This window comes from Marmota flaviventris, chromosome 12 (assembly GCF_047511675.1).
Source record: "Marmota flaviventris isolate mMarFla1 chromosome 12, mMarFla1.hap1, whole genome shotgun sequence".
Lineage (NCBI taxonomy): Eukaryota > Metazoa > Chordata > Mammalia > Rodentia > Sciuridae > Marmota > Marmota flaviventris.
The window spans coordinates 835,988-908,076 of NC_092509.1; the positions used below are offsets into that span (position 1 = coordinate 835,988).

At 36.5% G+C, this 72,089-nt stretch overlaps 1 protein-coding gene across 1 annotated transcript; it reads right to left on the minus strand.

Moving 5' to 3' along the window:
* Positions 1–15,239: 15,239 nt before the first annotated feature.
* LOC139707866 (zinc finger protein 420-like) lies at positions 15,240–50,962 on the minus strand (the record flags this gene model as incomplete). The annotated part of the gene is given in 4 exon segments (XM_071619777.1): positions 15,240–15,634; positions 25,002–25,240; positions 49,282–49,336; positions 49,339–50,962. Coding segments are annotated over 4 exon segments (2,313 nt in total), but the record flags the coding sequence as incomplete, so codon positions are not given.
* Positions 50,963–72,089: the final 21,127 nt, after the last annotated feature.

Here is a 72,089-nt window from a genome sequence, read left to right on the forward strand (position 1 = left end):
AGAGTGGAGGGAGCTTGTCTCTGCTCCTTAGAGTCTGAGGTCTCAGTAGGAAAACTAGAGACTGGAGCAACTTAAAAACTGGAGGCTGAAATTATCTGATATCTCCTGTGTCTGGCCAGGGTGACCCAGAGACTGGGACTGCCAGCCCCTCTCCCACAGGTGTGGTATGGGCTCTTTCCCATCAGGGTGCCTAGGAGAGGAAGTATTGCACTGGAGAAGAGGCTCTGCACTGCGTTGTGTTGTGTGACAGCCTTGGAAGTCACAGGCAGGACTCCCCCTGCATTTTATTGGCTGAAGCATCCTAAGCCCACCCAGATTCCAGGGGCTCTGATTGGGGAACTGCTCCACTGTGTTCAGGGAGTGTTGCTGATGATGAAAACATCTGATGTATCCATGGAGCACTTACATACACATGCCAACACCATTCTGAGCGCTCTTTATGCAGGAACTCATGGAGTCCCCCCATCATCCTGAGGCATGGGGAACTTCTACAAAGTCAGAAAGTGGGCAAGCAGGAAAGCTGAGATTTGTACCCAGGCAGCTGGCTCCAATGTCCAGGCACCAGCCATTATACCACATTGCCTCCTATCAGCAGAGACCAGCATGGCTGGACCATGTGGCTCCAGTGGGAGGGCTGGAGCTGCATCTGTAGGGGGGGCAGGGGTCCAGGGCCTGAAGACCCCTGTCAGACACATGGAAGAGCCTGGACTTCAGGCCAAGAACAGTAGGGAGCCCTGGAGCGGACTTCTACAGGAAAACAGTGTGACCAGATCTGTGTCTCAGGATGAGCCCTGCAGGGATGGGCAGAGCAGGAACTCAAGGAGCCAGAGCCAGAGATGGCGGGCAAATTAGCAGTTATTGCAAGGGCTCAGGGAAGACCTTGATGTGGGGAAGACAGGACGGGCTCGATGAGGAGGTCAGTAAGCGCTGTCCTTTGAACGGTCTGGAGTAGTTAAATATCTTGCGTTTGAATGACATTCTTTCTTTTGATGCTGGAGATTGAACTCAAGGGTGCTCGACCACTGAGCCACATCCCCAGCAACCCCCTAAAATAAGACGTTTCTTATTTTAAGACAGGCTGTCTCTAAGTTGCTGAGGATCTCACCAAGATGCCGACGCCCGCCTTGAACTTGTGATCCTCTTGCTCCAAACTCCTGAGTTGCTGGGATTATAGGCATGTGCCACTATGCCTGGCTGGAAAAACATTCTTTATATATATATATTTAAAAAATTCTAAATAGTACAATACATTTACCATTTTAAAACATATGTGAAGTATAATAAATAAAATGTTTATATATTATGTAACAATACATAAATACGTAATGTAAATATATAAATAACATAAATATAGAACATAATATCAATGCATAAATAATGTATAAATACATAATATAAATAATATATATGTATTTATGTATTTGTGTGTATTTGTATTATAAAAGTTACATATATATATATATATATATATATATATATATATATATATATATATATTTTTGGTGATGGAATGGAACCCAGGGCCTTGCTCATGCTAAATGTGTGCTCCTCCACTGAGCCACACCCTCAGCCCCTAATTTATATTAATTATAAATTATAACAAGTTAAATTATAATTTATATTATTATGCTTTTATAATAACATGTATTATAATATATAAAATATGGGATATAAAAATTCTTACAACGTATTTTAAGCCCAGCTTAAAATAGAAAGCTCAAACTGTACTCCAATTTATTTCCTTATTATCTATTTCTTTACTTTGGTGGTCTCAGGAAGAGCCTTATGTGTGCTGAGTGAGTGCTCTACCACTCACTGATCGACATCCCTCTTCTAATCTCAATTTATTTTATTTTATTTATTTATTTTGGTCCTGGGAATTGAACCCAGGGGTGCTTTACCAACAAGCTACACTCCCAGCCCTTTTCATTTTTTAAATTTTGAGAAAGGTTCAAACTAAGTTTCTGAGGCTGGCCTTGAACTTGCTGTTATTTGGTGCTTGTTGGGATTACAGGTTTGCAACACCACGTCCAGCACCTTGATCTTTATTTATTTATTTTTTATTTTTGTTTTTGTGGTGCTGGGGATTGAACCCAGGGCCTACTGCACTGAGATACATCCACAGTCTTTGGTTTGTTTAAAATGTACTTACCTCCTGTGCAGTTTACTCTCCTCCGGCCTCTACCTATTCTCTTCGCCTCTCTGTCCTCTGGCATTCCTAATACTGAAGATCCCCTCAACCGGGCTCCTCTCTCTTGGGTGTTCTGAGTCCCTCTAGGTAAGGCCACAACTCCTGGTGACCCTTCTGCCACAGCTCCAGCACTCACTGCATTCTGGAAACACCCCTCCTCACCCCCCAAATGATACAACTACACACACACACATACACATGCACACACACACACAGGTCTAGATGGAAACACTTCAAATTGTAAATAGCAGTTATTTATTTATTTTTAGTTGGACCCAATACCTTTATTTTATTTATTTATTTTATGTGGTGCTGAGGATAGAACTCAGGACCTCACACTTGCTAGGTCAGTGCTCTTCGCTGAGCCACAACGGCAGCCCGGTATTTTGCATTTATTCTGGTGGTAGGATTAGAGGAATTTTTCTGTAAATTCAACTTTTCTAAATTTTTTGCAATGAACTTGTATAACTTTCATAACTTAACAAAATAGCATTCTGGGGCTGGGAGTGTGGCTCAGTGGTAGTGTTTGCCTAGCATGTGCAAGGCCCTGGGTTCCATCCTCAGCACCACCCAAAACAAATAACTACAAAAAGTCGTCATGCCTCTTTCTCCCACTCCCCTCTCTCTTGGATAACTGGCTCTGGAGGAAGCCAGAGGCCCTGTCATGATGACACTCAAGCAGCCCCATTGAGAAGTCAGCATAATGAGGAACTGAGGCCTCCTGCCCACAGCCCAGAGAGCGAGCCATGTCGCAGCAAATCCTCCAGCCCCAGTCCAACACTCAGACAAACGCAGTCCTGCAGCCTCATGAGAGACTGATCTAGAAGCACCCAGCTGAGCCACTCTGATTTCTGACCCACAGCCTATGTGGAAGAGGATTCAATGTATTGTTTTAATGCCACTTTTAAGTTCTAGGGTCATTTGTAACAGAGAAACGTCACTAATAGAGCATTAGAAATGGATCCCCAAATTCCAGTTTGAATGTTAGGTTAGATGAGATTCAAGACGGGGAACTGTCATGGGGAAGAGGGTAGTCTCCGTTTGGGGGACGTTGAGCTTGGGGGTCTTGGGTGAAGGTGGCCCATGGACAATGGGTATAAAAGTTTGAAGGTTAAAAGAGAAAGATCAGGAGAGGGAGAGGTGGGAAAAGAAACTTAGGGAAGAGTTCATGGAGCAGAGAGAGTACAGGGCTGAGGAAGGGCCCCAGAGAAGACCACAGTGGAGGGGGCAAGGAGAAGCCATCAGAGAGGCAGAAAGAGACTAGGGAGCAGAGTAGTGTTTGAGAGAGGGAGAGCTTTGGAAAGCCATGGACTGAGAGGGGACTGTGAAGTCCCCAGGGGCACCATGATGGCCTTGCTGAGAGAGTAGCTCCAAGTTTTCTGTCTTCTAAGTTCTTCTAGTTGAGGGCTTTCCTCAGTGAAGTCACTCCTCAGTATCCTGGATACCCTCCCTGTCCCCACACAGATACCAAAATCCCTGGGTGCTCAAGTCCCTTAAACAAAATGACACAGTATTTGTGTGTCACCTGTGCCTACTTCCTGTGTACTTTCAACCACCTCTAGAGGACTTACAGTGCTATTTCAATAAACATGCTATGGAAATCATTGTTATACTGCAATTTTATTTAAATCATGTTTTATTGTTGCATTTCTATTTTAAAAAAATCTTTTCTTTCCATGGTCCAATTGGTGGATAAGGAACCTGAAGGTGGGGCTGACTGTCCGTCCTCCCACAGATCAAATGACAACCCACCCTCACCCTGGACCAAGAATGTTCAGGCAAATTCTCCAACCCTGGGAAACGGATCACCTAGAGCTTCTGGGGAGAGGGGTTCCTCACATATGTGGCCCCTGTTCCTTGTGCTTACTCTGTTTGGAGTGGGTTTGTTTGATTTTTTTTCATTTTTTTTCCTTGTACCTTTCAAGAGCTTTCTTAATTTCCTCTTCCTCTTTCCATGCTCCTGTCTGGGGAATGAAGTTTAGAGAAACCCACCTCTAAACATACACTCCACAGAAAAGCACTTACGGATCCAAGTTGGAGGCGGGGGTTCCTCTTAAGATCTGGCCTCTTCTTGAGTAATTTCAGTGGTGGCAACTTCAAGGGGAGGGCAGGCTCCTTCAAAACTCCACGCAGCATCCACGTGGGACCAACTTGCCTTTCCTGGGTTCCCAAGCCCAATTTAATCCAAGCTTATTAACACATAACATTTTAATTTGCCTTTTCAATACATTCTGCACTCTATAAGCATAACAAATTTAATAATATCAGAAGTAAGGATTTCATATGTTAATTACAATGCTCCATCAAGTTGGGGGTAACCACTGTGGAAAAGAGATTGCTGTAAAGAGAGACAGTTTCTGGTCTTTCCTCCTCCTACCCCAAATCGCTGTATTGAAAGAAATCCAAAAGGAAAAAATATTAAATTTCTTAGGTACAAAAAATGAGCTGAAATCTCATGTTCTCCAGTGTCTTCGTGTGGCTTGCTCCAGAAGAAGAGAATGAGCTAAGGGTCCCAGTGTATGTTGTTTACTTGGAGCCAGGATATCCCCAAGGGGAGAGGGAAATTAAGGGGAAGAGGAGCCATCAGTAAAAGATGTATTATGGATCCTACTGCCCATCCTGCTGGGAACTCTGGGACCCAGTACAGGACATGTCCCACTTCAAAATTATCACCAGAGAGGGGAGGATCTGTCAATCATTGGTTAAGAGCTATTTCCAGGGGCCATTAATTCCTGGCAGTCCACTGCATGGTGGCAACATTGGCCCCAGTTCCCAGATAAAGCCACAGACAAAGGCAGGCAGGAGCGGGCAGGAGAAGTTGGGCTGGTGCATGCTGAAGGGGTCAGAGTGGGGGAAAGGGGGTGGGCACAGACATCACCAGGATGATACAGCACACATCCAAGTGCCCCTCACACAACTTCCAGCCCCAGCATAAGCTTGTTAGTTCCTGGATTGTGCCAATGTTCAATGCAGCTCTGAATTTTCCTGGGCCAGGAGAGATTCTGAATCTTCAGAGCTAAACCATCCAGCAAATAATTTTGAGCATTTATAAGGCACTAGGTAGATACTAGTTAGGTCTGGAGACTCAGTTATGAGTCTTTATTTTTGTCCTGTACATGCATACAGTGTGCAGACTGTCGCCTAGAGGTGGCATGTGAACCTCTAGTGGCAGACAGGGTTACTCTAGGGGGTTGCAAGAACACTTTTAATTTTTACTTTGTTAGTTATATATTTATTTTAATGAGTATCCAAAACATATTTTACCATTTAACTCTAGTTTGGTTTTCCTTTTCTGCAGCACTAAAGATCAAACCCAGAGCTGGGCATGGTGGCCCACGCTTATAATCCAAGTGACTCAGGAGGTTGAGGCAAGAAGATTGCAAGTTAAGTTTAGCCTCAGCAACTTAGTGAGACCCCATATCAAGATAAAATATTTAAAAGGCTGGAGATAAAATTAAGTGGTAAAGCACTCTTAGGCTCAATTGCCAGTACAAAAAAAAAAAAAAAAAAGTTCCTACCCAGGGCCTCAAACCTGCTAGGTAAGTAATCTGCCACTGTGCTACATCCCCAGTCCTTGGTTTTCATGGATATTATTGCTTAGGATCTGACTGAGTTTAGAAGGTGAGCCAATCCAAAAGGTTACTCATGGGTGAATGGATAAAAAAAAAATGTGGTTAACACCAAACCCGGGTAATTATTAGCCATAAAAAAATAAAATTCTGACACATGCTCTAACGTAGATTCACCTTGAAAATGTTATGCTAGGTGAAATAAGCCAGGCTCAGAAAACAAAATCATGGTAATATTCCACTTGCCTTAGGTATCTCAAGTGGGAATATTCATGCAGATGAAGTAGAATAGATATTACTGGAGGCTGTGGGGAGAAGGGAATGGAGTTATTATTTAATGAGGAAAGAGCTTCTGTTTGGGATGATGGAAAGTTCTGGAGATGTGTAGAGGGATGGTTGTGTAACATTGCCACCAGAACCCAGAGTGAATGATGGTTAGGGGCTGAGGAGGCTGCTCAGTGGTAGAATGCTTGTCCAGCCTGCATGAGGCCCTGCGTTCAATCCCTAGAAATACACACACACACACACACACACATGCACAAACATACACATGCACACATAGAGGCACGTGCACACACACGCACTCATATGCACACACGCATGCTTAATGTGGTAAACTTTATGTCATGTCTTTCTTACTACAGTATAAAAAAAAGTGTGAGCAAATGAAAACATTGATCTAAATAAAAATACCAAGTAATGTACACCTGGCAGTGCCCTGTAACCAAGGATGTTTGAGGAACTGGCAGAAGAACTTAGAGAAAGGACAGGTAGATGGCTGGACGAAGGGTCAGGCAGACTCAGGAAGCAGATCCAAGAATTTGCCAAGGTGAAGAGGGAGGAAAGACACGGCAGGGGACATGCTCTCCTGCCCTGGGGACAGTGGTGCTCTGCTCTGCTGGGGTGGATGGGGCAGAGCAGGTGCTGGTCATCCCACTGGAGGGGTAATGCGGCTGGTTGAAGGCTGCTCAGGAAGCACAGCTCATCCCCACTTCTGGACCAACTCGTGAACAACATCAAGGGGCCAGAGAAAACCCCTCAGAAGTCAAGGGTTGGCAGCCTGAGGCCACAAGATGGGCACGCCAACCATGGTGAGTGTGGGGCCTATGACAGGTGCAGACTGTGTCCGTGACAATAATGCAGCTCCAGGCCAGGTGTACACTTGAAACCCAGAAGCGCAGGAGGCTGGGGCAGGAGGATGGTGAGTTCAAAGCCAGCCTCAGCAACTTAATGAGACCCTGTCTCAAAATGAAAATCTGAAAAGGGTTGAGGATGTGGCTCCATGGTTAAGCCCCCCTGGGCTGAAACCCAGGTACAAAAAATAAAAATAAAAAAGTAGGGTTCCATCCTGGTAATGTTTTATATTGCAACAAGTTCTTCCTGATGTATGGTGGGGGGAGAGAGGAAAATATCATTCCAACACAGGCTGCTCTGCCCACCATGCTCTCCAGGAGTAAGCCCTGCCCCTCCTACCTTCTTTGGCCATGGGCCACCTGAGACTGCGTCCTGGCATTGAGGACACTGGTAGAGTTTCAAGATGTATATTCTTCCTTCACTTGATCCCTCAATGCAAAATATAAACATCACCCAGTCCTAATTTAAAGACACTGGCCATGTTGGTTTGTTGGGAGAGACCCAGGGCAGGTAGGGAAGGGGTCTCCAACATAGCACCTACCTGAGACATAACAGATGCCTCCTTCGGGGTGTCCATGCCCCCATACTCTCTCTTGCTCTTCGGTGACCCTGTCTCATTTGTCATCACTGACCAGATGGATGGTCCCCCATGAGTCTCAGCTCCATAGTGACAAGGCCAAGGCCAAGTCAGTCACAATCACTGCTGTGTCACCACCACTAACCTGGGGCCTGAGGCCATGAGGCACTCAGTAACTACCCATCAAATAAACTCACAGCACATGCTGTTGCCTGACCCCGAGCCACAGGCTTGAGGACCGTTCTCTTAACAAATTACAATCACCCTATGACATAGAGCTTCTGAATAATTTTTTTAATTTTATATTGTTTGGGGGGCTACCACGGATTGAACTCAGGGCCACTTGACCACTGAGCCATATCTGCAGCCCTATTTTGTATTTTATTTAAAGACAAGGTCTCACCGAGTTGCTTAGCACCTTGTTTTTTTTTTTTTTTTTTTTTTTTTTTTTTATCCTTTAGTTTTAGGTGGACATAATATCTTTATTTTTTTATGGTGATGAGGATGGAACCCTGTTCCTCACACGTGCTAGGTGAGTGCTCTGTCACTTGAGGCACAACCCTAACCCTTAGAGCCTCACTTTTGCAGAAGCCAGTTTTGAACTCACAATCTTCCTGCCTCAGCCTCCCGAGCCGCTGGGATTTCAGGTGGGCATCACCGTGCCTGGCTTTATCTTATGTTTGAGGCGAGGTCTTGCTTATGTTTACCAGGTTGGCTTCCAACTCCTGGGATCCAGTGATTCTTGTTGTCTCAGCCTCCTGTAGAGCTGGGACAGCGGGGACTACAAGGTCATGCCACCATGACTGGCTTCTTATTTTTTAAACCAGGCTGTTCCAGAGCTGGGGCTGGGGCTCTGTGGTAGAGCTGCTTGCCTAGCTTGTGTGAGGCACTGGGCTTGATCCTCAGCACCACATAAAAATGAATAAAATAAAGGTTAAAAAATACAACAACATGATTTAAAAAACAGACAAACAAGCAAGATTGTTCTGATGTCCCAATTTTACAGATGAAGCCATGGAGGCTGGGGCTGGGTAACTTGCTGTAGCAGATGCTGTGAGTGCTCCACCCACAACCCCCTCCCATTCCACTCAAGGCCCTGACTGTGCGAGGGGACAGAGAGCCAAGCCATGTTATTGGTAGAGGCTTGGACACATACGCTTGCAGAGGCTCAGCCACTTTCCTCAGTTTCCCCACTTGTCCTGGGGAGTCTGTGTCTTACAGCATGACAGATGAGCCATGTCTTGCAGGCATGGTGGACTGTGTGTGGACAGTCAAGGGGGTGGGACTAGAATGAGGGTGAGCAGGAGGAAATAAGGTCCCTGTGGCCCCCAGAGGGAACCTCAGTTTTCCCACTGTCATTACTGGGTTTGGGCAGCCTAAGCCATCCTGTGTCACAGAATCAGAGCCCCAGGCCCAGCACCACACTTGCCATCCCAAGCAATCCTCCCTGGGAAATCTCCAGTGGAGTGTGCTGGCTGGGTTTTTTGTTATTTTGGTTTGGGTTTTGGTTTGGTTTGGTTTTTCAAACACAAAGCAACTAAAACAAACACATAGCAATTAAAACCTCCAGGTGAGGGCAGCCACTGTCTTCAGGCAGAGGGTGGAGCAGAGTCAGCCCCTGGGAAGCTTGACCTGTTGTTCCTCATTGGAACACACTGGTGGCCAGTGGACTTGTCTGTGTGTCACGTGTCAACAAAAACAAGTTGACTTACAAAGTACTAAAGTCCCAGATGCGGTGTCGCACGCCCGCAATCCCAGTGACTTGGAAGGCTGAAACTGGGGGATTGCAAGTTCCACGCTGGCCTGGACAACTCAGTGAGGCCCTGTCTCAAAAACAGAAGTAGCCACACACATGTGGGAGGCTGAGATGGGAGGATTGCAAGTTCAAAACCAGCCTCAGCCTCGGGGAGGTCCTAAGCAAGTCAGTGAGTCCCTGTCTCTAAATAAAATACAAAATAGGGCTGGGGAGGTGGCTCAGTGGTGTAGTGCCCCTGAGTTCAATCCTCTCCCAATAAAACAGAATGGGCTGAGGGTGTGGCTATGTGGTCCAGTGCTTTTCTAGCAGGTGTGGCCCTGGCTCCACATCCAGTACCAAAAAAGAAAGAGGGAAGAGAGAGGAAGGAAGGAAGGAGGCAGAGAGGAAAGGAGGGAAAGAGAAAGTCCTGAAGTGGTGCTGAATGAACGGGTTTGGAATCGTTTCCAACACAGACTGCGGCAGGGTGTGGTGACAGGAGGAAGATGTCTGCGTCTGTCATGCGTGTGGGCGAACACACAATTGCCTAGAACCAGGCAGCAGAAATTAGAATGACGGTGGCCTCTGGGAAAGGAAGGTGGGTGGCTGAGGGCTGTTTTTAATTTTATCCCGTATGCATTCATGAGCAGCCAGTGTTTTTTAAAAGTGTGTGTGTGTGTCCTCCTTACAACCCTCTGCCCCAACCCCAGGGTGCCCATGTTCCCTTGGGGACAGGGTATTGTGGTGCTCCATCTCGACCTCCTCACTCCAACCTGTCCCTGCTGGGTGGTAGGGCCCTGGAGACATTCTTGGCCTCTCTGGACTCCCATTTTCCTGTGGTACAAGATGAGACTGGACCAGGTTTCCCCCAAGACCCCTCCCATCCCAATGTCCCATGTGCTGTGACTTGGTAAACCCAATCCAGGGCCCAAAGCTGTCCTGATGGGTGACAAACCTCTCCACCCAGCCCACCCTACAACCTTGACCTGGGCTGCTGAAGCCTCCCAAGATGGCGGGACTACACACCCAAACAGCAGCAGTGCTTGGGCAGGTGTCCCTGCCACCAGGCAGCCTCTGCCCCGCCTCTGCTACCGGCACCCTGACTGTGCCCTAAGATCCCCCTCACCCTGTGCGGACCTTGAGGGAATCTCCCTGCTAACCCAGGACAGTGCATATGCTTCCCCAGGCCCTGGTTCCGCAGCCCAGGGATGCAGCGACACCAGGATGAGGGGCTCTCCCCATGGTGGGGTTCCCTGGAGGGTGGTCCATTCCTTGGACCCCTAGGGTCTGGAGCCACCAAAGCCCTAGTCCTCCTCCCATCCATCCCAGCAGCTCTCCCCTGACCAGGAAATCCCTCTTGGGCCTAAGTTGTCACCTCTGTCATGTGCGAACCCTGAACCCTGATGGACAGGAGAGCAGCCCTGTTGCTAGGACAGCAGCTGAGACCAAGCATGTCTCCACCCTCATCCCACCCAGGAGCCACCTGGGAAGGGTGATCTCAGCAGGCCTGAGAGCCCACAGCCCTCCACTCCGCCCTGGAGAGTCAGGCCCAGGCCCCACCTGGAGGAAGAAAGCAAGATCTTCCTTCCTGGAGGGGGGCGGGCTCACTGAGCTCCCACTTCCTTCCCTGGGGCCCAGAGCGCTCAGGAAGCAGCCAGCGCAGGAAGGGCAGCCTGTGCCCAGGGACTGGATAGAGGCTGCCAGGAGTCCCCAGCTGGGTCCAGGCTCCCCCAGCCGTTGGGAACCCAGGCCTGGGATGGACAAGGCCTTGGAAACAGTCACAAGCCCAGCCCTCAGCAGCTGAGGACATCGGCCAGAGCCTATAACATTAACCTTTTCAGATGTCACCTATAAATGGGGGGATTCAGCCCCTTTCCCAAGAGGAGCTGCAGAGAGGGTGAGCTGCAGGGGGAGCCTGGCAGGGGTTGTTACCCTTGCACTTTCCATCAAAGGGACACAGGATGGGAGTGGGCACGGACAGGGGTTTTCCTTTCTCAGATGGGAGAACCAAGGCTCAGACAGGACACACTGGGTCCTGAGAACTACGAGACACCCTCATTCTCCAGGTTCCTCCTAAACAACCACAGCAGCTGTCCGGGCTACACAATGTGGCCTATGGACCTCGGTGAGCAATGATTACACCTTCAAAGAATCACAAGTGTCTTTTGGCTCGATGGGCCTCGCGTGCATCTCCCTATCCCATCAGAGGACAGCGCACAGCACCACTGACACTTGCTGTGCAAGAACTCATTCCAGGGATGCCAGATCTCCTGATCACCTGGAGCCCAGGAGTGCAGCCCGGGTCAGCCCTGGTGGAGGGAAGCCTGGTCTTGAGCACAAAGCCAGAGGGGGACTTCCCTGTGTGTGCCGATGTCCTTCGAGGAGAGCTAGCACAAGAGATGGCAGGGTCTCCCCAGGGCACTGGCCTCCCCTTTGCCAAAGGGCACCGCTGTACACCCACCTCCTCCCAAGCCACCTAAGGGACAGAAACAGTAGTTAGGGCCTCACTGTCTACAATGACAGAAACCCAGGCTCTTGGCCACTCATAGCTGTGTGACCTCTAGCAAGTTACTCAACCTCTCAAAACTTCAGTTTCTTCTTCTGAAAAACAGGGGAGAAGAGCGTCTCTTTGTAGGAGAATAATGTGGCTCAGCAAATCCCATCATTCTTATCAATAAACACATTATGGTTCCAGAAGCCTTGGCGCACGCCTTTAATCCCAGCATCTCAGGAGGCTGAGGCAACAAGATCACCAGTTCAAGGCCAGCCTCAGCAACTTAGAAGACCTTGTCTCAAAAATAAAGGAGGTGGAGGCTGGGGATAGAATTCAGCAATAAAGCACCCTGGGTTCAATTGCCACCACCACAAAAGAAATACAAATAAAAAGGTCTTGTCCCTTTCCTGTTCTAATACATCGCATGCCCCTAGCTATGGGGTTAACACAAGTAGTTACCCGGGAGTTTTCCAACCCTGGAAAAGCAGGGAGTTACCTAAGCAAAATCTGATGGCCAGGCCTAATTCAAAAAGGAGAGAAGAGATACAAGGCAGCCCACCTCTCAGCCTTGCCCTGGCTTAAAGTGGGAAACCACTGATCTAGTCTACTGGTCTCCAGACAGATAGGGAAACTGAAGCACAGAGAGGTGGCATGACTGGAGCAAAGTCACACAGCAAGCAGGAAGCAGGGCTGGACCAGAAGTTCCATGCTGACTCCTGCATGCTGCCCCAGCTCATCTAACCCTTAGTGTGTTAGCAACACTCAAGGCTTCCAGGGCCAGACACAAAAGGGGCAAAGAGGGCTCAGCTGCACTCGGGAGTTGTGGAAACTGGCAGGACAGCGCCAGCGATCCTTGCTGTGTGAGAACTCAATCTGGGGCTGCCAGATCTCCTGGTGACTTTGAAGGACAGTTAGAAACCTGATTTTTGTGCAAACTTCCCTGAATCTTAAGAATTATGTTCTAGGGCTGGGGTTGTGGCTGAGTGGTAGAGGGCTCACCTAGTATATGTGAGGCACTGGGTTCGATCCTCAGCACCACATAAATATAAAATAAAGATATTGTGTCCACCAAAAACTAAAAAAATAAATATAAAAAAGAATTATGTTCTAATTCCAAGCAAATTTTTAAAATATTATTTTTTAGTGGTAGTTGGACACAATACCTTTATTTTATTTATTTATTTGTTTGTTTATTTATTTTGATGTGGTGCTGAGGATTCTTCCCAGGGCCTCGCACATGCTAGGCAAGCGCTCTTCCGCAGAGCCACAGCCCAAGACCCCAAGAAAATTGTAAACCTGAGCAACCAACCAACAAAAACCTGGAGCCAGGTGCACTCCTCGGGTTCAGGATTTCAGGGTAGGACCTGGGAATAATTTTTTGGCACTGAGGATGACATAAGAGGTTCATGGAAAGTATCTTTCTCTATAAATCAGTGTCTGGTCCTGGTGGCTCAAATTCTGCCATTAGCTATTTGTTCCTGTGAACCAAACAGTGCTCTCCCAGGATATTCTTGCCAAAAAATTTTGAAGAGTTTATTACAAATATATTTGTCTAGTGGACAGATCTAGGTAGTGTCCTGGACCTGGAAGAACAGAAAAAAGTAATATTGACAAGAGCAATTGGATGACACAGAGCAGTTCCAATGCCCCAGGTGCCACCCCAAGACCTAGGGACACAGAGTGCTGCCAAAGCTTCTGAGAGGGTGAAGCAAGGCACAAATCTATTTTAGATAAGAAGCTGCCAATATCCCCCCAAAATACCGCCCCTGAGGCTGAGATCAGACAGCTGGTGTCTTGCCAGCCGGGAAGCATCTGCCACATTTGCCATCTCAAAATAAGTCTGGGGTCTTCCAGGGACAAAACTTTTAGCTGCCAAATGAATCGCTGGGGCTCAGCAGAGGCTCTGGCCACCTGCTGTTCTGCCCAGAGTCCTTGCAGTGCCGAGGGGAGGACAGAGGGAGGCGGCAGGCAGGGGAAGCTGTGCCTCAACACTTTTTCCTAAAATGCTGATCTTAGGTCTAGACAACAGAAAAGATGCCACTAAAATTACTAGGAAGCCTTTCCCCAAAAGGCATCCAGTTACCTCAGATTTAAAACTGCGCTGGTGGAAGCCTCTCCTCTTGGCCTGTCCTGGGTTTCCACATGAGGGCTCTGGAAGAGGACTCCAAGATTAGGGACGCAATGAAGGAGAGGCAGAGGCCTGGAGAGGATTTCCCAGGAAACAAATGGAGGCGGGGGGGGGGGACCAGATTCTTCACAAACTCCCTTCTCTCTACTCGAATACGATGAGTTCATTAAGTGTGCAAAGCCCGTCCCACCAGGGGGCCTGGGGAGCTGTGGACCATCACCACCAATGCCCCAGCCCCCAAGCCCATCCACATCACCTCTTTATTTCTTAGACCCAGTTCTACCATCCCTTCTTCTCGGGAGCGGTCTCTATGTCTGGAATTCAGTTCTCCTGCTCCTAGCAGCACCCAGCCCAACCGAATCGCACTGTAGCATCACAACCACTGCCAAGCTTGCTTGAGCAAAGCTGCATAAAAATCACCTGGAGAGACTGTGCAATCTCAGATTCCCGGGCTCCACCCACAGAGATTCTGGCTCAGCAAGATCCAGGGGCCTGGGTTCCCAGGTGAGGGTGATATTGGGCCTATGCTATCCATGACAGTAGCCATTAGACTCCTGTGGCTACTTAAGTGAAAATCAAAGTTAAATCAAATTAAAAATAGTAAGCCAGGTGAGGCAGAGCCTATGCCTATAGTCCCAGCTACTTGGGAGGTGGAGAATGGCTGGATTTCAGGAGTTCAAGGCCAGCCTGGGTAGCACAGCAAGAGCTCATCTCTAACAAAAGTAGTCACACTAGTCACATTTCAAATGCTCAACAGCCACATAGGGCAGGTGGCAGCCATGTGAGGCGGTCCAAATGGAGAAAATTCCCCTGTCTGCAAAGGTTCTCGGGCAGCACTGGTCTAGACTCTGGAGCACACGTCATGTTGGAAATCGTGGGCTTCCCTGTGAGTTTCTCAGGGCTGTTGTCTCAAGCAATCAGAAGGCAGGATTCCTGAGGACAGGGACTAATGCTGTGTTCAGCTCATAGGAAGAAATGTTTGTTGAAAAAAAGGATGGCTAAACAAGATGGAGGGAGAGACTGATGGTCAGCTGGACAGAACTCCAGAAGGGTTAGAGAAACATGGTGCCTGAATCCTCTTTGGGATCGGATCCACACCTCCTTTACTGACCGGGCACGCTCCCTCCATTCAATACCAGAACCCTGCCCCCAGACTCGAGCAGCCGAGGACTGTCCCCCAGGTCCTGGATGGCCATGCCCTGCTTCAAACTGAGAGGAAGCCATTGATGGAAAAGAAGGTCGATTCTAAAATGCCTTTACTATTTTGAGTTCCTGGCTACCTAGCAAACAGGGGCTGACAATCTGACTTTAATAGCTCCAGCTCTGAGTGTCTTAAAGACATTTCTTTCCGACTAAGTAACCCAAATAACTTTAGCGACTTTTTAAAAATAAGAATTAATGATGCTAGAGGACCTCAGTTCTCACCCACAATGTGGGGCTCCACCCTCTGGGCCAGCTGAGGGCCCTGCAGTGGGATGTGCATCTGTAGGAGAAAGGATGAAGGAACAGCGTCCTCTTCGCCCCACAGACTTGTCTTTAAACACTCCTGTGATTGGCTGGAGAGGTGGCTTAGCAGCGGAGCATTCGCCCAGCTTCGCGCACACAGAGTCCTGCGGGGGTGACTGAGGCAGATGAGCTGACCTTTCAGCCCCAACACCAGGGAGGCTACTGTACCCAGACCCCCGTCCCCACAGGGTCCGCCCATGCTCTTGCTGGAACTGTCATTGAGCCAGCCACGGTTGCTGGAGCGCTCCTCCTGCGTGTCTTCCCCGCAGTGGGAGAGGAGGTGCGGAGATAAATGAACATTCTCTGGGGGAGGCCGAAAAGCCCAACTGGGGGCCTCATATGCATCCACCAGAGGCCCTTCCGTGGGAGTGTGCAACAGACCTCATGCCCTTGGAGCTGCAGCCCTGGAGGCTGCAGAAGGACTGGGGCTGGGGAGGGTGTAATAAATACCCTGAGGCTGGTGGAGCCCTGAATGGCCTCCTTCCCTGGGCCTGAGTCACAGCCAGCCTAGGTCTTCTCACTCCTAGGAGCCAGAAGGAGGGAAAGAGAGACAGCTTCAGGGCCAGAGGAGGGGGTGCCAGCCAGGGACAAAGACAGAGACAGGAGAAACAAAGGAAGAAAAATCCCCTCTTGTTATAACCTGTGGTTTAAAGAGAAATGTGGCTTGCTCCCCCAGGAGGCCTCGAGTTCAACCCTGAGTCCACCTGATGCAAGGCCAGGCCCTTCTCCTTTGCACACTAAACCTCAAGCCCAGGTGTGACACGGTGTCCTGGGCATTCTCCTAGGCCAGAAGCTCCCCAGGCCCATGTGCAGAATCAGTTGGAGTCAGAGGCAATCATCTCCCACTGGACTTGAGAGCATTTTTTTTTCAGGACTTAAATAATTGCATTGCATCCTCAGTTCTGGTTCTCTTCTAAAGCCAGCCCCAAATAACGTTTGGCAGGCTAACGGTGGTCTGGCTTTCCCCACCCCCTCTGCCCTGTGGGGTTTTCTCAGAATATTTTCCTCAATGTCTGGGTAGCTGGCTTTTAAACAAGTTTATTTTTTTTAGCTCAGGTCTCAAATTTTATTAAATTTAAATTTTATTCCATTTCAGGCTATAAAATCTCCAAAAGTGGCTTTGAAAGTGAATAGGTTTTGGCATGCTGGAAATAGGTTACCTCCAATGCAAATAAATGAGTCTAGCTTCCGAGGAGAACAAGGCTCTAAGGGTTGGGAAAATGCGTGGAGTGGTTAGAGACCAATTTAAAAGTACATATATTTTAAATGAAACATTCTGTGGACATATGGAACCAATAGTTCTGCCAAGAGCTCAATTCTAGGGATTAAGTCTTAAGAATTAAACTTCAGTCTTTACTACCCAAGGTGATTTTACGCCGACAAATGGAAACTCCTTTTTTGTTTTCTAGTCTAAGGGGAATCTTTATACATTTTTAAATTATTTGGCATTTTGAATTAATTTTCTTAGAATGAAATGAGATTCTTAAATTGGGATCTTTATTTTTTATGTATCACCAATAAATTTCTAAAAATATAATTTACACCTATTTTTTTCTAATCCTGTTCATGATTTCTCTATTTTCTTGATTATATGAATTTTTATAACTGATACTAACTTGATAATCTGTACCATTTCCTGGTTTATAAACACTTATTGATTTTTGCTTCTTTTTATTTATAGTTGGCCTCCAGTAACTAAGGGAAAGACCCCTTTCTGTCTGCTCCTCCCAGCCTTGCTCCAGCCTCTCAGCTTCCCAGACCCTCATGCAGTTGGTTGTAAATTCTTCCAGAATTTTTTATTATTTTTCAAGACAAAAAAAAAAAAAAAAAAAAACTTTAGAAAATACTTTAAAAAGAAAAATGTGGAGGGAGGAAGAAGCAACGCATTTTTTTTTTCAAAATTAGGCTTTTTTAAATGTTTTTTTTTTTTAACATTTGTCCATATTTAATGTGGGCCAGCCACTGATACTTCATCTAAATAACAGTTTCTTTGCTGAGTTCAGGTGACCAAGGAATAGCCACACCCTCAGAACAAAACAAAACACACACATACCAAAAAAAAAAGAAGAAAAAAAGAAAAGAAAAAAACAACACAGAATCATCTTTAACATAACTTTTTATATGATGTTTCAGATCCCCTTAACTTTGCAAACAAGATTCTGTTTTCAGTTGAAATTTAATTTTTTTTTTTTTTTTGTATTTGAAGAGAGTGTGACTATTGAACTTGAAACCTTTTATTCTAAGCATTTTGGTGGTTTCTGGTGAGGTTAAGTGGGTGAGAGGGTGAAGGGAAAGTGGAGGATTCTTTCCTATCATAATATGAAGTTTCCCCCACAGTCTGCTCTCAGATGCCAGACTTCAAGTTTTTCTTACAGTGGTATACTTTGATTATTCTTACTTCCCCTTTACCCATAAGTTTTAACAGCATTTTATCAAACTGAACTTATTAAGAAAAATTTTAAAAATATAGTTATAGTTCACTTCACCAGTCTTTACTTATTACTTATGGTTTCACTCACCTGCTATGCCTGTTTTTGATGTCTGAAAAAGAGACATATTATTTTCCATATTTTACCCAGTTTCCTGCATGTTTATACTGGAATGAAAATCAGTTCTGGAAATACTCCACTTTGATTGAATGCTATAATCAAGAAAATAAATTTTAAATATGCTAAATATATATCCAGAATTTCTCAAGTAGCTATGCCTAAAACAAAGAGAATTTCCTGAAAAGAGAAACCATGGTCAGCTTCAAGAAAGCAAGAATAGAACCCAAGTATTTATCACTAATGATAGATTATAGATGATAAATACAGAATAACCTCATGATTTAAAGAAAAACTAGTATTCAACATTGTACTCTAAACTGAAGCAGACTGACCTTTAATAATAAATAAAAATAGATTTTCATAAATGATAAAATTCTAAAAAGCTGTTTTCTGTTCCTCATTTCAAAGAGAGTTACTCAATATAGAAGAAAAATAAAACAAGGGGAGCAGAGTTTGTGTATAGAAACAGTGCCTCTAACTACAGAGTTGAAGAAAGTTATGCTGATTCTGCAGTAGACCTTGAAAATAGTTTTGTTAGCATACCCCAGTCCTATCTTTAAAATGATGGTTTAATAGAAATATTAGCTAGTGAGTAGTGAAGTGATTGAATGTAGCAAAAGTTAGAAGATTCTAGTGATCTATTTTCCTCAACACACATAAAAAATTGAATATTAGAAAATACAGAAAAAATAAAGTGATGAAAAAGAAAGTAAAAACCCACTAAACACAAATAAAGGAACATCAAGTTCTGCATATGAAACACAGTAAAATGTGCATTTTTTATAACATTTTATGGGATAGAAGAAAATAGTATTGATTGTTCTTGATGGGAAGAACATCCCTCCATGAGCAGCATTCATGTCTTGATATTGGATGTCAGAAAGGCTAATAAATTAGAGAAATAAGCTATTCTTCTGGTGTGTGTTTTGTGATGAAAATTATTTTGAAGTTAAATTTGTGAAAATGCTTATTTTAACCTTCATAAATTTTCTGTAGACAAAAAATGCAATACATAATTATTTTTAAAAGAGAATAACTAACTGATGAAGCATGGACACAGGAACTTGTAACTATTAAATAATAGAGTGGGGTGTAGTGGTCTGTACAAATGCTGATATTCAGAAATAATAAAGTGTCCAATGTTGATTAGGCAGGAAATCATAGAACACATACCATTATGATTGTATAAATGATAATCAATTAAACACTAAAGCCTTTTACTATTTGAGTCATTAGGCCTGAAGAGAAAGAAGTGGCCCCATAAGCTAAATTGGTTTTCCTCCCTCTCTCATTGCAATTGGAAAAAATAATGGGAACACCTAATACATTGTGAAGGTTCTTCTATGTATATATTTCGAAATTATGGTCAATATCATACAACTAGTAGTAGGTATGGCTAAATTTAGTTTCCTTTTAGAACTTTACATAGTTGCAGATATAGTGGAGGCTGCTGATTTGAGTATAAATTTTGGAAACTACTGTTTTATATAGTCCTGGGAATTGAATCCAGGAGTGCTTTATCATTTATCTATATTCACAATTCTTTGATTATTTTATTTTGATATCTGGTCCCAGTTACCAAGGCTGGCCTTGAAGTTGTGATACTTCTGCCTCAGACTCTATGATTTTTGAGGTTACAGGTATGTACCACCACATCAGGCCTGGATACTACCTTTTAATTTTTTACGTAAATCTAATAATCAAAACTATTTTAAATATCCCTGCCTTTTCTTTTATATAAAATATTCAATACTACCTTTCCAAATTGGTTTTCACCATCACTTTCTTTCTTTCAGAAGGCCAGTCTTCATGTTGTGTAGTTATACATTTTTTGACCATCAAAAGATATACTCAATAGATTTTATTCTGAGTTAGAAAGTCAATTTTATATATGTTTTAGAAAAACAAATTGCCATAATTTTTTTTTTGGTCATGCTCTTAATAGAAATATTTTCTTCTTAGTCATCATCACACGAAAATAGGAGGAAATTTAGAAAAGTCAAAAGATGAGATCCAAGAGTTGGCTAGTTGATGCAACCAGATGTTTATGATTTTATTGTTTTCTTTTAAATTTCTTATTCTGAGTGCTCTGATGGCTTTTCCTATGATATTTAATAATCAGCTCCATTTAAAAGCACTATTTTATGTGAAAAGTGGATACTAAGGGAAATAAATATCTGGAACAAATTAATATTACTCAGTGTTTCTCATAATTATATACAGCTTCCTCCTATCATACTGGGATTGCAATACATAGAGCTTTCAATGACTTCCATTCCTCACTATATTTCACTAATCAGCACATGCAGAAATAATTTCTCAACAAATTTATATTAAATAAGTAGCAATTTAGAGAAAATTAGTTATAATTCACACCTGTGAAATTAAAAATATATATGTGGCATTTTGCCAAAGAATACTTGGCATATTCAAATAATAAAATAAATAACTGTTGCTTTTGTTTATGTGATAGGGCAGTTTATTGTCATGTTGTTTCAAAAAAAACATTGACAGTTTTCTTATGAAAAAAATAGTTGTTATTGTTTAACATGGATTTTACTTGATTTTTTTTTATTTTTATTTTTTCCCATTTATCTTGAACACTGAGAAGGTATTTGCTGTGGTCAAACACAGTGAGATACTGATCAATCAATTGTATTTTCAAGTAATGTTGTAAAATGCATCTGCAAAACATTTGCAATTGTTTTCATTTTATATAATAACATCATGCACACTCAGCACGAGAAGAGGTTGCTCATTAATTTTGGTATCAATACTGGGTTAGGTACATTGAAAAGATATTGAGAAAATTACATCTATAATGGTGGAATCCCCCAATTCTTTGTTTTCATTTTTCCTGTGGTGCTTCTGCTATTGATATTAGTATGTTAACTTTAATTTGAATTGTCCATACAGTTTCTTAAAACATAAGACACTCAGAATTGAGGAAATCACATATAGCATATTTATTTCATAAACTGATATAAGATTCAATGAAAAACTTCAGCATTATTAATGTACACTTTATCAAAATTCCATTAAGTCACAATGTGAGAAACAGTATTAAAATTTTATATAAAGGTTTTTTAACAATGAGCTATAGGCACCCTAAGCAAGTATGTAGTTCCAATTATTCATTTACTGAACTTCATTCATTCATAATATAATAGTTGATAAAAACCACACATCAGAGAGTCTGTTTTTGAAAAAAATTGTTTGGTGAATTACTAACAATGCAGCATGTAATTTTTATTTATTATTGGTTCATCATACCCACATCTTACCCACATAATAAGATTGTCATAATACTCAATAAGTTGTAGCTAAAAACATGAAAAACCGCATATCATATTGTACAGGTTATATAAATGCTCTTATTATTTCTTCATCTTTTTCACAAATATTTATCAGAAATTTACTATATGCTAATTAGAAATAAGTTCATCCTAATTATTTCAGATATTTAAAAAAAAAAAACTGCAAGACCTCATTTGAAAAGAGCAAAATAGATTTCAGAAGTAAGTACTGTTTCTATGCAAATATATTTGGGATGCATCAGAGAGTGAATATGAAAAAAACATACTATTGATCATGTTATATAAATGAAGTGAAATATCATACCAAAAGGTTAAAAAAAAATAACTTTTGGGGAAAAAAGCAAAAGAGTGCACTAGTATTTGAAATAAGTTAATACATTTTTTTACTATAATTTGTTGTTTCTGGATGTCATTTCACTCTTTACTTTAATTATCTATGCATTTTCTTAAGTACCCCTATAGGTGTTATTGGAAAATATTGGCATTCAGTCAGCAATGCCACCAATTTTCTGTTCTGCAATATTAAAGAACTATTTCAGATTTATTGCAATGAATAGTTTTGTTTAAAAGTAACAGTAGTTTTTCAATGTAGAAATTACTAAGATAAATTTGGGTGTTCTCAAAAAGTTTATAACAACTGTATTTGATGAACTTTGTGTCATAGTGTATAAGAAAAGTTGCTTCCCTACCCCAAACCAGACATCATTGTAATACCCTTGTGTAGTATCAACATATACAAGTTTAGATGAGGACTTTTGCATCTTTTCTCCTTTTACTTCCCACCATGGATTATTTTTTATAAGCAAATTTCTATGCTTGTTCAACCTCTCACACATCTCAGAATTCACTAGGAGGGATCCCTGACAATCTAGAAACAAACATATCTGAGATAGTGTATAGATTAATATATGAAGAAGTTCAAGAAAATATTGATCTGGCCATGAGATGGTGCGGTAACTATATAGAAAGCTAAAAATTTGAAATTAAAAGATAGATAATATTCCTGAGAATTTCTATGAATCATGTAGTCTGTGGAAGCAGATATTTTAAGTAGGTAGAGAAGTGTACATCATCACAAGCAGAAAAATCAAATACAAAAAAGTGCAATTTGCCTTATGCTAAAAAGACCCCTTCATTTATGTCCTACTTCTTTTAGCTCTCAGGTTACATATCTTTGGGCTCAAGGTATTCAACAAGAAGAAAGTGGATTTGTTTTATGCTAGATCAGTTAAGAACTTATATAATTAGAATGTAAAGATATTTTGATTGGGGATTCAGTTGTTTCAAGTATGACAGCTTGCCCAGGAAAACAATGCAGGAGATTTTGTCCTCCACTTGATCCAAATTGTATGGAAAAATTATTATCTTTTAAATTAAAAGTGGAACCCACAGGCAATCTACAATAGGTATTGAAAGGTCATGATGAGACAACAAACTGCAGTTGTTATTCTCGTACTTTTTTTTATCATTGATTGCTGTGGAATTTGATTTGAATGTTTGAAATATAAAACTATATTTAAAAACAAACAAAATATTCTTTTGTATTTTAAGGCTCAGAGCCTGAGGTCATAAAACACAGTATAATCACCTCATATTTTTCTAATGCAATTCCAAGACAAAGCAGTTGGGGCATATTTTTCATTAAAAAAAAATATTTATTTATTTATTTATTATTTATTATTTATTTTCCTATATCTATGTCCTTCCTATAACTCGTAATTTCACCATGAAAAAAAAAAAAAAACAGAAAATAAATTACAATGACATGATTATGCAAAATATATTCCACATTAAGTTTGATTAAAATGTGTAAAAGTATTAAGAGATGCTAGAGTATTATTTACTCAATAGTAGGTTTTACTGTTGCATAAAACATTTAATCAAGTGAAATACTGTGATATCTGTTTTTTAATGACACAATTCAATACATGAGTGTTAACATATACAGAAATATTCAATTATAAAGATATATTGCATACATAAATAGGTAAAAAATGCACTGTAAACTGGGCTTGATGGTCCATGCTTGTAATCCAAGCAAATTGGGAAGCTGAGTTTCAGAAGTTTAAATTCAGCCTCAGAAACTTAGTGTGGATTCACGCAACTTGGCAAGACCAGTATCAAAATTTGAAAAAGCAGAGAGAGGTCATAAGAATGTGTCACAGTGTTTAAAAATCCCCAAATTTAAACTGCAATACAAAAAAAAAAAAAGATTAAAATATTACAATTCAGTGTTACACATCAAAAAATAGATTTCTTATAATTGTTTTCTCTGGTATTCAAAAGTGGAAATAGTAATATTTGATTTAGAAATATATATATATATATATATATATATATATATATATATATATATATATATATATATGCTTTCAAAGATGAGGTTCTGCATTATACATGTATGATATTTATGACTGATATTTCTACCAAATAACTTGATAATGCTTAATAAATTTAATCAAAAGTTAAAGACAGGTACTTATATTCTATATTTAAATGAGTTGTGTCTTTTACTGATCCTCATATACATCAAGGTGTAATGTATACATAATGACTTCACTATACTCTCACATTTGTCAAGGTGTTGATTATAAATGTTTCATTGTAATATAAGGCATACATTTTGGACAAAATCTGTTCAATGTTCACTACTGGTATGATTTTTCAGATGTTCAATGAATTTAAAATTTGAATAAGTTTTGGAAATATTATTTAACTTTTTAGGGTTTCTGGGCACAATGTATTCTCCAAAAATCACTAGTGTTTAAGAAACATGTGGCTATGAAATGTTTTTTTTTTTTTTTTTTTTTTTTTTTTTTTTTTTTCCCATTTGTATTCTCTCTAAACAGTATGTATTCACAGGTGCTGAGTATTGGTGAATAAATTTTGAAGGCATTGTCACATTGTCAATTTTCACATTTCAAAACTTTCTCTTAACTATGCTTATTGTGGTGAGGATTAAAATTTGACCCTTTCTTAGAGGAATTGTTCAATGATTTCATTTATAAAGCTTCTCTCCAGTGTGTTTTCTATGATGTCTAGTAATATATGATATAGAATTTAAAATGTTTCTACATTCTTTACATTTATATGTTTTCTTTCCAGAATAAATAGCATGGTGGTGAAAAATAATTGATTTTTTATTAAAAGCTTTGCAGCATTGTTTCCATTTGTAGGGGTTCTTTTCTGTATAAATTCTGTTGTTAATAAGGTTTAGTTTCCCTTTAAAAGTAGTATCACTTTATTCACATTTCACATTCATCAGGGTGTATATTGTTTTATTTTTTATTAAAAGTTTTGCCACATTATTCACATTTGTAGGACTATTCTGCAGTGTAAGTTCTGCTGTGGTGGATAAGGCCTATTTTATTGGTAAAAGCTTTGTCACTTTCCTTACATTTGTAGGGCTTCTCTTGAGTGTGAATTCTTCTGTGGCAAATAAGGGTTGATATTTGAGTAAAGCACTGTCACATACTTTGCATTTGTGAGGCTTCTCTCCAGTGTGGGTTCTGCTGTGGCAAATGAGGTGTGATTTTTGACAGAAAGCTTAGCCACATTCTTTACATTTGTAGGGCTTCTCTCCAGTGTGAATTCTGCTGTGGCAAATAAGGGTTGATATTTGAGTAAAAACTTTGTCACATACTTTGAAATTGTGAGGCTTCTCTCCAATATGAGTTCTGCTGTGGCAAATAAGTTGTGACTTTTGACTGAAAGCTTTGCCACATTCTTTACATGTGTAGGAATTTTATCCAGTGTCAATTCTTCTTTGGTAAATAAGGTTTAAGTTTTTACTAAAAATTTTACCATATTCTTCACATTTGTAGGGCTTCTCTTCAGTGTGATTTCTGCTTTGCTTAATAAAGTTTGATTTTTCTTTATAAACTTTATCACATTCTTCCCATTGGTAGGGCATCTGTCCAGTGTGGGTTACTCTGTGGTTAATAAGACCATTTATTTTACTAAAAGCTTTGCCACATTGTTTATATTTGTAGGGCTTCTCTCCAGTATAAATTCTCTGGTGGTGAACAAGGCCTGATTTTTTATATGATTTCTGGTGTTCACTCTCACTTGTGGTTTTCCATATTTTCTTTTGTTGTAAATAGTCAAGATCACAACTTCTGTATTTCCCATTTATCACTTTGTGAAATATATGTTTTATGCCCTTCTCTGGTGAATATTCTTGGGTATCACGTGGAGTCATGGCTGAAATAAACAAACAAAAAAAAAGATGCCTTATAGACTGGGATAAATATATTTTGCATACGTAACATAAAATTAAGGTAAAATAAGTACATAAGGAGTGTAGCAGATTAGTAAGTCCAAAGTCATCATAAATCCAAAAACATATCACTTGAATAAAAATATACAGACAAAATTACCTTGAGAATATTACTCAAACTCTTGTAGGGACCACAGTATCCAAGAGGAGTAAATTATTAAGAAGAGTAATATAATAAAGAGAAGGAAAGTGTGTCACTTTTATCATCCACAGCTTTTTGTCCTCCATAAGATATAATTGTATATTTAGGAAATATCTATCAGCTACCTTCACTGTCAGTAAAATAAAAAGAAATGTCAAACATCTACAAACATTTGTGATTTTTTCAAAGGGTATCCAAAAACTGGTTTTTGTCTACCATGACAAAGAGTGATGAAAATATCTAGTAGATTTTGAGTGATAATTCCACAAATTTTCAACAAGGGTAAAGAGGCTATGGACTCACCAACAATAAAAAATTTAAAAAAAAAAGAGGCTATGGACTCTTAAAAAGAAATATGAACAAAAAATTTACTAAGAAATATACACATATATGTCTATAAAATTTTCCATAAAAACATTTTAAAAGACTATAAAAACCTTGTATAGCCTATGACCATAATACTTGGATGAAGTCAACACATGACAATCAAGTATACTAAATTGATTTTTACATTTTTAAATTGGTGTGATATGATGATTTCTTTCATTGACAAATACAACTTTGTTTATTTACTAAATATATCATGGTATTTTATACTGTATATATAAGGTAAAATGAGTAAATAGAATAAATTAACACAATCATTATTTCATATAATCATCAGTTTTTTCTTACAAGTATTGCATTCCTTCTACTAGTATTTATGAAGAACATAATACACTCACCATGTGGTAAAACAAAAATCTTGACCCTCTTATGCTCAATAAAATAAAAATATGGAGATTTTGACTATAATATAAACCCTACACAAAACACAGTACCTGGTGAGCAGAATTTTACTCACTAAATATTTGACTATCACATGTGAATCAAATGCTCCTGCAACTTAATTTATGCCTGCCACATTTCACTTAATGCAAAGTCCTGCATATATATCTTATAACACTTTAAGAGAGAAAATATTTTATAACTAAATAATAATAATATAATAAGTACAATATTTTTACACCTTTGATCATTGATACACAAATACATTGAGTCCCTAGCTTTAAAACTGAGAACTATGTTGCACTAAAAACAAAAGCAGAGGTATCTCTTCAATTTTCTGATTTAATTGTTCATGGAATCATATTTAGTACTGGCATTTCTGAAACTTTAGGTCATCCAACTTTTAATTTTTCATGTGTGGTGCTTGAGATTTGCCCTAAAAATTCTACATCAATGAATAACAACACAAGTCTTTTTAGAATTTTTCGAGTCATGCTATTTCTAAATATCTGTGACTTTCCTAAACATGAAGTACTTTTCCATGGCTTCCCAATTAACAAATGTTAAAAGGATGCAGCACTGTTCTTGCCTATTTTTATTTACTTAACAGATTTTATACTTTTTCCCCCAAAATGGACTACATAATCTACTGTTGGCTCCTTTAATGAACAAATAAAAAATAGTACAGCAAACATAAACAAAGAGAAGTATGGCTTAATCCAAGTGACAAAAAAAGAAAAAAAAAAACATTAAGAATTGAACATCAGGATACTGACAGTTATGAATTACTCAAAGAACACTAAATAACTATTTAAAGAATGTTTGAAGAGTGAAATTGAGACAAAAAGTATAAATATAAATAAGCACAAATTGTGTATGTGAATAATTATTTAAGAAAAAAAATGAGAGGGGCATTCCTAAGCAAGGCTGATCCAAAACATGTTTACTTTTGAATAATTTCTGAATATTTACATAAATGCTTTATGTGTTTTTATATGAGCATCATACGTTAACAGAAATTTTAAAAGTTATGTTTATCAAATAATTAGGTATGTCAGAATACTAGCAACAACTTGTGATTCAGTAAAAATCTCAAATTGGTTCACTTTCTATTTTAATATTTTATTATTCTCAAGCAATTACCCTTGCTCTAACACTGGGACATGAAATTTTATTTATTTATTTATTTAAATTTCAGCAACAATTTGGTAAACATTATTTTTTATTCATTCATTTTTTTCCCTTAGTATAGGGGATGGTAGTAAGCATCACCTTATCACTGTCATTATGTATATTGAAATGACAAAATGACACATTACTATGTCACCAAGCCTGTCATTAAACTTGCAATCCAGCATTATATGATACCTTCATTGCAAAAATTCTTGCAATGCAGCACAACACATGGCTTAACACATTTATTGTAATATTTTTATGCAATTAAATTTTTTGGTAAAATGATGTGGTTAATGATCAAGTCACTTAAAACTGTGTCCTGAGCCTGGTATATTCTCAGTAAATTTTAACTGAGTTTAGTGGGCAAAAATCAGTGTTTTAAAGGATATCAATAATACAATACAGGTACTCTGGTTTGGATAACTGCCCCATAATTGTCCATGTATGAAATGTTTGTTCCTAAGAGTTTTTTATTTAGTGGAAACTTTACAAGAATAAAGCATATTGGGAATTGTTTAGTTCATTGTAGAGTATGTACTTGAAAGGAATTGTTGACACCTAGTGCTTTTTATGCCATGTTCTCCTGCCATAATATGCTCAGTCATCTCAAACATAAAGCTGTAATACAAGCACTTATCAAGCAGAATCTTCAAGACTTTGATTAAAAATAAAATTTTGTATTTGTTAGTTGATTATCACTGTTATTTTTCATATTTAAAAAACAAACTGGCAAATTGGTGGCCAAAGTCATGAGCACATATCTTATGTGTCTTTGCAACTCATTCATCACAAATATTTATTTAAAGTAGTGGCTTTTAGTTTTGCTATGGATGATAATTACTTTCAAATATTTCAAAAACAGTGATGCCTGGATTCCTCTCCAAGGATATGGATTACATTGTTTATTGCATTTTTTTTTTTTTAAATTAAAGAGCCCTTCAGATGACTGTACACTTTAGAAGAGCCAGAAACCATTGGTTCACAGTTGAAAATCCATTAGCTCTGTGTGGTTTCTATTGTGCTGTGTGGATTTGTCCACTTCAGCCTTTAATGTGGGGGTTTATAGAGAACAGATTTGCCATGTTGAAAACAATAAAATAATGATCTTCTAATATCTTCAGGTGTTTAGTCAAACTGCTGGTAGAGGAAGTATTTTTTCCAGTAGATCTATCTTGTTCTCTTGCTTTCATATCAAGAAACTGTTTCATGAGAAAAAAAAAATGTCTGGGTTTAGTCTAGGTTAAAAATCATGAACACGAAAGGGAAAAAATAAATTAAGTTGCAGATATACTCTGTGTTATGCACATTTTTACTATTATTTTGAAGTGGTAAACCCTTTCTCCACAGAAAAGCCCTCTTCACCATGGCTGATTTTAGTACTGTCAGCAAAAGAGTCTCTGTGAAAGAGTTCAATGTAGATAAACTTCCTATTTTTCTGTCACTCTGTTTACTTGGCCACTGACCGAGAAGATACCAACACTCCAGGTGCTGGACACCCTCTCATTAGTTTTTCACAAATATATCCAGTATAGTACTTTGAGGAAATGTGTAAACAAGGACTCTGGCCTTGAGCTGAGCTTCACAGAGATGTCTACATTTTTAAGATAAGTTACAAATTGGCTCCATGGTAACAGCTTGCAAGGGGAGGAAAGAAAGGGGAGAAGAAGCTCTCCCCTTCCCAGGTGTTGTCCTTGAAGAGTTAACTTGCCCAGAACAGTGAAAAAAAAAGCTGATTTATGTGAACTTCTGCAGACTGTGAACTTCTGAGCCCCTCCCCTTATATGCTGGGTATAAAACGCTGAAACTCCCTGAACTTGGGGTTCAGGGGATTGATTAATTACAGCAAAAACTGTGCCTTCTGAACCTGGCTGCAGCTAAATAAAACTGTTTCCTGCTATCTTTGGTGCCTTGCCTCGTTTGTCCCTACAACACCATGAGTACAAAGGAATTCTAAAAAAGTATAAAAGGAGCAAAATACCCCCACTTCCTTGGCCCCCCTTCCCTGGGACCTCTTTTAAGAAGTCTATCTCTGTTCTATCATTTAAGTAAAACTTGCTTTTTACACTTTCCTCAGCATTTCAGGGGTTCAACCTTCAACATCTGAGAAATGGAACTTGGCCCTCAGCCACAGAGCAATATCCCCAGCCCTATAAATTTAGAGACTGGGTCTCACTGAGTTACTTAGTGCTTCACCATCGCTGAGGCTGGCTTTGAATTTGAGATCCTCTTGTCTCAGCCTCCTGAGCTGCTGAGATAACAGTGTCCCACCATGTTTGACTTCTAAATCCTTCTGTCTAAACTAGAATACTTTTTTATTTTTTATTTTGCAAAGGTCAACAATCTTTTATTGCACTTTCCAAGAGGCACGCGGTAGAGGGGAGTGCCAAGCTGCCCTGCTTACAGAGAAATTGTGAGCCCAGAGGTGGTTAGAGGGAGGGGGCCAACGGCAGCCTGCCCATTGGCGACAGGGTGGGAGATGGTAACCATGGCGATAGCCTTTGCCAAGGGCCAGAGCCAATGGGGGTATGCTGGGAGCTGTTTCAAAAATCTCCCGGGAACAGCAGCCTCCGCAGCGCATGGGGGAGGGGAGGGGAGGCCACAGTGCTGCAGGGACAGTCCTCCTCAACTTTGGTCGCGGGCAGGCCGGGTGCTCAATTGCAGCCCTTGGGCACCTTGAGGATGCTGGACTTGGCCACCTTCTTCACCTTCTTTCTCCCCGCTACTGCCGATGCCCTTGTCCTTGCCAGCAACCTTCTGGGTGTGCACTTGCTGGCTTCGGCACTTTTGGCAGGTCGGGGGTCCCCACGATGAGGCCCCCCCTGGCTTCTTAGGCTTGTGCGCAGCGGGCGCGAAGGAGGGTGCACCACTCGCTGTCCTCCAGCTTCTTGGGGTTGAGTTGAAGGAGCTGTTGGCGCCTGTGCCCTTGACCTGCAGCAGCCTGGCATTCTCCACCAGCGCACACTCAGCACTTGAGGTAGGTGGGCTGTTCTACTGGTGGAACCACACCACTTTCCTGGCTTCTGCATAGATGTTGCCAGCGTGCTCGCCCAGCCTGCGGACCATCTCCACCACCAGTTGGCTGGACTTGCCTGGCTGGTTCTTCTTGCCGCTGCTCCTACGCTTTGGGCGGACTGGGGGCTTGTCGCCATATGCCGCAGCCACCACTCACACTCGCTGCTCTCTTGGGCCCCTCTTCCAGCTTGGGCTAGGAGCGCAGAGCATCTCTTGGCAGAGCAACTGCAGCAGGGCTTGGGGCCAAGTGGCAGGGCTGGGGCATGGCGGGCCAAGCGAGATGGGGGTCCAGGGCGGGGGTCCAGGGAAGCTGGGGTCTCGGGGAGGGCTAGGGGGAACTCAGGCTTAAGCACGATGCTGCTGCCGCTGCTTTGAGACAGCTGTGCCATCTGGGCATCAGCGCTACATTCTGCTAAACCAGAATTCTTTGTTCAGAAGATTCTTATAGAGATCTTTCTCCTCCTGTAAAACAAATGGAAGACCCAGTGTTTATAAACATGAGGACTTTTTTTTTTTTAAAAGGGTTTGAGGGAAACAAACTTCTTGGTGCTTTTCCATGGAGAGCAGGTGGTGGGCAGTTAATAATACATTTGAGGTTAAGTTGTTCAGACAACACAAGCAGAATTTATGGATATGGATTATTTTTATTTCTTTTCCCTATTTCTGAAACTTTGTAGGTCCACTTATAAGTTTTTTCAAGTGAGACATCCTTAGGTTGAATTTCGATGATTCACAGATGTTATTATTTTTATAAGAATGTGTTTGAAAACATTTATTCTCTGTGTACCCAGTTTATGTAGGAAATTAGATCCATGATATCTCTTGGCTAGGAAGCCTGTATAAGGACTTTTTCCATCTGATACTGAGGACAGATTTCATAGAAAACTCAACCATATGAAGGTTACATACCTTTTTCCCCCAGGAGGACTTCAGCTTTGTTTATCCAAGTGTGATCCTAGATTCTGGAGCTTGTTTGAAATGCAGACTAGTGGTATATGTGAACCTATGGGAAGCACCAGACAAGATTTGTGACTCTCAGACTTGAGGGTATCACCAGGATTGCTGGACTAGTACAAAGTACTGATTCAGTAGTCTGGGTGGGAGCCTCAGAATTTTAATTTTAACAAATTATCACATGATGCTGATGCTGCTGGTACAGGGACCATACTTGGAGAACCATTATACTAGAGTGTCCTCATTGTACATTTTTCTCCTCTTTCCTGATTTCTTACTCCTTCAAATAGCTTTTTAAAAACAGATTATCATATCCTTTAACTTGATTAAAGGGGGGGGAAAGCATATTTTTTGTGATGACCACACCAAGATTGCTTTTCAGCATCTAATTTCAAAGCAAAAAATCTCTTTAAAGCTTGGTTTTAAGTCTTATCTATAGGTTTCTCTTTCTCTTTTTTTCTGTAAGTATTCTTTTTAATGTTTAAAAATTATTTTAATGTAGATAACATGTTCTTATGGTTCAAAAGTTAAAATGACACAGGCATGCCTGGGAAAATCCAATTTCCAACTCCGTTATTCCCCCCCTTCACCCTTCTTTCTTACATAACCTCCTTTAATTTATTTCCCATAGATGTCAATTGTTTCCTTTTATAGTAGGAAAAATGCCAGTGTACTATATTCTTTGTATATAAAATGTAGCATAGTATGTAAGTAATTCTGTCCCATGGCTTATTCTTTATATGCTCTTAAGATCTTTTCCAATTAGTATTTATTTAGAAAGAATATAATATTTATTTATAGAAAACACTTTAAAAAATACAGCTGTGTTTAAACAGTGTCTATTAAGTTCCATGTTTACTTAAACAGCCCCCCTGTTTGGTATTTGGGTTGTCTCTATGTTTATCACAGACCTTACTGTGGTGAAACAGCTTTTATACGTATCATTTTATACATGTGCAGGTCCATCTGTGGGATACATTCCTAGAAGTGGGATCTCTGCGCCATTGGCAGTGCATTTATAATTTTATTAAATACTTCCTTTCTTAAGTATTGCATGATTTTAAACTCCAACAAGTACAGTTGCTCCTTGTTATCCATGAAGGATTGATTTGAGGACATTTGTATTTTAGGGATTGGCTAGATTCACTTAGCATAATCTGCTCTAATGCCATCCATTTCTCTGCAAATGCCATGATGTTGTTTTTTTTTAGTGGTGAGTAATATTCCATTGTGTATAAATGCCACATTTTTTTATCCATTCATCTATTGTAGGGCATCTGGGTTGGTTCCACAGTCTAGCTATTGTGAATTGTGCTGCTATGAACATTGATGTTGCTGTATCCCTGTAGTATGCTCTTTTAAGGTCTTTTGGGTATAGTCTGAGAAGGGGAATAGTCAATCAAATGTTGGTTTCATTCCCAGCTTTCCAAGGAATCTCCATACTGCTTTCAAAATTGGCTGCACCAATTTGCAGTCCTACCAGCAATGTAAAAGTATACCATTTCCCCCCACATCCTCACCAGCACTTGTTCTTGTTTGACTTCATAATGGCTGCCATTCTTACTGGAGTGAGATGGTATCTTAGAGTGGTTTTAATTTGCATTTCTCTGATTGCTATAAATGGTGAGCATTTTTTTTTCGTGTATTTTTTGATTGATTGCATATCCTCCTCTGAGAAGTGCCTTTTCAGATCCTTGTCCCATTTGTTGATTGGGTTATTTGATTTCTTGTTGTTTATTTTTTTGTGTTCTTTGTTTCTTTGTACATTTTGGAGATTAGAGTTCTATCTTAAGTGTGAGGGATAAATATTTGTAGCAGGATGTAGGCTCCCTATTAACCTCTCTTATGTTTCTCTTGCTGAGAAAAAACTTTTTAGTTTGAATACGTCCCATTTGTTGATTCTTGATTTAAACTCTTGTGTTATAAGTGTCCTATTAAGGAATTTGGAGCTCGATCTCATGAGATGGAGATTAGGGCCAACTTTTTCTTCTAATAGATGCAGAGTTTCTGGTTTGATTCCTAGTTCCTTGATTCATTTTGAGTTAACTTTTATGCAAGGTGAGAGAAAGGGATTCAATTTCATTTTGTTGCATATGGATTTCCAGTTCTCCCAGCACCATTTGTTGAAAATGCTATCCTTCCTGCATTACATGTTTTCAGCACTTTTGTCTAATACAAGGTAGATGTAATACATCACCCTGATTACTAAACCAGACAAAGACACTTCAAAGAGAGAAAACTACAGACCGATATCTCTAATGAACATAGATGCAAAAATCATCAATAAAATTCAGGCAAAATGGATACAAAAACATATCAAAAAGATCTTGCATCATGATCAAGTAGGATTCATCCTTGGGATTCAAGGCTGGTTCAATATACATAAATCAATAAATGTTATTCACCACATCAATACACTTAAAGATAAGAACCATATGATCATCTCAATATATGCAGAAAAAGCATTCAACAAAGTACAGCATTCCTTTATGTTAAAAACACTACAAAAACTAGGGATAAGAGGAACATACATCAACATTGTAAAAGCTACCTATGATAAGCCTCAGGCTAGCATCATTCTAAACAGAAAAATTGAAGGCATTCCCTCTAAAATCTGGAAAAAAACAGGGATGCCCTCTCTCACCACTTCTATTCAACATAGTTCTCAAAACACAGGCTGGAGCAATTAGATGAAAGAAATTAAAGGCATAAAGATAGCAAAAGAAGAACTTAAATTAGCACTATTTTTGGATGACATGATCCTATACCTAGAAGATCCAAAAATGTTCTACCAAGAAACTCCTAGAGCTAGTAAATGAATTCAGCAAAGTGGCAGGATATAAAATCAACACACATAAATCAAAGGCATTCCTGTATATCAGTGAAAAATCCTCTGAAATGGAAATAAGTACAACCTACCCATTCACAATATCCACACACAAAAAAATAAAATACTTGGGAATCAACCTAACAAAAGTGGTGAAAAAACTATACAATAAAAACTACAGAACCCTAAATAAATAGAAGACCTTAGAAGATGGAAAAATATACCTTGTTCATGGATAGCAGAATTAATATCATTAAAAAGGCCATATTACCAAAAGTACTCTATAGGTTTAATGCAATGCCAATCAAAATCCCAATGACATTCCTCGAAGAAAGAGAAAAAGCAATCATGAAATTCATCTGGAAAAATAAAAGACCTAAAATAGCAAAAGCAATTCTAATCAGGAAGAGTGAAACTGGTGGTATAGTGATACCAGATTTTACTACAGAGCAATAGTAACAAAACCCGCATGGTATTGGTACCAAAACAAGAGGGTAGACCAATGGTACATAATAGAGGACACAAAGACATTGTGTTTTGCATGTTTATTTTGTAACCCATGACTTTGCAGAATTTGTTTGTTAGCTCTAATAGTCTTTTGATTGATATTTTTGGATATTTTAAGTATAAGATAATATTATCTATAAAGAGTATTGATTTGTCTTATTTTCCTATTTTTACCCCCTGTGATTTTCTTGACTAGTAACTCTGGCTAATATTTCTAGTACTATATTAATTAGAAGTTGTAAGAGTGGACATCTTTTTTTTTTGTAGATGTTAAAAGAAATATTTTGGTTTTCCTCTATTTATGTTTACTTGGGTCTGGGTTTTTAACATATATTAAATTTGATGTTGAGGTAAATTTCTTTTATACCTAGTTTCTTCAGTATTGTTTTATCATGAATTGGTGCTGAATTTTATCAAAGGCTTTCTATACATCTATGTAGATGACTAATGATTTTGTGTGTTTAATTGTATTTATGTAATAAATTACATTTTATTGATATCTCTATGGTAAACCATCCATTGCACATCTAGGATAAATAAAGTTAGTCATGAGACATAAGTTTTGTTGAATAAAATTTGCTAATATTTAAGAACTTAATAATAATGTTTAATATCTAAGTTTTCAGTGATGTTGATCTATAGTTTTCTTTCCTTGATGTGCCTTGGTATGAGTGTGATACTGGCTTCATAGAATGAATTTGGAAGTGTTCCATGTTTTCTATTTAATGGATAATTGGTATTTCTTCTTGTATAATAGAATTAATTAATTGTCTAAGTGAATAAAGATGAGAATCACTTTGTGTCTGGACTTTTCTTTGTGGGAATGTTTTCTATTACTGCTTCTATCTCATTGCTAGTTATCGTTGGCTATTTTTTTCTCTTGATTCAATTTTTGCAGGTCATACTTGTCTAGAAATGTGGTTATTTCTTCTAGGTTTTTCAATTTATTTGAATACAAGTTTCCAAAACACACTATAATAATTCTCTTGATTTCAGTGATCTCATGGTTATTTCTCCCTTTTTCTTTCTGATTTTATTAATTTGGGTCTTTTAAAATCTTTTAATTAGTTTGTCCAATAACTTACCCAGCTTGTTTATCATTTTAAAGAATCAACTGTTCATTGATTTTTTTTTTCTTTTCAATATATTTGATTTTGACTGTGATCTTAATTATTTTCTTTCTTCTACTGGTTTGGGGATAGGTTTGTTCCTTTCCAAAGACCTTGAGTTGTATGATTAGGGAAGTAGAAAGAAAGGACATCTGGTTATGTGGTCTCCCTGTGTTGTGTTGGGCAGGCCAACCCTGAGTTATTTGGCTCAAGTGATCTTTCTACCTCAGCCTCTGAAGTATCTGGGACCACAGGAATATGGAGTTATGAGGGAGATTTCAAGTTGATGGTATATAGAAGGTCACTTTCCTCACTGCTTCATGACATGAAATCATATGGGAAGTTTCTCAACCATGTGGGTGCCCAAAAATGGTGGTGGTGGTGGGGAAATTTAACCAGAATTTTATAGTGATCATTCAAAGTGATTGGGGACTCAGAAAGTTGAATATAATAAAGCAAGGAAAAAATCCCCATTTCTACATCAGCTGCCATGCATGGCATAAGTCACAACCATCCCTTTGTGAGCACAGTGGAGTGATAAAAGAATTAAAGAAACCCACATTTTAGAATGTCTGATATGTATCTGGGTATGGAGAGTTTATTGGTCAAGAGTGTAGCTTGGCTAAAATGAAAAATGTGCTTCACAATATCCTTGTATGGGAAAGAAGCCAATTCTGTCCCAGCTGCATGTGGAGGACAACAAATAAAAATTTTTGCAGCCACAGTGCCGATGCCAGAAGCAGGAGGAGCTGATTTTTTTGAAAATCTGAGTTTGGCCCTAAATACAGACCTGGCTAACACACCTGCATGAGATAGAGTGTGCCTAAGTCACCAGAAGAAAATCAAACATGGAGAGGAGTTTACATAGTGGACTACTAGTTGTGAAAACCTACCCAGCTTTTCCACTCCTCATTCAATCTGGCTGCTTGAAGGACCAGCTGAGAGATATGCAACTGGCCAGGAATTTGAAAGGACAGAGAGAGGAGAGATAGAGTTTGGAGACTGACCCCAAGACCAGGAACATGTCCTTTACCATATGAGTGGAATGCAGTGGAGATCCCTGGGGTGCAATGTTCCAGTGTGAACCAGCAATTGCTAGGCCCTGGTGGAGCACTGATTTAAAACTTCCAAACAAATTGGCATTTGGTGGAGAGCATGGAGCCCACCTAATTCTTAACCTACCTCCAAGAGTTCCATTTATGTGATTACCTTTCTAACTCTAGCAAAGCCACCTTAAAACATTCAACTCTTTAGGCTATTACCTGTACCACATTCTCCTTGGCCTCATCCATCTGGATAAGTGCCTCTGCATTCTTAGATTCAGAAGTAGTGTTCAGTTGGGTCATGGAAAGACTGTGGAAGGAGGCAATTTTAGCATACTGGTGAGGTTTCTTGTAGCTGCAGAATAGAGACTTCAGCTCCAACAGTTCTACTTAGTCCAGAGAACTGTGTTCCATATTCTACATTGAGGATATTTTCTTCTGACAATGTTTGCTTCTTTAATTTATATCCTCCTAAAAATGAGTCATTTTTAAAAATAGGGAATGATGATTAATTTTAGTTTCCCATTTGTACTAAGTTTAATGAGTTCTACTGATACAACTTACATATGGAATGTCATCTAGAGATTTTAAACATTACTTATTTGTATACATATTATAAAAGAGGACATGAGTTTTAACTTGATATTTTATAAAACTTTATTTTATTTTCATGTGATGCTGAGGATAAAACCCAGGACCTCACACATGCTAGGCAAGTGCTCCACCGCTGAGCCATATCCCCATCTATAATTTAGCATTTTTTTATTTATAAACTTGCTTCAGAATATTAATAAATAAAATAGAACTACTATTGATGTGAATTCTATACTTTGAGTAATTATAAGTTTTTAAACTTTTAGAAGGAAATGAGATTCCATGTTCAAAACTTCATTTCATAGAGGGCCATATCACAATGCCATAAACGACTTATATATCTCATAAAGTCTTTGGATCCAATTTAACTCAAAAAAATTAAAAATTTATGGACCCTGGACTCTCAGTTAGGAGATGACAAATAAGAGGATCATGATAAAAGGGTTTGGAAGCACACTGAATATTTTTGAAACTCAAATGAACATGCTAGTAATTTCCCATTCCTGGATTAAAAATACACAGGAATATAATTTAAAAGTTTAGAGGAGGAATATTTGTGTTCATTAGTTCTTTATGTATTAGTGTCACGTGTGTTCATATATACATATATGCCCTTTCCAATTTGTGTCACAATGGAAATGTCCGAATCTAATTTTTCTTAAAGGAACATTTAGGTCAGTGGAATGTCATCCTACCCTGATCACTGTACTTAAATTTATGATGTTTTCACAAACTCAGTTGATTTTTAGTTTTTTTTCTTTTGCTTGTTTGTTTTTTGTCTTTAGCATGAACAAATAATTTTAAACCTATCTCCATCTCTGGTCACAGAAACACAAAGAACAAGATGACACAGGAAAGCCAAAGTTGTGGGGAAGGAAAGCAGGACTTTGATTTTAAATAACTACATCCATCAGAGGGACAGACTGCCCTGTAGGACTCCTTGGGTTTCCCAGTAATGACAGCTTGGCATGTGTGAAGAAGCACCTCTCTGGTTTCCTATTTCTTTACTGTAAGATTCAACAGATTTTAACTTTATGAACCATATAAATTTACTGACCATCAACTATTTGAAAACTCTAAGGCTAGATTCTGGGATGAGGAGTTCTTTAAGCCACTGTGCATTTTCTAACTTTCATGGTAATTGCACTGTAATTTAGAAACTGTGTGATTACCAAGAATTTCTAAAAAAAAATATTCTGTATTAGAAAGAGACATATAATTGCAAATTACTCATATAAGCATATATTACATTAATACATCTGAATAAATGAAGCATGTGAGATCAGAAAACAAAAACATGGACCTACAACTCATCACACAGCTATGAAAAGTGCTGTAATTACAAAGCAAAATACTTGTCTTTTAGGTCCAAAGCATGTGTTTTCAAAGTCCTCTAGCTAATAAATATCTATATTATCTTTATTCCAAATTTATTGCTGTGCTTTCATTATTATAATGTGTTTGAAGGATCATGTGTTGATCTAGTGTATGATTTCAAACAATTCCCTTAAAAGTACTAAAAATTTTCTCTTAACACCCATCACTAATTTTATTAGTACCATAGTTATATGTGAACTTTGAGCCTACAGGAGAAGTTTACTTAAAATTCAAAAATTTTCTGTCACTGAAAAGGTAGAAGATATATTATATTAAAGATGACTTTATTGTCTGGGAAATAGAAATATGCCAAAGGAATTATTTCCAGGAATTTGGTCATTTTGGGGGTACTGATCTGTGTATAATAAGTGAAATTTAATTGTATTTGAAGATTTATGGAAATATGCTTCAAAATAAATGTGCCTTGAGAGAGAATATTAGTATACTTAGCTTCTACAACTATTTCCAGAAAATTTACATAATACAAAAATTACATGAATTATGTAGAAATGCTATTCACTGTATCTTTATAGTATTTTGAGGAGATTCATTGATTTGGTATTTTTGCCTCAAATATATTTTTTCAAAAATAAACAGAACTTGGTCATTAAGCTTTTTGTTTTATATGATATCATCAATTTATGATGACATTATTATTCTCTTTTAAGCCCAACTATATATAAAAAATAGTGATTCTTTTTCTTGGTGCCATGTTACCTTCCAAAATTCTTAGTTTTTGTGAAAAACAATGATAATTTTGAAGTGCAGAGTTATATCCATATAAAGCATATTTTCTTTTCTCCAATTTTGATTATTCATCTAATTTATATTAAAATGTATTGAACATGTTTGATTGTGTATTATAAGCCCATAAACTAAGCTAACTATTTTACTTAGAGATCTGGATCTTCAAATATACACATCTATTTTACCCACAATGAATTAAAGTAACAAAGAGAAGCATAAAATGAGATAATCATCCATAATGAAAAAAGGAGGTAATCTCCAGTGAGAAAAGACTTCAAAGAACTTCTGGAAAACAGAAAGTCTGGAAGCAGATGAAGGATGCATTTGAGTTCTAATTAGGGCTTACCAGGGGGTAGATTAAGACCATGACTAGGCATATTGGAAATCTATAAATTAGTATGGTTCAGATCAGCACATTTGAAATAGAGAAGAAAGCAGGTTTGGGCACACAGAATATGGGGTTGCAGTCTACTCTCAGAGGAGGCTTCTGCTTACTCCAAGTGAAATTTTGGAGCTATCTTGCACTCTCATAGTTGTTTCTACTTGAGACATGGAGTGTGATTTACATGAGGCTCAAATAGTCTTGAGTGTAGGAAGACTGAATGGTCATATCAAAAAAAAAATCTTTTCTACTGATGAAAATATTTTGAAAAGACCACTTTCAGCAATTGTCTGGGAAATGAATCCTTCAGTCCTAATGGTGCAATAAAGCACAGTTCCCTATAGTGACACCACAAAAATTTACTTTGCAGTCTAAGTTCTATACTTAGTTTATGGTACTGGTGAGACTCTATTCCTGAAGAAAACTTATAAAAAGGGAAAACATTGCAATTAATTACTGTTTTGACAACTGTGTAGACTGAATGTCAAATTAATGTTCATCTTCTGCTGTTGATTTTAGATGTCCTAAATGGACTTCTTTTGGTCTCTATAAATTAACAGATGGAGTGAAACTCATACTCATCCCCAAATCATTTGAGCCTCCTCACCATACATTTCTCAAGACACAACTACTGCATTGGTCCTTTTACAATTCCTGTAGGGCAAGTGAGTACTAAAAAGTAGAGAATTGCATAATCTGTTTTCAAATTGAATCATCTGATTTTTATCTCTATTGCAACATGGAATCAATGTCCTTCTGGTAACGAGAGTGAATTGACCTAGCTAGGATTGTAATTTTTCCTCTTGCTTTCTGTTTATTTATTACATAAAATTTAGAATCCTCAGGTGCAGTTTAAATTTTAGTTGGAATCTTGTTAGACATTCTGATGGAAAAGTGTCATCTTAAATAATTAGGATTTATAAAACTGGAGGATGCAGAGGCATGGTGTAAGAAAATATAATTGCCAAGTTGGTTAATGGGAGTGATTGTGAGGGAATACTCTTCAACTTTGACACTCTAGCTCCTGGATCTATGTAGTCTATCTCTTGATAGCACAACCTGATATAATGATGTGAAATTTAAGAAGTGTAAGCAACACCATCACCTGTTCCCGAATTCTACTAGGCGAGTAGCTTTTTATTTTTATTTTGTAGTTGAAAATACAGTGAATACCATGGTCATATAATATCTTTATTTTTGTTAACTGTGGTCTGATTCAATTTTAGGCATGATCTATTGGCACTTTGTTAGTGGTGCTTGCTTAGGATTTATTGTCTGTAAAAGCAAAATGTAAAAAAAAAAATGCTTGGGTTTTTCTAGTTATAATTATTTCTGGGTTAAAAGAGATCCACTTGTTAATTTATTATGAGAGAATGATGAAAAGAATGATGCTGTCACAAGAACCTAGAGACAGACCTCTCCTCCTAGCTGGCAGGATATTTGGAAGAAGCATTTGATAGACAAAATTGCAGTGACTGGAAACCACTATGTTACTCAGTCCTCAATCATCCTGTGCATCATCAGAGGCTGGATAAAACAACTAGCCAAGTCAAGTTGTCAACTTGGTTGTCTTGTACAATGACCATGATGTATGTGCTTTGGTATTTGATAGCATGAAATCCCATATTTACACTGCATTGTCTCTCTCAGAGATCCATCCTGATTACTGTACCCCCCAAATTTTATCGTCTTACAAAATTCCTTATAGACAAGTCTTGATTTCTTCCTATTAGTTATGTACCTTCTTACCTGAGGTAACTTCTTTTTCCACGTGTAATTAAGGATGAAGTGTGCTGCCAAGTATTCTGATCTTTGGAAAGAGATTTTTTTTTATTTTTATTTTTTTATTTTTCAAGGATAACGCTGAAAGTTACTGTACAATGGTGTTATTTTATTTCAGCTTACTTCTAAATGAAGCTAACTCATATTTATTTCTAGTAACATTTTGATAAAGGTTGGCCAATTTCCCTTCTATCTGATTCACAAAGGGACCTTTTCCTAAGGAGGAAATGAATAGGTGTTGTATTACTTCTTTGCTTTAAAATTGATTGGGGTTTTCTGAGAAAGAGAGTAACTTCATGACTATCTTCTTGATTAGTTATTTGCTTAGTTATTGGTCACACTCTACAAGTGTGACATCAGGTGAAATGTAAAGGAAGATAGAGAGTAAAATAAGTAGAAGATATCAATTGATTATACTTTTGTACTGAAGTAAGGTTTTTCAAGTACTATATGACTTGCATATCTCTCTGCCTTCCATTTAAAATAGAAATGTAAAATTCATCTTTAATTTTATGTATCACAAATAAACTTCTAAAAATAAAATTTACACCTATTTTTTTCCTAATTCTGTTCATGATTTCTCTATTCTCTTGATTATATGAATTTTTTATAACTGATACTAACTTGATAATCTGTGTCATTTCCTGGTTTACAAACACTTATTGATTTTTGTCTCTTTTGACTTATAGTGGGCCTCCAGTGACGAAGGGAAAGACCTCTTCCTGTCTGCTTCTCCCAACCCTGCTCCAGCCTCTCAGCTTCCCAGACCCTCATGCAGTTGGTTGTAAATTCTTGCTGAAGCTCCTCTACTGTCAACTTTTCAGGACTAAAAAAATGAAAAATTAAAAAAAAAACACTTTAAAAAGCAAAATGTGGAGGATGAAAGCAGCACATATTTTTTTGTAATTAGACTTTTTAAAAATTTTTTAACATTTGTCTTTTTAATGTGGGTCAGCCACTGATACTTGATCAAAATAACCATTTCTTTGTTGAGTTCTCATGACCAAGGAATAACCACACCCTCAGAACAAAACAAAACACACACATACAGAAAAATAAAACACACAGAATCATCTTTAACCTAATATTTTATATAATGTCTCAGATCCTCATAACTTTGCTCACAAGCTTCTGTGTTCAGTTGAATTGTAACTGCTTTTTGTATTTGGAGAGAGTGTGACTATTGAACTTGACACTTTTTATTCTGGGCATCTTGGTGGATTCTGGTTAGATAAAGTGGGTGAGAGGGTGAAGGGAAAGTGGGGAGTTCTTCCCTATTATAACATGAAGTTTCCCCACAGTCTGCTCTCAGCTGCCAAACCTCAAGTTTTTCTTACACTGGTGTACTTTGATTATTCTTACTTCCCCTTTATCCATAATTTTTACAGAAGCTTATCAAATTACACTATTAAGAACAATTTTAAAAATAAAGTTATAGTTCACCTCACCATTCTGCACTTGTTATTTATGGTTTCACTCACCTGCTTGCCTGTTTCTGATGTCTGAAAAACAGACATATTATTTTCCACATTTTATCCAGTTTCCTACATGTATATACTGGAAAGAAAGAAAATAAGGTCTGGAAATATTCTATTTTTTTTGAATGATATAATCAAGAAAATAAAATTTAAACATGCTAAATATATCTACAGAATTTCTCAAGTAGCTATGCTTAAAACAAAGAGAATATCCTGTAAAGAAAATCTATAGTCAGTTTCAATAAAGCAAGAATAGAACCCAAGTATTTATCATTAATGATGGGCTATAGATGATACATACAGAATAACCTCAAGATTTAAAGGAAAAATTGTATTCAACCTGGTATTCTAAACTGAAGCAGACTGTCCATCAATGATAAATAAAAATAGATCTTCATAAATGATAAAAATCTAAAAAGCAATTTTCTGTGCCTCATTACAAAGAGGGTTACTAAATACAGAAGAAAAATAAAACAAAGGGAGCAGAGTTTGTGGACAGAAATAGTGGCTCTAACTACAGAGCTCAAGAAAGTTATGCTGATTCTGCAGTAGACCTTGAAAATAGTTTTTTTTTAGCATACCTCAGTCCTACCTTTAAAATGATGCTTAAGCTAGTAAGTAATCAATTGATGGAATGTAGCAAAAGTTAGAAGATTCTAGTGACCTATTTTTTTTCACCACACACAAAAAAATGAAAATTAGAAAATACTGGAAAAACAAAGTGATGAAAAAGAAAGTAAAAGCCCACTAAACACAAAAAATGGAAAGTCAAGTTCTGCATATGAAAAACAGTAAAATGTGCACTTTTTGTAACATTTAATGGGATAGAAGAAAGTAGTATTGATTGTTCTTGATGGTAAGGACATCCCTCCATTAGCAGCATTCATGTCCTGATACTGGATGTCAGAAACGCTAATAAATTAGAGAAAGAAATCATTCTTACTTCTGGTGTGTGTTTTGTGATGAAAACTATTTTAAAGTCAAATTTGTGAAAATGCTTACTGGTTTTTAACCTTCATAAATTTTCTGTAGACAAAGAATGCAACACATAATTATTTTTAAAAGAGAATAACTAACTGATGAAGCATGAACATAGGGACTTGTAACTATTAAAAAATAGAGTGAGGTGTGGTGGTCTGTACAGATGCTGATACTCAGAAATAATAAAGTGTTCAATGTAGATTAAGCAAGAAATCACAGAACACATATCATTATGATTATGTAAATAATAATCAATAAACACTAAAGCCTTTTAATATTTGACTCATTAGGCCTGAAGAGAAAGAAGTGGGCCCATGAGCTAAATTGATTTTCCTCCCTCTCTCATTGCAATTGGAAAAATAATGGGAACCCTAAAACATTGTGAAGGGTCTTCTATGTATATATTTCAAAATTATGGTCAATATCATACAACTAGTAGTAGATATGGCTAAATTTAGTTTCCTTTTAGAACTTTACATAGTTGCAGAGGCTGCTGATTTGGGTGTAAATTTTGGAAACTACTGTTTTATAGAGTCCGGGTGATTGAACCCAGGGGTGAATTTTCATTCATATATATTCACAATTCTTTGATATTTTGCTTTGATACCTGGTCTCAGTTTCCAAGGCTGGCCTTGAAGTTGTGATTATTCTCCCTCAGACTCTATGATTTTTGAGAATACAGGTATGTACCACCACATCAGGCCTGGACACTCCCTTTTAATTTTTACACACATCTAATAATCAAAACGTTTTTTAAATATTACTGCCTTTCCTTTTATATAAAATATTCAATACTAACTTTCCAAATTGGTCTTCACCCTCACATTGTTTTTTTCAAAAGACCAATCTTCATGTTGAGTAGTTATACTTTTTTTTTTAACCATAACATGATATGCTCATTAAGTTCTATTCTGAGTTAGCAAGTCAATTTTATATATGTTTTAGAAAAACAAATTGCCATAAATTGTTCTGGTCATGCTCTTAATAGAAGTACCTTTTAGTCATCATCAAAAGAAAGATAGAAGGAAATTTGTTAAAGTCAAAAGCTAAGATCCAACAGTGGGCCAGTTCTTGTTTCAACCAGATGTTTATGATTTGATTGCTTTTTTAAAAAACATCATTCTTTGGATTGCTCTGATGGCCTTTCCTATGATATTTAATAGTCAGCTCCATTTAAAAGCAATAGTTTAGGTGAAAAGTGGATACTAAGGTAAATAAATATTTGGAACAAATTAATAGTACTCAATGTTTCTCATGATTATATACAGCTTCCTCCCACCATTCTGAGATTGCAAATCATAGAGCTTTCAATGACTTCCATTCCTCACTACCTTTCACTACTCAGCTAATGCAGAATTAATTTCTCAACAAATTTGCATTAAATAAGTAGCAATTTAGAGAAAACCAGATATAATTTACACCACTGAAATTAAAACAATATATGTGGCAGTTTGCCAAATACTTGGCATATTCAAAGAATAAAATGAAGAAGTTTAACAGAATTGTGGCTTTCCTTTATGTGATAGGGGAAAGTTTATTGTCATGTTGTTTCAAAAAGTCATTGACCACTTCCTTATTAAAAAAATAGTTGTTATTCTTTAACATGGATTTTCTTGATGTTTTAAAGTTTTTCCCATTTTTCTTGCACACTGAGAAGGTATTTGCTGGGGTCAAACACAGTGTGATAATGATCAATCAATTGAATTTTCAACTAATATTATAAAATGTATCTCTGACACATTTGCAATTGTTTTCATGTTATATAGTAGCCTCATGCACATTCAGCATGAGAAGAGGTTGTTCATTAATTTTGGTATCAATACTGGGTTAGGTACATTGAAAAGATGTTGAGAAAATTACATCTATAATAATGGAATCTCCCAATTCACTTTCTGGTTAAATCTCCCTGTCCTCACTCAGGACAGTTTCTATGTAGTTTTTTTTTTTTTGTTTGTTTGTTTTTTTTTTTTTTTTTTTTTATGTCTCAGGAGAAATATTGGTAAAAAATGTATCTTTCACCTGTAGCATAAAAATAAGTGGTCATGTCCTTCATCTTCCTGAACTGAGGACAAGCATAACTCTGAAATATGGTACTGTGAACAGAGATTTTCTGGAGTCAGTCTTGACATAGTTTTGAGGGTGCTGTTCCAAAAATTTCAAAATTTCTCTTACACCATCAGTATTGGATTACTAGGGATCTTACTACATATTCAGAACAGTACATAAGTGAACAAATTTTTTGTTAAGCAAAAATGCCCTGTGCAGCCAGGGATGGCTGAAATACTGATTATACTGAGACTCTGGAAATCTCAGTTATTTTTTTTTTTTTTTACCTCTAACTACTAAATTTTTCTAGCTCAGTAAATCTCTCTCTATTCTTTTTCTTGCTTTTAAAACCAGAGGAGCAATATTTGTCTTTTTTAAATTTCTGTATTGTTTCCCAATTTGACTGAAATAAAACATGTAGAAGTCTTTTGGAATATATTACAAAGCATACAAATGAAAGTCAATAATCATTGTTAATTTTGTAGAGACTCTTTTTCTTTCAAATGCTGTCCTAGCTCAAAGTTAGTAACATATCTTTCTTCAATTACCTCTGATTATATATCCATTCCACCCCCCTAGCATTTGGAAGCCACACTTAACCCACTATTGGTCTTTTGCTTACGTCTTTACAAGATTTTATTTGTATGCTATTGTGTGTTGACCCCATTGATTTTTCTTTCATTTAGTGTAGTTTCATGTATAATTAAATTGTTATAAATGTCTATATTAGAGAGTGTAAAATGTCCCCAGACCTTATTCTTAACCATATGTTGTTGTAAACTCAGTTCTTCATGAATTATATGTAATATCAATAAATTTTTGAATGATATTCAATATGATTTTTTATGGATTCCATGAATAAGAAGCCTTTATCCTATTGTAACTGGTAAGACAACATTTTATGATAAGAAACTTAATCTTTACATACAACCTTCTCAGTTTACCTTACTAACTGGTCCATAGAAAATAAGACTATGAAACATAGCTCATTGATTATTCCTGCCTTGATACAATACTACCCATAGAATAGCAGTGATGTCAGAATTTACTAAAGTACATGAAAACACTGATCATAGAAAACAAAACATTCATTCACAGAAAAATGAAATGGCCCCAATGAGGCTGAAGTCTAGAAGGCCATTATGCACACACAAGAAAGATAAAGCTCTTCTCTCCACAAGAGCTATCTTTACATTTGTGGAAATTCAGTCTCTTCAAATCATTAGGAATTGTTAAAATGTTAAAATTTGTAATTCAAGATATGAAAATCTGGGGCTTTTTTTATATCTATGTCCTTCATAGAACACTTAATTTCACTGTAAATACAAACAGAGAAAATTATAATGATCTGACTTATGCAATTATATTCCATATTAAGTTTTATTAAAATGTGTAAAAGTATTGAGAGATGCTAGAGTATTATTTATTCAATAGTATGTTTTACTGTTGCATAAATAATTTAGTCAAGTGGAACACTTTGACATGATGCAATACATGAGTGTTAACATATAAACAAATATTCAGTTATAAAGACATATTGCATACATAAGGTAAATATAGGTAAAAAAAAATGCACTGTAAAGTGAGCATGATGGTCCTTGCTTGTAATCCAAGCAAATTGGGAAGCTGAGTATTTTCAGAAGTTTAAACTCAGCCTCAGAAACTTAGTGTGATTTCAAGCTACTTGGCAAGACCAGTCCCAGAATTTGAAATAGTGGGGAGAGGGCTTAGGAATGTGGCTCAGTGTTTAAAAATCCTTAAATTTAAACTGCAATACAAAAAAAAAGTGTAAAGTAATACAATTCAGTGTTAAACATCAAAAGATAGATCTCTTATAACTGTTTTCTCTAACATTTAAAAGTGAAAATAGTAATACTTTATTTAGAAGAAAATTATATGCTTTCAAAGATAAGGTTTCTGCACCATGCATGTATGATATTTATGACTGATATTACTACCAAATAACTTGATAATGCTTAATAAATTTAAACAAAAGTTAAACACAACTACTTATATTCTATATTTAAATGAGTTGTGTCTTTTACTGATACTTATATATATCAAGGTTTAATGTATAGATAATGATTTTACTCTCATATTTGTCAGGGTGTTTACTATAAATGTTTAGTTGTTGTATAAGGCATATATTTTGTACAAAATATTTTCAATGTTCACTACTGGTATGAGTTTTCAGATGTTCAATGAATTTAAAATTTGATTAAGTTTTGGAAATATTATTTAACATTTTAGAGTTTCTGGGGACAGTGAATTCTACACCAATCAGTAGTGTTTAAGAAATGGCAATGAAATGTTTTATCCCCCATTTGTTTTCTCTCTTACCAGTATGTATCCACAGGTGCTGAGTATTGGTGAATACATTTTGGAGGCATTGTCACATTGTCAATTTTCACATTTCAAAACTTTCTCTCTGCTAAGATTATTGTGGTGGCGATTAAATTTTTACCCTTTCTTAGAGGAATGGTTCAATGGTCTCATTTATAAAGCTTCACTCCAGCATATTTTATCTGATTTCTAGTAATGTACAACATATAATTTAAAATATTTCTACATTCTCTATATTTATATGTCTTCTTTTCAGAATAAATAGCCTAGTGGTGAAAAAGAAATGATTTCTTATTAAAAGCTTTGATACATTGTTTTCATTCATAGGGGTTCTTTCCTGTATAAATTCTGTTGTTAATGAGGTTTAGTTTTTCTTTAAAAGTATTATCACTTTATTTACATTTCATATTCACCATTGTGTCTTCTGCTGTGGTGAATAAAATTTTATTTTTTATTAAAAGTTTTGCCACTTTATTCACATTATTAGGACTATTCTCCAGAGTGAGTTCTTCTATGGTGAATAATGCCTGTTTTATTCTAAAAGCTTTGCCACATTCCTTACATTTGTAGGGCTTCTCTCGAGTGTGAATTCTCTGTGGCAAATAAGGTTTGATTTTCGACTGAAAGCTTTGCCACATTCTTTACATTTGTAGGGTTTCTCTCCAGTGTGAGTTCTACTGTGGCAAATAAGGTTTGATTTTCGACTGAAAGCTTTGCCACATTCTTTACATTTGTAGGGCTTCTCTCCAGTGTGAGTTCTACTGTGGCAAATAAGGTGTGATTTTCGACTGAAAGCTTTGCCACATTCTTTACATTTGTAGGGCTTCTCTCCAGTGTGAGTTCTGCTGTGGTGAATAAGGTCTATTTTGTGACTGAAATCTTTGCCACATTCTTTACATTTGTAGGGCTTCTCTTCAGTGTGAGTTCTTCTGTGGCGAATAAGTTGTAATTTTCGAGTGAAACCTTTGCCACATTCTTTACATTTGTAGGGCTTCTCTCCAGTGTGAGTTCTGCTGTGGCAAATAAGGTCTGATTTTTTACTGAAAGCTTTGCCACATTCTTTACATTTGTAGGGTTTCTCTCCAGTGTGAGTTCTACTGTGCCAAATAAGGTGTGATTTTCGAATGAAAGCTTTGCCACATTCTTTACATTTGTAGGGCTTCTCTCCAGTGTGAGTTCTACTGTGGCAAATAAGGTGTGATTTTCGACTGAAAGCTTTGCCACATTCTTTACATTTGTAGGGCTTCTCTCCAGTGTGAGTTCTGCTGTGGTGAATAAGGTCTATTTTGTGACTGAAAGCTTTGCCACATTCTTTACATTTGTAGGGCTTCTCTTCAGTGTGAGTTCTGCTGTGGCGAATAAGTTGTAATTTTCGAGTGAAAGCTTTGCCACATTCTTTACATTTGTAGGGCTTCTCTCCAGTGTGAGTTCTGCTGTGGCAAATAAGGTCTGATTTTTTACTGAAAGCTTTGCCACATTCTTTACATTTGTACGGCTTCTCTCCAGTGTGAGTTCTCCTGTGGTAAGTAAGTCCTAATTTTCTACTGAAAGCTTTGCCACATTCTTTACATTTGTAGGGCTTCTCTCCAGTGTGAGTTCTGCTGTGGCAAATAAGGTCTGATTTTTTACTGAAAGCTTTGCCACAATCTTTACATTTGTAGGGCTTCTCTCCAGTGTGAGTTCTGCTGTGGTAAGTAAGTCCTAATTTTCTACTGAAAGCTTTGCCACATTCTTTACATTTGTGGGGCTTCTCTCCACTGTGAGTTCTGCTGTGGTGAATAAGGTCTGATTTTTGACTAAAAGCATTGCTACATTCTTTACATTTGTAGGGCTTCTCTCCAGTGTGAGTTCTGCTGTGGTGAATAAGGTCTGTTTTTTGATTAAAAGCTTTGCCACATTCTCTACATTTGTAGAGCTTTTCTCCAGTGTGAATTCTTCTTTGGTAAATAATGTTTAATTTTTGACTAAAAACTTTACCATATTCTTCACATTTGTAGGGCTTCTCTTCAGTGAGAATTCTGCTTTGCTTAATAAAGATTGATTTTTCTTTATAAACTTTATCACATTCTGCCCATTGGTAGGGCATCTGTCCAGTGTGGGTTACTCTGTGGTTAATAAGATCATTTATTTTACTAAAAGCTTTGCCACATTGTTTATATTTGTAGGGCTTCTCTCCAGTATAAATTCTCTGGTGGTGAACAAGGCCTGATTTTTTATATGATTTCTGGTGTTCACTCTCACTTGTGGATTTCCATATTTTCTTTTGTTGTAAATAGTCAAGATCACAACTTCTATATTTCCCATTTATCAATTTGTGAAATATATGTTTTATGCCCTTCTCTGGTGAATATTCTTGGGTATCATGTGGAGTCATGGCTGAAATAAACAAAAATAAAAAAAAATAAACAATAACTACTAGACAGGGATAAATATATTTTGCATACATAACATGAAATTAAGGTAGAATAAATACATAAGGAGTGTAGCAGATTAGTAAGTCCAAGTCATCATAAATCAAAAAATATATCAGTTCAATAAAAATGCACAAACAAAATTACCTTGAGAATATTACTCAAATTTTTGTAGAGACCACAGCATCCAAGAGGAATACATCATTAAGAAGAGTTATATAATAAAGAGAAGGTAAGTATGTTACTTTTATCATCCACAGCCATTTGTTCTCTATAAGATAGCATTGTGTATTTAGGAAATATCTATCAGCTACCTTCACTCTCAGTAGAACAAGAGAAATGTAAAACATACAAACATTTGTGGCTTTTTCAAAGAGTGTCTAAAAACTGGCTTTGGTCTACCATGACATACAGACATGAAAATAACTAGTATATTTTGAGTGATAATACCACAAATATTCAACAAGATTAAAGAGGCTATGGACTATTAAAAAGAAAAATGAACAAAAAATTTACTAAGAAATATACACATATATGTGTAAAAATTTTCCATTAAAACATTTTAAATGACTATAAAAACCTTGGATAGCCTATGGCCATAATACTTGGATGAAGACAATGCATAACAATCAAGTATAATAAATTGATTTTTATATTTTTAAATTTGTGAGATATGATGATTTCTTTCATTGACAAATACACCTTTGTTTATTTCCTAAATATATCATGGTATTTTATACTATATATACAAGGTAAAATGACTAAATAGAATGAATTAACACAAAAAAAGAATGAATTAACACAATTATTATTTTAGATAATTATCAGTTTTGTTCTTACAAGGTATTGTATTCCTTCTATTAGTATTTATGAAGAATATAATACACTCACCATGTGGTAAAACAAAACTCTTGACCCTTTTATGCTCAATAAAATAAAAATATGTGACTTTGAGTATAATATCAACCCTACACAAAACACAGTACCTGGTGAGCAAAATTTTACCCACTAAATTTCTGATTCCACATATGAATCAAATGTTCCTGAAATTAATCTCTGCATGCCACATTTCTCTTAATGCAAAGTCCTGCATATATTTCTTATAACCCTTTAAGAGACAAAATATTTTATAATTAAATAATAATAGTATATAAGTACAATATTTTTACACATTTGGTCATTGATAGGCACAGACATTGAGCCCATAGCTTTAATACTGAGAACAATGTGTGCACTAAATACAAAAGCAGAGGTATCTCTTCAGTTTTCTGATTTAATTATTCATGGATACATATTTAGCACTGGCATTTCTGGAACTTTAAGTCATCCAACTTTTAATTTTTCATGTGTGGTGCTTGAGATTAACCGCCACCCCCCCCCCCAAATTTTATATCACTGAACTACAAAACAAGTCTTTTTAAAATTTTTTGACTCATGCTGTTTCTAAATTTCTATGACTTCCCTCAATCTTGAAGTACTTTTTCATGGCCTCCCAATTAGCAAATATTACAAGGATGCAGCACTGTTCTTGCCTATTTTTATTTATTTAAGAGGTTTTTTTTATACTTTTTCTCCAAAAAAATGAACTATATAATCTACTGTTGGCTCCTTTAATAAAAAAAAAAAAAAAAAAAAAAAAGTAATACAGCAAATATAAACAAAGAGAAGCATGGCTTAATCCAAGTGACAAGAAAGAAAAAAAAAACACTAAAAACTGAAATTTAGGATACTGGCAATTATGAATTACTCAAAGAACACTAAATAACGATTTAAAGAAAGTTTAGAGAGTGAAATTGAGACAAAAAATATAAATATAAATAAGCACAAATTGTGTATGTGAATAATTCTTTAAGGAAAAAAATGAGAGGGGCATTCCTAAGTGTGCCAATCTGAAATTCTACCAATATGGGAGAGGCTTATCATGCAGGACCAAGTTTAAGACTAGTCTAAGCAACTTGTAAAATACTGTAAAAATTAAAAACCTATAGGATATATAAAGATAAGTGGGATACACACACACACACACACACACACACATTACACTTGAGGGGATATAATTAATATATATATATTTGTAAAAAATCCAATCATTCCACAATGAAAAGCAATGATCTAGAAATTAAATCATTAATCACAATAGAAAAAATAAGAAATATAGAAAAAAAGCTTACAAAGCAGAAGTATAATGAGTTAATCACTTCAAAATATTTATGATTATTAATGCATTATTACAAAACCCAATAAAAAATTTACTAACAGAATTAAATCTAAAAAAAGAAACTTCTAAGTCAGTACCAGCAGAGAGCATTAAAAGAAACCAAGCATGATCTGCTCCTAGAGGGCCTATTTGTTTAAAGATGGATAATGCCTCTGCCTTTATATCTCATCCTTTTGCACAATTTTTAATGAATGAGATATAGTTTTAAATTATGAAGTTTCTCATAATCGTTTTGGACAAGCTTTTGTTGAATGAATAAATTATATCCCGATCCTTGCCTTTTCAAAGAGAAACAAACAAAAGATCTAGCCTCTCTCATATTAAAATATACATTTAATAATGTTTTATTTACACTTAATGTGCTCAATATACAACATAAAATTAATACTCAAAATTGGTCATCTGCATTGAATAGGCATTTTATTCTCAAATATCCATTATCTATCTATCTATCTATCTATCTATGTGTATATATAAGATTCCAGCTTATCAGCATGGCAAGGTACTATGCCTTTGATCATGTGGGGAAAAGCATAGACTGTTAAATTATGCAAACATATTCTTTTTGATGCATGAAATATAGCAATTATAAATGTACATCTGGTACTTGACAAGCTGATTAGTAAGATTTATTTAACCCTGGAAGAGAAGAGTCCCTCCAAACAAGAGAATAATCATTCTCCTCAAAAGAGGAGAAACATTAAAAGAGGAAGCCAAGATACTATAATTCCAAATACTTGGGGGGATATAAAACCATTAATAACCTCAGCTCCAAAGGAGTTGGCTCAAATAGGGTAGAATGTACTATGGATAACTTAGTTACTTCTTTGGTTGCTAAACTCACACAAAACTCTGTTAATGCTTTGCTCTGTTTTTGTACACCACTTGTGGGAAATTCAGTACTGTCAGATCCTGAACTTCTACAACCCATTACAATATCTTGACTCACTTGGATGAAATTGTTATATACCTGAAAAAATATCTCATGGTATTCATTGTTGTGTTAGCAGAATAACTGTGTCCTTACCATCCACATAGTATTTAATAGGTCACAATCCTGCACAATTATTCACAAAAGGTCTATTCCTCTTGATAAAAACTGTGATAATTCAGTGAACCTTCTTTCTAAGGCAGAATTTGATGCTCTGACATTTTCCTTAGTGGGTTTCCCTGACTAGCTCTATGGGCTTACAAAACTACTATGAAACTCACCTATGCTATCATAAAAAGTATTAGTCATGCCTCCATGGCTGTTAATATGCTTAATGAAGAACAAAAACAACATTGTCAAGCCATACTTAAAATTCATGATTGCAATTGATTATCTGGTATTGTTATATCATAATGGATATCATAAGTTTAATTACATGTGTTCCTTCAATTTAAGTGATAATAGTAATTTTATTTCAAAAGAGTTAGATTACCTTAAAGATATGATTAAAAAGGTACAACAAGATGATTGATGATTGACTTGTTGGATTGGCTAACATCATGTTTACTCAATTTCATCTGAGTCAAAAAATATTCATAGGTGGATGTTTACTGATGTTTGTACTTGCTGTTGTCTATGGCTGTCCTATTTTTTGCCCCCACCAGCATTAAGGAGATAAGTGATATTATGTTTTCAAAAGGCCTTAAAAAAGAGGGGGGGGGGGCTTTAGGTATTCTGACCTTGGAAATAGAAAGTGTGGGGGTGATGGAAACTGGCACCCTGAGTCCCACAATTGAAATTCCCAGCAGTTTCTCTCTGAAGCTATTAAGACAACTCTACAGGTGCACTATCTAGTTTCTGTGGTAATGTCCTTTGGGAGAAGAGACTCTATGTTTGTATTAACTGTACGTTATCTTGGTTAGCTAACACTTGGTGTTAAAATAATACTAGGTTAGAATGTAGTCATTGCAACAGAAGCTATGTAATTTTGGGGTATACTATGTACAGCCATGAAGAGGAGTGGTCAGTTTTTTTAAATTTTCATTGAGATTGAGTCTCTCTCTTCTCTTTGCTTCTTTACAGGTTTCCTCACAAGAAGATTTGTAACACATCATGCTGGCCCTAACAATAAAACCTAAGTTTTGATAGTTAATCTGAATAAACTGGGATATCACTAAAGAAGAAAATGGAGGATCACAAAGAATTTGAAAATGTGATAAATGTAGGGCAGTATGTGTTCAATGATTAAAATCAAAAGAAATAAACCTAAGCTTCTGAAATGTTTTTTTCTGCTAAATAACTACTCTACCAACATTTTTTATATTGGTTTTCTCCATTTGAACATCTCGCTGTGTCCCCTGCTCTGTGTAGGCTACAAGAGTTAACATCATTAAAGTATGCTAGGAACTACTTATCTAAAGTGGAGAATGTATAACATACCAAGAAAGAGAGAGATTAAAGAGTAACATAATATATATTAAAGAGTAAATTATCTGTACTAAAAATGCCCTTTTTCTTTGAAACACAAATCTGAAACTCATTCTTACAGAGAAGTTCCCAGAAGATACAACAGAAGTACATCAAATAATAACTATTAATTAAAAATTTTAAAGGGAAATTAAACTTACCAAGGAAGGCAAAGTTTCTATAGTTCTCTAACATCACATCTTTATATAAGTTTTTCTGAGCAGGTTGAAGGCATTCCCATTCTTCTTCAGTAAAATCAATGGCTATATCCCTGAATGATAACAGTAACTGTAAAAAGAATAGATAAGTAAATAACACATTGACAACATGAACATTTGCACAGTATGTAAGGTAATTGAAGTTAAAATGAGAATTAGTAGACTATCATGTAGGTGGTGTTTTGGAAAAAAATGATACTATTATCTACTTCTGCAGAAAAAGTGATTTAAGTTCAATATATATATATATATATATATATATATATATATATATATATATATATATATATATATATTCCACATTTGTTAAACACAATATAAAACTCAGGCATTACCACAAAAATATACATTTTTTGATTTTTTATATCATGATCTAAATTATGTATATTGTTCAGATGAAAAAATTATTGTAATTAAAAAAGGGAATCCTCAAATTTTAATTGTACAATCACTAATCAGAAATTTACTAAAGTGTAGAATCTTATTTGTTATTTCTCTGATAGAGCTGGATTTTCTGAATATGTAGTGAGATCTCTAGTAATCCCAATACCAATGGTATAAGAAAAATTTTGAAATGTAACAAGGTAGACAGACCACTTAATGGAAATATTTAATAGTGAATTTAAGTTCAAACATTTTATGGTATTTATGTATGTTATTAATATAAAAAATAACAAAAACAATCCTGTTTGCATTTTCCATTTTATAATTTTAACACACAAAATAATATATGCATAATTTGATTGATGCATATATTGTAAGATGTTTATAATAGAATATAGATATATCTTTTCAAAAAATATAATTTTTTTTTGATTCTTTCTAGTTCTACCTGAGAGTAGAATCAATTTTTATGGTATTAATAAGCACGGGATATATCTTATCCTAATTAGAATCCTGTTCTTGTTGGTGACTATGATGGTAGGATTTATATATATCTTTAATATTTCTATCTCCTTCCTTTTTATTTATTTATTTATTTACCACTGTGCAATCTACAGTTCTTGTTTTCTTACCCTTCCCCACTTTATGAACTTTAGATTTCACATATCAGAAAAAAAAAAAAAAAAAAAAAACATTCAGTTTTAAAGAAATGGTTTGTTTTACTAAGCATAACATCTCCAGATCCATTCATTTACTGGCAAATATCATAAAGTTATTCTTCTTTATGGCAGATTAATAATTTATTGTGTACATAAGCAACAATTTTTTATCTTGTCATCATTGAATGGACCCATTCCTCATTGAATGTTTGGTTTTGTAGCTTAGCTATTGTGAATTGTGCTGCTATAAACATTAATGTGGCTGAGTCAATGTAGCATTCTGATTTTATGTCCTTCGGGTATATACAGTACAGTAAAAAACCTGGGTTAAATTGTCTTTCCATTTCTTTAAACAATATCCATAGAGGTTATTATGTTTCACTTAGACCTCTATACAGCTGCAAAAATTAAAATTCAACTAAACCTGAGGTTGAAAATAAAACATACAGAAAATAATTAGTAAGCCATAAAATGACTAAGAATTTATTATCAAATCCTCAATCCCAATTAAAAGTAAATTTTATAAACTAAAAGTAAAGAAAATCTTAAGCAAAAGAGAAAAATTAGAAGATATTAAAGATGAACATAACACAGAAAGAGTTACCAATATCAATGTTGGTGCTTTTAAAAAGCAAATGAGCAAGGTCTAGTGATGGACAACTGTAGTTCCAGTGACTGAGGAAGATGAGGAAAAAGGATCATAAATTCGAAGACAATATTATATATAATATTGTCTTATATATATTGTAGTGAGCAACTTAATGAGGCACTTGGCAACTCAGCAAGACTGATAAAATAAAATACAGAAAGGACTGAGGATGTGGCTTCATGGATAAATACCCCTGGGTTCAATTTACAGTACAAATAAAAAAAGCAGATACAATTAAAAAAGCAGTAGCAAATTTGAAAATTCAACAAATAATAATTATTTTAATTATATAGTATATAATTGCAAATATATGCATATATAATGATTTCTCACTTGATGGAAATACACTCTGATGGAAATTTTATCCTAAGAATATTCTGCAATTTTTCATTTCTCTGAGTATAATGACAAGAATCTAGATGGTATAGACTAGTTCATGGCTAAGATATTTGCTATATCCACTGTTGTACACAAAGTCTACTGCTGATGAAAATATCATGATGCCACATGATTGATGCTATGAAGTTAAATCAATCAGGGTAAACCTCATAATAAAATAAATGGTGGAATTACAGAAAACAACAACAAAAACAAAACTCTTTATAAGCCTCTTGTTATTTAGGCTATGATACATAATGAAGATTGCAGTGCAGGGAAGAGGAAAAATGGCATTCATTCCAAAGAAAGATGCTAGGATATTGGGAAAACAGTGTGATAATAAAATGCTATTTTATCCATAGACTCATAAAACATAACAACATATTGACACATTAAATGCTGAATATAAGTTATTAATAAATAATACTGAAATATATAAAAAATACAAAGCTTAAAACTTTACATACAAAAGATAGAGTACATATGGTTGTGAAGAAAACTACTCCATTTACAATAACTTCAAAAAAAATAAGATACTTGTGAATCAACTTAATGAAAGAGGTGAAAGATCTATATAAGAAAAAACTACAGAACCTTAAAGAAAAAAATCAGAAAATACCTTAGAAGATGGAAAGATCTACCTTGCTCATGAATAGGCAGAATTAATATTATCAAAATGACCATGCTATCAAAAGCACTATACAAATTTACTGCAATTCTGATCAAAATCCCAATGGCATTCCCCATAGAAATAGAAAAGCAACCACGAAATTTATCTGGAAAAATAAGAGACCCTGAATAGCTAAAGCAATCCTTAGCAGGAAGAGTGAAGCAGGTGGCATCACTATACCAGACCTTAAACTATACTACAGAGCAATGGTAACAAAAACAGCATGACATTGGCAACAAAAAAGACTGATAGACAAATTGTACAGAATAGAGGACACAGAGACTAACCCAAAAAATTACAATTATCATATATTAGACAAAGGTGCCAAAAACATGCACTGGAGAAAATATAGCCTCTTCAACAAACCCTATCTCTCACCATGCACAAAACTCAACTCAAAGTGTATCAAGAACCAAGGAATTAAACCAGAGATTTTGCATCTAATAGAATAAAATGCAGGCTCTAATCTTCATTATGTAGGATTAGGCCCCAATTTCCTTTACAAGACACCTATAGCACAAGAATTAAAACAAATAATCAATAAATGAGATGAAATCAAACTAAAAGTTTATTCTCAGCAAAAGAAACAATCTGTGAGGTGAAGAGAGAGCCTACATCCTAGGAGGAATTTTTTACCCCTCACACATCAGATAGAGTACTAATCTCTAGGGTACACAAAGAACTCAATAATCTAAGCAAATAATAATAATAATAACAATAACAACAACAACAACAACCCATTCAACAAATGGGCCAAGGATCTGAACAGACAATTCTTAGAAGAGAATATACAATCAATCAACATTTTTTCTATATATCTTATAGGTTATGCTGCTCCCTTTTCAGGACCAAGCATACTTCTTGTTCAGTTTCTAAGGAAGGAAGACATGAACCAGAAGTATTTTCAACTCTCCTTTATAAATTATCAAGTACAATTTTCTATGTCATTTTCTAAACATAGCTGGACATGGGAAATAGAGACATGGAGCAGAGAACATTTTTATTAGAAATACAGTGTAAAAGAAAGACAAAAAACCCATAATTATTTGCACCACTTTGAAGCACAAGAGAAATGGACCCTGGAATTCAGAAAAGAAAGATTCATACTTTTATACTAGGGAATGTGGATGACATGGATGCCTAAAGTGAAAAGGTTATTACAAGCTTTTGAAATAAATTTTATGTGAGTGGCAGATAATCATTAACCAATTAGTATCTGCACAGTGTTTTCCAGGGGCTTTGTCAGCTGTGCACTACAGAACATACAGGTATTCATAGCCTCCATGAAGAGCATTATTCATCTGTATCCTCTAAAATTATTCCCACAGTACAGATAAAAAACCATGGGTATTTGTATACTAAATGGCAATTCAGCAGCCCACATCACACTACCCAGAGACAGAACTGTATGAAATTTCTTCAAAGACCATCAATGTATTGTTAGCTCCTGACACAGGGATGTCAGTCTGGGGAAATATTATTTTCTTTCCATTTTGAAGAGAGTGCATTGACATTACATTTCAGGGGCAACACAAATACTTTTTTTTCATGTTAAGAAACTCTTCAGAAACAGAGCTCCCAAGACAGATTTCTTAGAAGTGTAAATGCCTGGAGATTACAAAATGAAAAAAAAAAAAAAAAGAAAAAGAAAAATCAGTGGCCCTGAGAGACTCAGTAAGGCAATAAATCTAAAAGGCTTATTAGAAACTGAAAAGCAAAAAAGTAACTATTTCTAAAAATAAATATGCTCATTAGTTGCTATCTCCTCAGCATGTCATTAAGTAAACAACAAATTATGTATGAATATTTCTAGGATTGGCCAAATTTTATTCCATATGAATTTATATTAAACACCAAAATCCAAATAATAGAATTCATGATTCACTGCCAAAAATATTTACGAAAAAAATTCTTTAAGGAGTGGATGTTTAGTAAATATGTCATTTAACAATTTAATTACCATATGATTTTGGGGACATTTACTCACTTTCCTGCAGCCATAGTGTTGAGATATTTCTTATTTATTTTTCCTGTAGTAACTTCCAAAGATAAGCCCTAGAATCCACTTTAAATAACCTACACTTACAATCACAAAAGAGACCTATAATAAATGATGAGGATAAAAAAGGCAATTTTAAAAAATAATTTAAACTTTTTTCTTTTTGTTGAAATCAAACTCTAGCTGCATTTTTGGATCCATTTTCTCATCTTTTAAGCCAGAAATCATATAAAATATAAAGGCCAAAAATTTAAACTGCAAATTTATACATGAGTTATGTTTATTAGATTTAAAAATTCAAAATTTTTAGAAATTAAAGAAATGCAAAATAAAAACCCAATTTGGGAAAAAATTAATCATATTGATAAACTTTAGAACAAATGAATAATAATTAACTCAAAAGGAGTTTAAATTAGTATCTATTTGTGGAAAATATTTTGCTATTGATTATACATGATACTTCCCATCATAGAGACTAAGTGAAATTAGAGCATATGTAACCATGATAACATAAAATTACGCAATGGTACTCATCCAAACACTTTAAGTCCAAGGGCATGGCTCAATACAATACACATCTTGGAAGAGGTGAATAATAATTTGTAGGAAAAATGGTCACTAGGCCAGTCACATTTCATAACATATCCAGTTTAAAAAAGAGCATAAAACACTATGTATAAATTTTACATAGGTGCCTTATGAAAGTGGTATTTTACATATGTAAATTTTTAGAAACAAAATATGTAGATCTTCTAAGAAAATAAAAATTATGAGAAGCACATCAAAGACTGAATTATTCATCCCATGTATAGATGATAAAACTCATCATTATAAAGGTGATCATTTTCCCCCAAATTAATCCCCAATGCATCTCACCAAAATTGCTATGTACAAATATAAATATATCACAGTGAAGTCTACTTTTATGTGTATTCTATAATGTAATAATTTTTAAAAAACTATAAATAATTATACAATAGAAGAAAGTAGAAGAATAGGGAAAGGGGAACTACTAGATACTGATGGGTAGCAAATTATATTTCATGTGTTATGATTATGTCAAAATAGTCCTGACTATTAAATACAACAATAATGAAATAATAAAAAAATCAAAAAGACTTACTTTAAATGAAATAAGTAACCAAATCATAAATTTTAAAAATTAATCTACAAAATTATATGTAACTTTAGCCAAAAACCTTTTCAATTATAAGAGCAAAAAAAAAAAAAAAAAGAACTTATCATGGCCTACTATTCATATATATTGAGAAATCATAATATTACAATAATCATCAAAGTATCACAATATAAATAAAATCCCCATATGAATACATTTGTATGTAAAACCTGTATGCTTTATTGTGATAGCAAAGTCTAGATAAATCAACCATAACAAAAATAATCTCAGCAATTTAGCTATGACCTTTCTCAAAATAAATTTAAACCTACTATTAGGGCTGTTTACCGGTGACAAGTCCTTGCCTCTGCAATGCTGAAGTATAATATCAGAAAAGCATGCCAAGGCAAGTTTAGAGTGGAACATTGAAGCTTTATTAAAGGATAGTAGAAAAGACTTCTCTCCAGAGGAAAAAGAGGAGGAATCCATGGAAGGGCAAGATCTTATCTGTTTTATAACTAAGTTCTTCCTTCATCTTTCCCACATTTCTGTCCTTTGATCTGTTATCTTGCAGTGATGGAATGTACATGGGAAGGCCCAAGGGCTGGGGGACAGGTGGGCTGAAGCAGTAATCTGGGCAGGAAAGGCTTTTGGATTATCATCTCCCTGTTTGCTGGGAGCTGCTTCATTAACATTTCCTTGGGACAGGCTCTGGGCCTTGGGGACATTTTCAATTCCCCTTTTCCTGAACTCCATTCTAATATAATGTTCATTCTTCATTTTACTTGATATTAGACCTTATTTACCTAATAACACTAACTACCTAAATAATAATAATAATAATAATAATAATAATAATAATAATAATAATAAATGTAAAAATAAAAGAAAGTCAAAATAAAAATTAGCTGGCTCAAGAAGAATTTAGGTGCTCCCAAACAACAGGTCCTTTCCTTCAAGAAAATGGCCTGTGGAGATTTGATTTTGATAATTATTCCACCTGTCAATCTCCAGCATCTGGTAAGACACTGGGCTGCAGGAACACACCCGACACATAGTATTTTAGGCAGATACTGAGGATGCCCTTTAAGCATAAGGAAGACAGCAAAGAGTCTCTTCCACTGACATATTCCCCACCTGGTTGGCCAGTAGGACTGAGGACATAGTGGCCCAGTGGAGAAGTAAAGCCTGCAGAGACTGCCCAGAGTCCCAATCTGCTAGCACCTGTTTTCACCACAGCCAGTCTTGTGGTTCCAATAAATAGTCTTTCTCCCCCAGCCTCCCTCACTAGGCCAATGCACACTCACCATTTCTTGGTTCTCCGGAGTTGAGCCTGCTTGGGATCCTCAGTTTCTGCACAGCAGAGCAACCTGCGACTCTGAAGTATGAGATTAAATTCCAGCCAAATGGAAAAAAAAGAGGACTTAGAAGAAAAGAAGTAACAGTGAAAGACCACCCTCCTCCTCCCTGATAACGCACAGGATTGGACAATTCCCACAAAATGCTCTTGATTAGAAGGGGCTTGGATCATGCACATTGAATCTGAGACCAGTGAGCCCTTTTTTTGAGTGACAGGGAATATTATCCAATCTAGACATGAATAAGGGTGAGAATCTCAGGTTGTTTAGCCCTGCTTTTTTTTTTTTTTTTTAATCTTGGAAATATAACCCAGAGCCTCAGGCTGCTGTTATTTTAAGGCAAGTTGTTTTTTTTTTTGTTTGTTTGTTTGTTTGTTTTTCCAGAAGTGAGATCCTAGCTCAACCAACAGATTATTTTAATTTAAACTTACATATAAATTTATTTCAGTTTATGAATTATATATGCTTGTATATTATTCAGGAATTAATATAAAACAATGACAATCACTATCAAATTTTATTTAAATTCTTTTGATCTCTGTTCTTTTTAGGTGACAGATTGAACTTTGAACTGGAAAGAAACCCTCTAAAGTAAAAAATGCCCAATAAAAACAACACATAAGATGCTGGGATTTTGGCTCAGGGGTAGAGCACTCACCTCGCATGTGCAAGACCCTGGGTTCGATCCTCAGCACCACATAAAAATAAATAAGTGAAATAAAAGTATTGTTTCCAGCTACAGCTAGAAAAATACATAAAAAACATAAGATACAAGGTGAGAAACCAGCCTCTATCTCAGAGAAAAGCCTGTCCAAGGAAGGGGGCATGACCCTTGTCCTTGGAAAGACCCACAGAACACTCCTAGGCATATACCCACCCTGCTGAGTTGTTTATCTACAAATAACAGGAGAGATCTGCTGAGCCAGGTCTCCTTGACTCAGTCAGGCTAGCTGAGGACCCATAGCAACCCCCTAGCAACCACCAATCAGCATGAGATACGGAAAGTACCTGGGATGTCAGATGACCCTCCCAGTAGTTTAAGGTGGTTGAAAACATGTTAGAAGACCACATAGTTCAGCAGGTACATCCCTCATGGCCTAAACAATCAGTTCAAATGAATCCCCCTCTTCTACTAACCAATCACCCTTACCCAACTTGTTCCCGCCAGTAAATGTGCTAATCATGTTTTAGACTCATTTTATGATTTTCCCACTGTGTGTGATGATTTGCTAAGAGATGCTATGATGTATGTGGGGTCCCTGGCTTCCCCAGAGAGTGTATAAAACTACTTCAAACCCTGTGCTCAGGGCCTCTCAGCATCACCAGTTGATGTGTACGTGGAGGACTGAGCTAGCTCACAATGAAAAACCAGCCTCTATCTCAGAGCAAAGCCTGTCCAAGGAAGGGACATGACCTTTGTCCTTGGAAAGACCCACAGAGCACTCCTAGGCACATTCCCACCCTGCTAAATGGTTTATCTACAAATAACAGGAGAGATCTGCTGCACCAGCTTTCCCTGACTCAGGCTAGGTGGTGATCCATAGAAACCCCCTAACAGCCACCAATCAACATGAGACAGGGAAATACCTGGGATGCCAGATGACCCTCCCAGTAGTTTATGGTGTTGAGAAACCATGTAGTTCAGCACATACTCCCCTCTTGCCTTAAGCCAATCAGTTCAAATGAATACCCCTTTTGTACTGACCAATCACCCTTACCCAAATTGTTCCCGCCAATGAATGTGCTAATCATGATTTAGAGTTGTTATTTGATTTTCCTGCAGTGTGTGATGATTTGCTTAGAGATGCTATGATGTATGTGAAGTCCCTGCCTTCTCCAAAGACTATAAAACTGCTGCAAACCCTGGGCTCGGGGCCTCTCAGCGTCACCAGTTGTTGTGTGTGCACGCATGGAGGACCGAGCTAGCTTGCAATAAACACCTCTTTGCTGTTTACATCGATCTTGGTCTCTGGTGGTCTTTTAGGGGTCCAGAATTCAAGCATAACAACAATAAATGCATCTTTGCTGCTTACATCAATCTTGGTCTCTGGTGGTCTTTTGGGGGTCCCAAATTTGAGGATAACAGTTTCTCCTGAAACCCATGTGAATAGAAGACAGCACTCCAGCTCTTTTGGACTGCAGTTTTACACCACAAAAAGTTGCAAAAGGGGGGGTGTCTTGAGAACTTAAAAGGATTACAGGATTTTGACAAACAATACAAAGGCAAAGAGTAGGTTAATGGTCTAAATGGTTCAGCACTTAGGGGATAAGTTTAGATCACAACATCAGAATTTATGAGACACAACTAAGGTTTCAGAGAGGGTTATTATTGGTCAGGAAAAGCCAGCCAAATGGCAAAAATGGAGGACTTAGGAGATAAGAAGTAACAGTAAAATCCCACTCTCCTCCTCCCTGATGACACACAGGATTGGACAGTTCCCACAAAATGCTCTTGACTGGAAGGGGCTTCAAATCATGTATATTGAATCTGAGACCAGATAGCCCTTTATGAGTCATCACTAAAGTTTCAGGGAGGGTTGTTATCAGGGAAAACAACCCTGATTTTTACAAGCATAATACAAAGGCAGGTACAAGGTTAATGGTTTAAAATTGTTCATCACTTAGGGAGTAAAATTAGATCACAACATCAGAAATCATGAGGCACCACTAAGGCTTCAGAGAGGGTTGTCATTTGGTCAGGGAAAGCCAGAATTTATGAGTCATCACTAAATTTTCAGGGAGGGTTGTTATCTCATCAGGGAAAACCAGGCATGGGTGAATTCAAGGCACTGGCAGGCATTTCAAGCAAGTTTAGATATCACAGTAATTTATAATGAAGCAGAAATTAACTTTTCATGGCTGTGTGATGAGATGGATCCCAATCTTAAGAGGAATTTAGACTGGATTTTTCACTTGTGATAGCCATAGCTTTTAAAGTATATATTTCATACTTTAATAAGTATTAACACTAAGTTATTAATATGAATTACTACTAATTTTTTCTTAAAAAACAATTAAAATAGAAATGAAGGTATTTGTTATTAAGTGGGTAAAAATTTTGATTAATATATTGATGATATAAACATGGAAAATTGTGACAATGATAAAAAGACATTTAATATAATGGCTTCAATATTATAAGTCCCTATGATTAATGTTCAGTGGGTCAGTTCTTCATTTTTTTTTTTTTTTTATTCTTTAGGTCATTTTGAATTACAGTTTTGTAAATGTTTGCTAAGTATACAAAGTTCAGATTTTGTAATTTGTAAAGTAGGAAAATGGCACATTTGATCCCCTGTGAGGATTTTAAAACTTATAAACCATGTGGGGCATCTTAGCACATTTTTTTTTTTCATATTTGCACACAGTACAATTCTAGAGAGGAATGAGTTGGAGATATAGTCTACTGTCCTGAGCAAAAGAGAAAATTGCCTTAGGCTATTTCTAAAGCTTTTAACTTTTCTAAATTTTCAGAATTTTTGGTAATTTGAAAAAATATTTAAAAAATGAATTGTTTGAAATTATTTATCTTTCCTGCATTCTTTTTCACTTTTATTTATTTTTTTAGAAGAACTAAGAGAACAGAATTCCAAAAACATTCCATGTGAATATAAAGGTATGTTTCTAATGATCAAGATAGAAAGCAGAAGCAAAACATCATCTAATTTGATGGGTCTGCCTCAAACTAGAGAATTACACATCTATATCTGCCATTCTTCACTAGGCTCCTGCAGTTGAAAAAAAAAAAAAAAACACCAGCCAACAAAGAGAAATGTCTTTTTTAGTTTGATTGTTTCTCACAAATAATTCAAGCTAAAATACACTAGTATCACTGTAGTTTCAGAACAAAATGTATTTTTAAATAATAAAAAATAATATGTATACATAAATATATAAATAAGTATAAAATAAAATATAATGTTAGATAGATATTTTTTGCCTGGATAATCTTCTTGTACATATTTCCCTTTAGACACAGTTCTGGGAACAAAGTATCACAAATAAGACATGGATCCTACATTGCTACACAGAGTAATTAAGGCACATACTAAGAGCTTGGTATAAAACTTGGCATAGAGACATAAATAAGTAGAGAACACCATAGAAAATTATATCTAAATGCTAAGCAGCAAATTCATAATCTATAAGTACATGAAGAGACAAGTTATCATAGTATATTTTATGACTGAGTTGCTGCTAATATACAGAGATAGAGATATTTATTAAGAGATGGTTTTATGCATATTTTTGGTTTAAAAAGGGAAGGATCAAATAATGTAGGTGATTTAAACATGAGCAACTAATATTTTTCTGTGTTCAGTACCTTTTTTAGCAGATATATAAATTGTAATTAATTCCAACCAGTAAAATGGAGAAAAGGTATAACGATTACTCTCTATGAGTAAAACTACTTAAAAATAGTACCAAAACTTCCATTCATGTCCAAATGTTTATTCCTGACAAAAAAACTGCTTCTTTTGAACCATTTCTGTAGATATGATTTTTTATAATAAATATTTTTGTGATTTTTTGCACATTACTTGATATAGTTATGCTTCACATTTTCTCTTCTGTACAAAACATAGACCTGAGAAAGACTCAAATCTCTGCTGCCTCCTCTACAAAGACTTTTGATTTCTCCCAGCACATGTTCCATCTACCTATTTTACCACCTATATTCTGAAAGAAAAAAAAAAATTCTAACTTCTAAACTTCCTTGATATTTGAGCTATCTTTTAATTTTTAAGCTTATATCATTTCTATAATCAATATGGTGCTTTCAGTAAAGAATGGCTATTATTATGCACCTGGTTCATTTACAGGAGTTTTGTTTTGTTCTTTGGTTTTATTTACAGTGAAGTTAAAAAAAAAGGTTAATGTTGAAACAGAACACAAAGAAAAGACTACCAACTCCGATTTGAAATCAAATTAAATCAAGATTGTATTGTGTACACAAAACCTGGACAGAACTCTCTCTTACAAAACTCCATGCTAGAGATCACCCCCTGATCTTCAGGAAAAAGTTTTTACAGCACAAAATGTTACAAAGAAGGTCGGTGTCTCTGGTACTATACAGATAACAAGATTTTGACAAGCATAAAACAAAGGCAGATAGCAGGTTAAGGATCTACATGTCTCAACATTTCAAGGTAGGGAATAATTTCAACTCCAAACATTAGAATTTATGAGCTGCCACTGAGATTTTGAGAGAGTTGTTATTTGGTCAGTGGGAGCCAGGATTTATGAGGCACCAGTAAGGTTTTAGAGAGGGTTGTTATCCGGTCAGGGATAGCCAGGCATAGGTGAATTCAAAGCACAGGTAGAAATTCCAAACAAGTTTAAAACATCAAAATATTGTCAGGCCAAAGAGAAATTTTAGTTTTCTTACAGAAAATAAAAATAAACTTTTTATAGCTTTTTGACAAGATGTCTCCCAATCATATACTGGAATTAGGCTGCGTTCATGATTAATACTGTTCAGAGTCAAAAGATTGGTTTAAAATCCCAGGCCTTTTAAATATTTTTTTTATATTATGTCATTGAAATATTCATACCAATGGTGACCACACCAGGTGAAAAGATTAATAATTGAAAACAATTTCCAATACAAGAGTAAATATAAAATTGTTTTTTTTTTTTTTTCTCTTTAAAAGTTCTTTAGCACAGTTCATGTTACCAACATTTGTTGTATATTTTCTATCTAGTTTTAACATTAAGGCTTACATTTACTTTGATAGGGAAATTATGTTAAATTTGATTTCTTCAAATGGTCAATGTCGAGATTCAATTAGATATTCCAGCAGAGTTTGGCATGAAGCACTTGTGAAATGTTTAAGGCAGACCTCTATAAGACTACAGCTGCTTGTTCATGTGATTGCTTTTGTTTTCCTAAAATAAGTGAAGTTTTGTATGGTAAAACAATAAAATTATCAAAAAAGTAAGATACATTTTGAATTTTGAACTGGAAATATATAGCTCACAGTCATACGTTGTTTTACTCACCTACAGACAATATGTTACAAAACAAATATTTTGCAAAGTTCTGGTAAATGATATATAAAAACATTTTTAAAACTCAATGATAAAGAGGCATAACCCATTTCCTAGAGGTGTGCAAAAGATTAGAAAATGGTTCTTAAAAGAAGATGTACAAAATATCAGTAAGAACAAAAAAGAAACCAGTCTTAAGATAAATGTAAATTAAAATCTGAATGACATATTGTTACATATTTATTAGAGTGGTTAAAATACAAAAGGCTAATAGCCCCTCATGTGGGCAAGATTGCAGAGGAACTGGAAATCCTCTGTGATATTTCTGAGTATATATAATGGACCCAACATTTTGAAAAACAAACTTGTATTTTCCATTTTTGTTTCTGAAATTGAACATAGACACCAAATGTGAGTCCCGAAACCTCCACTCTGAAGTTTTACCCAAGAGAAGTGAAGACACACATCACAAAAGTAGCATTTAGTAACATTTTATTCATAATACATAATATTTGTAGTTTGGAGTCTACAAATAGAAAATTAAATACACTCTGGCCAATTTACCTATGCATTGAATAGCATTTAGTAAAGTCCTTCAATGCCTTACTGTTAGATGTACTATGAATTAATAATAAAACAAGATAACTAAAGTTTATTTAAATAAAAATACATAAACTCTTGTGTTTTATATAAAATTCTAACGCAGACTATAATCAGTTGAGAAAATATAAAAATAGTGATTGCTTCTGGTGTGATGGAGTTGAAATTGACTATTGTAAGAAATTTGGGGGTTTTGGATGCTTATAAGGCATAAAAATACAATTATGGGAGAGGGTCTCATTGGCAAAAAAAAAAAAAAATCTATGTTTCACTGTGTATGGTGGTTCAAGCCTGTAATTGTAGCAGCTTTGGTGAATGAGGCAGGAGAATCACATATTTAAAACAAGACTCAGCAACTTAAAGTTGTAAGCAACCTAGAGGGACCATGTTAAAAAAAAAACAAACAAACAAGTAAAAAAAAAAAAAAAAACCTGGGGATGTGGCTTAAAGGTTAAGCATGCCCTTGAGTTCAATTCCTAGTTAAGAAAGAAAGAAAGAAAGAAAGAAAGAAAGAAAGAAAGAAAGAAAGAAAGAAAGAAAGAAAGAAAGAGAAAAGAAAAGAAAAAGAAAAAAAATAACACCCTTCACAGCATGAAACTGTCCAGGGAATTATGACAAAGAGCCATCATGCAAAAGTTGAGAATTTCAAGTGAACTCATGGGGAAAAAGAGAGTCAGAGAAGGTGTCTCTGGAAATTATTTGCCCAGGTAATATAGCTAGAAGTATGGCAGGGGTTATAAAAATCTGAAGGGTGGTATCACCTTGGGGTCTCTTAACCACACCCTCTTTTAATTGGACATTAGATGCTAGGTGCCCAAAGCAGGTGGGATGTGAATGGTGAGAATTTTTCTACTTTCATCTATATTTTTAAAATAATTAGGGGTAAATAAGTTTGGATTTGGCATTCATGAGCTTTTGAACTAATGGTATTCTGTCTTTAGTGAAGATGTAATTTAGGAGCAAACACATGGAGCAACCACGGAGTTATCTGATGCCACTCAAGAACAGGAAAAATTGAAAATCAGAACAAGGAAGAGATCTGCTAAGCAGGGTGACAAAGGCCTGCTCGAATGCTGGCAGTTATTTTGCAAGATTCCAGGGTCCTTGGATGATAAGACATGACACACCACAGGGACATTTGGGACATGTGAGTTAGAGCCTCAAGGGAGAGAAGGTGCCCAGCAGGGACACACGGGGCTGCACCCACAGAATAGGACATAGCAATCTGGGGTACTAGGGGCAACTTATGTATGCACAGTGGAGTGGGATTAGCTGAATTTTAAGGGCTCCCTGTGGATTGACATTTTGATCATCTTCTTGGACTCTTGAATATGGATAAGTGCTGTCCAGGGTGGCAGGGTCTCTGGACCTGGTAATCCCATGGAGGCCCTGCCTGGAGTTCCTGGCCTCCTCATCCAGGACTGTCCCCCTTGGTTAGCTTTCTATGTTATCCCCAGGGCCCTTGTCATTCCACTTCTCTCTCTAGAACTTTCCCGTCCCCACTTATCATATGGACTACCCACTCACTCCCTCTGGATTTTGCTTGGACATGAGCTTTTCAACAGTCTGGAGGTTCCCCCTCTCATCCCTGTCTCCAACAGACAATCTCTGTGCCCCCCACATTGTGCCCATTGCCTTTACCTTTCCTGATCTACCCTATATTTTTTTCTCTCTCCCCTCTCAAAATTATAAGCTCCAATTACATTCTATCCCCAATGCCTAGAACAGAGATGCTCAATAAATGTTTGCTCAGACAAATCCTGAATCAACATCTGCCACAGGAACTCAGCACACACCACCCAATTTCACAGTCCCTTTCTCCACCTAAACTTGTTTCTGAAGAGCTGAGATGTGAGGCCATGTTTCCAACAGAAACCGTAATGTGTAAGTGGAATCTCATCATGCCTCCCAAAGAATCCACTGTCCACTCTCTTTCACTGGTGAAACAGATCACATGACCAAGTCTGAGGGCAACAGAATCTAGGCTGGACTCTGCCCAATGGGAAAGATAAAATAATCTAATTCATGTCAGCTGCTAACATTCATCATTGTCACATGGTCATCATCCTCTTCATGACATCATTCCCATCAACATTATGTCACTATCATTGGCATAACCATTGCTGTTTTCACCATCATAATCATTGTCATCATTATTGCCACTGCCGTCATCATCATCACCACCACCATAATCACCACCACCACCACTACTATCATCACCACCATCATTATCATCACCATCATCACCATCACATTTATTGTCATCATCATCATTGCCATCATCAGCATCACCAG